This window comes from Macrobrachium nipponense, chromosome 30 (assembly GCF_015104395.2).
Source record: "Macrobrachium nipponense isolate FS-2020 chromosome 30, ASM1510439v2, whole genome shotgun sequence".
NCBI lineage: Eukaryota > Metazoa > Arthropoda > Malacostraca > Decapoda > Palaemonidae > Macrobrachium > Macrobrachium nipponense.
Genome location: NC_087218.1, coordinates 57,905,007 through 57,977,095, shown reverse-complemented (window position 1 = coordinate 57,977,095; position 72,089 = coordinate 57,905,007). Strand labels below are relative to the sequence as shown.

General features: G+C 38.6%; 2 protein-coding genes across 5 annotated transcripts in view; both read left to right on the top strand.

The window, feature by feature from the left end:
* LOC135202557 (uncharacterized) overlaps positions 1–19,578 on the top strand; it is a 536,989-nt gene extending 517,411 nt beyond the window's left edge. For all 4 annotated transcript variants that reach the window (XM_064232038.1, XM_064232036.1, XM_064232037.1 and 1 more), the window contains one exon: positions 12,685–19,578. In XM_064232038.1, coding sequence (XP_064088108.1) covers positions 12,685–15,911 — 3,227 coding nt within the window. In that variant the 3' untranslated portion in view covers positions 15,912–19,578. The remainder of the gene's footprint in view (positions 1–12,684) is intronic.
* Positions 19,579–30,876: 11,298 nt separating this feature from the next.
* On the top strand, positions 30,877–61,892 carry LOC135202170 (uncharacterized). Its single transcript, XM_064231425.1, has 5 exons — positions 30,877–30,938; positions 35,460–35,607; positions 36,124–36,289; positions 36,759–38,768; positions 61,561–61,892. The coding sequence occupies exons 1-5, from the start codon at positions 30,877–30,879 to the stop codon at positions 61,890–61,892; spliced, it is 2,718 nt and encodes a 905-aa protein (XP_064087495.1).
* Positions 61,893–72,089: the final 10,197 nt, after the last annotated feature.

Genomic DNA, 72,089 nt, shown 5'->3' with positions numbered 1-72,089 from the left:
CCGCGCTTATTAGGGCTTTGGAGACACGTTCTCTCCCTACAACTATTTTTGTTGATTGTTTTCCTCTTTGCCATAAGTATTCAGGGTCCATTCTGTATGATTTTTATAGTTTATGATACTCCAAACAATCATATACTGTTTTAGTTTATATGGATTTTTATATTTCCATGCTCAACATTTTTAGGTGAATTTTTGACCTCTGTTTCAAGGGCAACTTGGATTGACCGTGAGGCTCGTAAGAGAACTTACTTAATTGGAGTGCAGCTAAAATCTGTGCCATATCCTCCCCCCGCCCCTCCCCCTCCCCACCTTCTCCAAAAATCGTATTGTTGAGGTTGTTTCTTAGTGCAGAAATAATACGAGAGGTCTCGATACTAGAAAAAGAAAATTTCATATACATACATACACGCACACAGGTTACTACGGGTAGTTCCTTCAATGGTGCTTGTATGATGCCCGATGTCGACCTCTACCAAGACCAACCTGCCTTCACTTGATCCGAGGGCAGCTTAACTTGACCTTGAGTCATTTAGGAAAACGAGCAACGTGTTTCAAAATGAGTGTCATGTTTCAAGAGAAAAACAGTTGACGGTAGTGCAGAGTGCAAAAAAATATTACAAGAGGTCTTAATATTAGTAAAAGTAAATATGGAATTGATTTAGCGTTTTGTAGGTTGGTAATGGATTCATTTACAAAATAAGCTGGTTAGGAACATTTAATATGAGAGAGCTGCGTGCCGCCCCACCCTTGCTCTACCCAAGCCCAAACCGACAAGAAGGTTTGGAAAACCTTTAAGAGGAAGTGTCATTGTCCCTCTCCAGTGAGCTCCATGTTACGTGTAAAATGGTTAGACTTATATAACCTGGGAGAGGCCAAACGGACAATCAAAGAATTAAGTTTTCTCTTCAGTTTCTTAAATTTTTGAACATCCTGTTCAGAATGGGTCAAGGTCGTATAGACCTAGACTTGAGTTGATAATATTATCTTCACTTGTTAGCATTATGAAGGCAGTTTGAGAGGGCTCTAGAGACAGTATAATGCCTTATTAACCGACTACGGATCTAAGCAATCGTATGTAGTTTTTTCATTTTGACTGACGAATAGAGCATTATTATTTTGTCTCCTCATAACTGGATATTTGTGTTGACAAATTTTGATGTTATTCCTCGCCCGTCTGACCCTGATGCTCACTAACTGTGTTGCTGTATAAAAAAAAGCATTCGCAAAGTTTTTCATAATAAATTTGATGACCCCGTAATTGATGGAATAAGGCAAACTAGGGAGGTTCTTAGAAAAATCTGTCTTTCTGTCACTTTTATTACGGAATTCCTTAATGCAGTAATGTCGCAGTTCTCTAATCTAGGAGCTTGGTAACCCTGCTCACAGCTCACCACTATTTTCCGTAATTTTCTATTCCAAGACTTCAGTCTTACAACTTGTGATATTTGCAGGAGCGTGAACAACGGGTTTGTAAATTAATATATCCGGAAAAATATTGGATAGAAGTTTAATTGTATATTGCTATTTTTTATTTTTCTATCGCGGTTGGGTGGAGGGGACGTGGTATCTACAAGGAGGACATTCAACCTCCTTGGATATCCAAAAGATTATCTACAAACTGAAACAGTGAAACATGAGAGAACGGGCGAACTGGAGTAGTCTTAAATAATATTTGTTTTTCAAGAAACAAAACAAAACAAATCTTGTGGGCGCCCAATCTTGTTAGCGTCTTTGGCCTCTCCGTGGTTAATCCAGCCCCTCGGTTAATCCAGCACAGCTGTTCCTCATCCGAAGATCCACCCCAAGCGTGATGATGACCTTTGTTTGTATCGAATCTTTCTTTGTTTATGTCATTTGCTTAAGAAGCCTTGAAGTGGAAACGGGATCCAGCACTCCAGTGTTTTACTTTTCTTAGGGCTATATATATATATATATGGGATATCTATATATATATATATATATATATATATATATCTATATATAGATATATATATATATATATAATATTATATATATATAATAATATATATATATATATATTGTGTGTGTGTGTGTGTTAAATTGTAATAGCCACAATGCTCTCTTAACTTCTCAAATTCGTTTTTGGATATGTTTGTCACTACAAAGCCTTTCTTTAAAAAGAAATTTCTTTGAAGTTGGAGCCCGAGGCTTTGTAGTGACAAGCGTATCCAAAAAAAAAAAAAGAACAGAATTTGAGAAGTTAAGAGAGAATTGTGGCTATTACAATTTCCCACACACGCACATACATTAATTATATATATATATATATATATATATATATATATATATATATATATATATATATATATGAATGTCTATTAACTTTGTAAGCAAATGAAATATTGGCAAGAACGAACGCAATTCGGTTAGCCTAAAACGGGCCAGTAGTCGCGCCATGCGAGGCCACGAAACATAATAGTATTTTGTTGCAGGGAAACGTCTGAATTGAATAGCAATGCAATTGGAAAAGGTCGTTGCAGACCGGAAAGCGAGCTAAAGAATGTCGAATAATGGCCAATGTTATACCAACAATGAGGCTGAAGAGAAATTGGGATAAATTAGGTGGAATTTTTCTCTACGGCATTTCTATGTCGACGTGTTTCGGCCCCGACTCGTCAGGTAGATGATGTTCTGTGTAAATGACATATCTTTGTCGTCTAATTTCGTTTTTGGAGGTCGTATATCGGTCCTCACGTGGTCCATTAGACGGGTCCCTCTTGACTTCAGTGATAGATTATATTTTTAGTGAATACATTTCTGTTCCAATTGATAACTTGTTGTTATATGGACTTTCCTTCAGTGTCACTTTTAATCATCTTAAGTTTTTATGTCCTACCAAATAATCTGGGTGGTTACGCTTTATAGAGTCGATGAAGTTCATTACTCTTAAAAGATTTTTTTCCAAGTGCGGGAAATTCATGCGTTGACTATTTAAATCCACTTTTTGTTGAGAGGGACATTGGGAAATGAGCATCATAGGTTGGGAAACCATTTGCCAAGAGCATACTATTGCCCTGGAAGTTTCGCTAATGGAGTTTGTGAAATCTTAGAAATGACAATTGAACGACCAACCAACCAGTCTCCAGTGTGTCAGGTTTCCTGGGAGACTGGAAAGCCAGTCTGAGACTGAAAGGGAAAGGTTGTTCACTGGGAACTAATTGCATGTTGGGAGGAGGAAAATACCTATTAGGGGAAGGGGGATTGAAGTAACCTGCACCACAGCATTTTGTATTTGTTTCTATTTTCGCTGGAATTGCTAAGATGTGGAATGCGGAAATCGAAGTGAGGCTGATTATGAAATGCAAATGAGGAAACAGTTTGCTTCTTGACGTTTAATAACTACATTGATCCCAGATTCTCTCTCTCTCTCTCTCTCTCTCTCTCTCTCTCCTGCCTGATAGTAATAGTTTTATAATTAGCCAGATTCATTCCGAAGATACTGTTTTAGATTATTTCCTTTCATGCAGTCCTTGCACTTTGCAAGAAGGAAGGTGCTCAGTCTGGTAGAGGATGGATGATATACGCTGCAGTTCTTCTGTGGAGAAGGCGTGCCCCTGAGCTATAAAAGGCGTACGGAGACCAGGCATGCAACCTAAGTAGCGTCTGAACTTGAAAAGTGGCTTATGATAAGAGGAGAAAGGAGAGTAGAGTATGAACTGTCTTCATTAGAACCAAACTATGTAGTTACGACTTGTTGAACGAAGCCCGTTTAGTTCTCGGATCTTTGAAGTTCTAGTTTTTTGGTTTAAAGTTTTGTATGTGAATTGGACTGTAACATTCTCTAAATGTATATGAAAGTGCTGAAGGTAAAGACACTGTAGGAGAAAGATTTCATCCTTTAGTCTCCCTCTCCTTCTTCTTCTCAGGAAAATTCTTATGCAAAAAGACACGCTTTAGCTCTTTCTCCAACTTCAAGGCAATGAAGTGGTAAACGTTTGATCAGCAGGTGATCGCATGCCAATTTTATACGTCATTTTCATTGATTAAAAGGCACAGACTATTTGAACGCTTGGCCTTTTACAAAGACACGTGACTAAACACACTTCCCGAGGCTAAGGAGGCGGAAGGCTGGAACTATGCCAGGTACAGATTTCCTGCCTCTACATCCAAGTAAGAAATAAAAGCTCTCTCTCTCTCTCTCTCTCTCTCTCTCTCTCTCTCTCTCTCTCTCTCTCTCTCTCTCTCTCATCCTTGTCCTTCTTATCTGCTTTCACTTTCACTGTTTTTCGCATTCCACTCGTTCAAGCCACGACGAAGGTCAAGCGAGGGCACGGCAAGCAAATAAAAAGATGCGCATGATGGGCATTTTGCGGTCAAAAGTTGAAAGTAAGCGGTAGATCAGGACTGGTTAGTTTAATGTTTGTAAGGGGAAAACAGATAGGGTGAATTAGAGCAAAAATGATAAGTTATTAGCGATCACGGATCAATTCTGATCGCCACGCATTCAGCTGAGGAGATAATGAAATCTTATGTAGTTGTATCGGAACTGTGATGGGGCGTCAGTCACAGTAATACTGCATGAATCAACAGTAACATTTTTTAATTACGATGAAACTGATAAGGGCGCGTTCTCTATCATTTAATTTGAATGAATTAAAAGCAATTATTTACTTATTGCCGGGCTGAACAACATTCGTTTTTCGTAGACCTTGATTTCTAATTATTGACCTTATTTATTAAAACTGTCGCTCTGGAAGACTGTCGATGCATAGACACTGGGGACACTTCGATGACACTTCTGCCTCCCTCCCTCCCGACACCATTGTCACCATCTGAGCCACAGCCACCTACCTCGTGGCTCGCCCTTTTTTTCACCTTGCCCCGCCATCCCAAACATACCCCAACATTCCCACCTCCAATCCCAGCCTCCCCCACGGCACAGGTGAGGTTTAGTAACTGGGCCCTTTTACAGCCGGACCCAAAACTTTACTATACCCCTGGAGTGGTAAGATGACTGAAGAGCTCTGCTTACATATGAAATTTATGTTTGATTTATTGCCATTCCTTTGCTTTCCCGTCGTTTCCAGCCTCTCTCGTGAAAATGATTGATTGTGGTTCACGGTAAAGAGAAGGGATTTGGGAAATAACGAAGGGGGAATTTTGTGACCACCGTCCTACCTCTGGCGACACTTCACTCGTTGGGCTGGCTACCTGTGGAATGAAAGGATATCGACTGCCAACATTTCCATATTCCAGTCGTTTTTTTTTCACTCGCCGTTAAAGCTCATTTTGTTGTTACTGTTACTGTTGTATAAGTGCGCGTTTCCTTCTCTTCGTGGAATGATTGTGTCTGTAGTGTCCCTCAGTGTGTACAATTCAGTTCCAGTATGATAAACTTGTGCAGCAAAGAATTAAAGATACGTTGTGAAGAAGTGGAATTGAAAGCAGGTAAAGTAATGAGATGTGTCGCATGTGACTGATAGAAATAGCGAGTATAAAGCTAGACAGTGAGGCACATTAGGCCACGTGCCACGGGATATACCCTAGTTGAGTCTCGCCCCAGAGCTGCCGGAAGTCTATCACAAAAGACTTGACGATGACAATGAATGTGGTTCAGCACACGCCCTCATCCAACACAATAAAACACTGAATTGGCAACTCCTCCGCCAGCTACACTAAGAGCTCTTGTTAGATTCTCCTGCTCTCATTTAGTACGTCATAATCTTTTATGAACTGCAAAGAAGCTGCTCGTAGAAAGCTTGGTGAGTACGGCTTGACGTAGACGGAGACTGCTTTGTGACGCTGGAAAAAGAAAGGGGGGATGGTCGCCGTTAATTTGTGTGTGGGTGGCTTGTATGAAGAGGATAAGATCATGTAGTGATGTGGATTGTGTGTGTGTGAGAGAGAGAGAGAGAGACGTTGGGGGAGGGATACTGAAGCTTCATTTGGGGGAGGTAGTGGTTAAAGAGGACTGGAGGTTGGTCAGGGTAGGCAAGGTAGGTGAGGTAAGATTAGAGTAGTGGTGATTTAGGTAAAGGGATGCAGCGAGAGACTGCAGAGGTGACGTAGCTGGGGCAGAAGAAGGATGAGCCTGAAAGGGTTCGTGTGGAGGCGCCAGGGCGGGGTTCCCTACAGACCGAAAGGAAATTAGAGGAGGAGGAAGAAGAGAGGACTTCAGGGATCGGTCTCTGACTGGAACCTAGACTTGGGCCGGGGGATGCCGTCGTCATGACCCTAGTTGGGGGCGGGGAGAGGGAAGGGGAGGATGATTTGGCTGAGCCCTCAGCCACACGGCTTTTGCAGACCGGCAACACGGCACACAGCCAAGCAGTCAGTCAGTTACTATTGTGGTGAGCAGGTGAATCTTCTGCGTTCAGTGCTTCGAGCCTGCTCGTGTCCGCCTTGTCAATTGATGTTCGTGGACTTACTTCAGCCTTACATCGAATTTGACGGTTCGTGAACCACTGTTGAGTGGCTGGTTGCGCCCTGTGTATTTTTCCAGGTGTTGACGGTGTGCCATCGTAGTAGACCTTTTTATAAATTGTGTGGAACATCCTGTGTTGGGTGTGGTAAGGTCTCTTGTACTGAGTCTTCTTTTAAAGTCAAGCCTAGAAAATATGTGGGGGGTAGAACACTTCGCCTCTTATGGACAGATCACCATCTATTCTCCATCCCCCGAGGTATAAATGCGCTTGCACACAATCACACCCGGACAACAAGTGTTTTAGTTTGATGTGAGGTATGTTTGCTTTAGTGTTAGTTATATGTTAGAAATGTATATATATATATATAATATATATATATATATATATATATATGTGTGTGTGTGTGTGTGTGTGTGTGTGTTTGGATATATAGATGCATACATACGTTTTTCTGCATTCTACAGTGCCGTTACTTCTTGTAGCATCAACTGCGGTCATATATCTTTGCACGTTTACTTTATTCGCTCACAATTATCTAAATATGTAATCAAAAGTCAAACTCCCTCGACCCCACCTATATTTTATCTCGTTGGGATGAGGCTGTGCCAGATCAGTGCTCTACACAAAGGCTTCTCCAAAATATATTCAATATAGCAAGGAAATGATTGATTGCCAAACATTTTGTCGCTTGTCCTATGGTAACATTTAGACCACTGAAGAATATTAAGACTAGTAAAATCTCGTTTTTTTAATGCATCTATATATATATATATATATTATTATATATATATATTAATATATTATATAGAAGTTTATATATAATATTCTATTATATTCACATCACTTATTTCACATACATCAACTGTTATGGTTTTAGATTTGAGAGAAAGAGAGGTTTCTCAACTCCCACTGAAGGTCACTCCTGTAGCGCGCCACGGTTGCAAAAATTCGCATTCCTTAGGTTTGGAAACCACTAATTTTTAGCAATACCTGTGACTGATTCACGAAATCGGATGGAAGAGTTGAGAATTGTCAAAACAACGGGGTTGCAAATTATCGAAATACGAAGAGAAGGATTTATTAGAATGTTTCGTTTTGAATCGCCTGAAGAATGAGGGTATGTTTGTCTGAAGGCAGTTTGTGGAAATGCTTTAGATGCAGCTTGTCAGCGGTTTCATTTGGTTAGACTTTTCAGTGAGACTTCGTTAGATTATCAATCATACTCAATTGCTTGTTTTCTCCAGGAATGTTTAATGACACTACTTTCTATCGTGTAATTTTCAAACGTCAGTTTGCCGATGTCACGGACGATGCATAAGTTTTTTTTTTTTTTTTTTTTTTTTTCCCGAACTCTTTCATAACTACGTCATAAGGCAGTGTTTCTTGTACACAGACGGACGGACATCTGTCGCACCTTCAAGAGCCAGTCTCTCGAGTAACAGTAAACCGCCTACCATGCACCCCCCCAACTTTTTTTCTTTCTTTCTTTCTTTTATTGGCCAACTATCCGCTAATTTCTCTGCGGTTTAAAAACAACACATTGGAATTCGTCCTTGCATTACAGTTAACCGTAGTTTCTCACAAACTCGACAAACAGCGGGCTTGTTTTCTAATTATGACATTTTTAAAAGATAAGACAGTGGGGGTTGCCATTTTGTGTGTTTTATATGCCAATGGTTTTTGTCAAAAAGGGATGCGGCTGCTAGAGTTTCCGGGCACACAGGAAATTTAAATGCACGCTAATTTTATTTTAATAATTCCCTGTCAAAACCTAATGTTCATCATGGAGTGCTCTCGTTTAGTACCAAGCCACCGTGTATGTTATCACTTCACTAAAGTTAGCAGAAGCATAGAATTGAGCATCCCGGGTTGAAGTCAAGCCAGCGCTAAACTAAGCAGTATTTAATTTGTCAGTATAAACGTAAAAAACCCATATTGATTTGAATTTTGGTAAAAGCATTACTTTTTTGCCGAAACGTAAAAATAATAGGAATTCGAAGAGTAATTTCGACGGACGTATTTTATATCATGTCATTCTCATTTCTCCAGTTACCGCCAAGTTGAAAGCTCTGAACTACCTTGCAGTCAGGAGACGACGATGAGATGTATGAAATAGATCCGTACGAAAATTTGCCGTATTTTATTTTAGTTGTGTGTGACGAGAGAGAGAGAGAGAGAGCAAATATTCTTGTATTTCTTAGAAAAGTATTCACATAGCTTTAAAAACTGCCAATTGGAACCTGGTAGCATTCTTTTGACACCGATTCTGTTGCCGTGTTCTGAGTTCACTATTTTCAGTCCAAAGGACACTTCCCTCCGCCCCCACCCCATATATATATATATATATATATATATATATATATATATATATATATATAATATATATATATATATATATATATATATATATATATATATATATAACTGAATCACGAAAGTTAGGAACGTGATAAATCCATAAATAAAGATATATGCCACGAAGGAAAATATATAGATATATATATTATATATATATAATATATATATATATTATATTATATAATATATATATAATATATATCATTGTCAGCAGTTTGATGATTGTTGCTGTTTTACTGCTTTTAACTTTTAATTTTATTATCGCACTGCACAGAGAAAACGTGTACGTTCCATTGGCCGAGGGTCGGTCGGACACCTTGCCGAGAATCTACCCACACCAGTTGGTAATCTAGTACTTTTACGGAGCGAAACCAGATGTTTTTATTATAATAACAGTATTTCAATAAAGCACTTCAAATATTATTAAATGTAACGTTTTTTCAATGCATAGTAAATCATTGATATGCATACTTGTAGGACATCCAGTACCTCTGATTTTGTTTTATCTTGCGTGATAAATATTGCATAAGGTCATTCTCGTTAATTAATGTTAACAAAAGGATAGGGGATGTTTACTAAGTAGACTACTTGCTATGATCAAATGTTGAATGTTTTTGTTTACCTAAAGAATTCCAATAAGTGTACTCATGTTCGGTTGTGACTCATTTTAATTGTAACTATGAATGATTCTGCTCAGTATGTTATACAGTTGTAATGATTAATTCTTGTCCAACTATACTTCATAATCAAGGCCAGTCTCGCTGGGGAGTTGGTGGGGGCGGGTGGCAAGAGTCAAGGGTGAAATTAAAATAAAAGCATTTTTGAATTAGTAGTTCTTTTTCATGCTAAACAAAGATGCTCAAATAATATTGCTTAGTGCACATGGAATTTGGATATAATCATAATTAGGTAAATGTTTTGATGTTTAATTATTATTTATAATATACTGTATACTGACTATTTATCAGAAATAGATAAAAATTCTATACAGTGGCCACTTGAGTGAATGCAAGATGCACTTATTTTCGTAACCAAGTACAATATACTACCTATATGCTATATTTTTGCATATACCAAAGTATTTCTGTGGCATCCCTCCAAGGAGGACTAATGGTCATAATAGTATCAAATAGACTGGAAAACTGACTATTTAGTCTGGTAAGACTGCAGTTACTAAATTTAAAGCTAGGACTGTGAGGAGGTTATTTTTAAATCACAGAAAAAATTATTTCTTGGTCAAATTTATTCGTGTTCCACTAGTTATCCAGCTACTTTCACCACACTTGATACTGCTTACACTTACCATGGTACAAATGGAAAATTTTACTGAAGGTATTTTGCAAAATTCCTTTGGCCCTTAAGAGCTGCATTGCATTGTATGATATCTTCCTACCTTGCTGTCTAGCCTCTCTGAATCTACTTTGATCCAGTTTTTACCACTCATACAAGAACAAACCCCTTAAGAATGCAGGCAGTCTCCGGGTTACGATGGGGGTTCTGTTCTTGAGACGCGTTGTAAGCCGAAAATCGTCGTAAGCCGGAACATCATCAAAAATCTTAAGAAACCTTACTTTTAATGCTTTGGGTGCATTGAAAACTATGTAAACTGCATTCTTAGTGCATTTTTCATCAAAACAACATTCAAATTGATTATTTTGCATTTTTGGTGTCATATTTCATCTGCCAAAACCGTCGTAACCCTGGGACTGCCTGTACTGTGTTCTAGTTTAACTTCCCCATAACAACTACAAGTAGCCATGGCATAATTTTTATTAGAATGGTGAAGCAATAATGAAGGTCTTCCACAATGAAGTATGCAGGGGTTACAAGTTTTAAGTATTCAGGGGCTATCTGTTGGTTGTCAATTGAATGTAAACCGTTTTACTGAAATTGGATTTAAAGTTTTGTTGCCTCACACCACCTGAACTTTCTTACTTTTGTAGTAAAATGGTGCAAAGTGATTTTAGTGATTTTGATGCATTTTCAAAATGAAAATCACTTACATTTGGTGATTTTAAATCAAAATAAAAATCACCTGAAATTTTGGGATTTAGAAATAAAATCAAAATCACGACTTGATTTCAAAATCGTGATTTTGATTTTGAAAATCAAACTTTATCTGTTATAATATAATATGATATATATTATAATATCTATATATATAGATATATATATTATTATATATAATTAATATAATTTATATATAATATATATATATACAGTGGACCCCCGTATTTGCGTTCTCCAGATTCGCGGACCCACACATTCGTGGTTTTCTCTCAGGAACATTTCCCTGCATTATTTGCAGAAATTTTGCATATTCGCAGTATTTTTTCTATTAGAAATATCCTCAAATTCTGTTTTTTTTTTTTTTTTTTTTTTTTTTATCAATTTCATCATAAGATGCACTTTTTGTGATAAATAAAACTATTAAAAAGTCAAGTATAAAAATTTTTAGTGGGTTTTTCTTGGGTTTTAATTAACAAAATAGGAGGTTTTAAGGCATTTTCATAGGGGTTCCAACTATTCACGGGGGGAGTGGGGGCGTCTGGTAACTAACAAAATAGGAGGTTTTAAGCATTTTCATAGGGGTTCCAACTATTCACGGTGGGGACGTCTGGTACAAGATATATTATATATTATATTATATATATATATATATATCATATATTATATTCAGTATATATATATATATATATATATATATATACATATATATATATGCATTATTATCATTTCTTTTTTATACGCTATTATTATTGTTATAACTGCTAAGTAGTTTATGGATGGTAGTTATTTTCATCTGGTATATGAAATTTGTACAACCTAACTAAAGAATTTAATTTATATTAAACTGTATACCTCTAACATTTTTCAATGGATCTAATTTATTATGATTTACTTGTATGAATTCTACTGGGGTGTATCATGCACAAAATCTCTGCTCCCAATGGATTTTGCTGAATATTCAATTCTTTTACTTTTATTTTTCATTACAGGAATTGTCAAAATATATCTTTACAGTTTACAAATTACTAGGTAGTTACTTTACAGATTAGTAGATAGTTACTCTTCATTTCAGCATTAATTTTTTATTACAAGGGATAAGTATAAAGTAGAATTTGTAGATTTTCATTTTATATAGACTTAGTAATTTATACTGAATACTCTCATATTAGTCCTGCTAATGAATATTTTTTTATTAGTTCAGCTAATCATATACATAGTACATACTTAATGAATTACAGGTAGTTATTACTTTATTCTCTAAAAAAAATTTTCTCTAAAAAGGGATATCCATACTTAATTTAAGATAATACTACCATATTTAAACAATAGTACCGCAGTCATAATAATCACAGGACATAAAGGTCTCAAGTAGTATGTGCAGTTGGTTCTCAAGATTGGTTGTCAGATTATTCCGCTAACTGTATTTCTTAATTTTGCATTTATTTTTAGTAACTCTTTTCAAAATAATCTAGCAACTGGTGCATGATGGTTATGAAATTTTCATGTACTTGACAGGTAATGCAGACCTAGTATTGTACAAAATTACATTGGTTTTTATGAAGTATCACAGAAGTAATGTTGTATTTTATTTTAACATCTTAGCTGTGGAAAGAGACTTTAGTTTCTTGAGTAACAGATATAATAATTTTGTATATACAATAGTTATTAATTTTAATTATAGAATAAAACTTGGAACATTTTTATGATATGGTCTTCCCAAGTCCCTACAACATAATGATGCCATTGATTATTTTAAGTCTAAATTTCTGTTTACATACATATACGTAGTGAAACAATGGTAATTATTGTGGAGAAAAATTGTTTTATGTAATTAGCACTAGTGGTTATGCAATGCTGTAATTTGGGCTTTATTTAGACTTAATTTTGTTTTTTCAATCTTTTAGAAATCTAATCAATAATATTTTTGCAGATACGGAATCTGGAAGTGGAGACGGACTCCTAGACTTAGATACGCCACGACCTCATTTGCCAGACTTGGTCACTCACAGAACGCCATCTACACAGTTGACAGTTGAGAATGTCCGGCATCATGATCAGTTGATGCAAGGACAAGAATCTGAAGGTAATGATCCTAAAGTTGCCAAAACTGGCATTCTTAAAGGTGGAAAATTGTGGAAGAATGGGGATAGCAAGAAGACTAAGCCTAAAGTGGAAGTTGAAGAAGTTGAGGAACCACGTCGCTCAGTGAGATTCTCAGGTAGAGACGAATATAGCATGTTGGAGAATCTTCCTCTTGACAAGATACCACTAGATGCAGCTAACTCTGCCACACTTGCCAAATTCATGCCTAAATTACGGGAGTTGGGCATGTTGCTTGGAGAACCTCGTGATGACTGGCATGTTGAGTTAAGTCCCATTAATCCTGAACCTGAAGGTAGTGTTGGAATAGCAGGCTTTGACCACCACCATCCACTGGAAGAAGAGAAGCAACCACCTCCACAAATGGATGATGAACAGATTAGTGAATCAATGCAACGTTACGAAGAAATGAGACGCAGGATTGCTGCTGCTGAAGGACGAGATAATACAAGTGTTTGTAGCGATGAGTCCAAAAGTTCTTCTGATTCTCAGTCATCTGATTCTACAATGACAGAAACTAGAATTAGAAGATTAGAAAATTCAGATATGGCACATGTCGCAGGTGGTGTTATGAGAAGTAATAGTGAAGTCAGGAGAGCAATTGAGCACAATAAGCTAAGAAGGTCTCTTATTAGATTCTCCGATGCTAGGAAGAAAGACACAAACAAAAATGAAAGAAATGAGAAAGGTGAGACAACTTCTATTTTGGAAAAATTAAGGTGGCTAACAGCAACAGAAGATGCTACAAATGGGAATACTGATCAAAAAGACGGTGGGGATAATCAGGATGGAGATGGAACTGATGGACAAGAAGCAAAGAAAGAAATTGACCCCAAGGTACTGGAAACCATGGCTCAGTATCGCAAGTTAGCTGAAATGTTTAATAAGACTACATCATTGCGAACAACAGAAATCCTTGTACCTGGTGATGTTCGAGAATGGAAATTAAAGGCAGACCTGTTTCCAGAGCAGAAAAGTACTAGTATAGATTCTACAACTGAGGAATTACAAGAGTCTCACTCAGGATCCACAACGCCAACTGTATACCAAGCCATACCCGTTGTTTCAATTGCTGAACTGGTAAGTGATGAAGATTGTGATAAACTCATTTACAGTGGTGGTGTAAGATATACAAGAGAAGGCACATTACCACCAGCAGAAGAAGGTGATGATGAACAGAAAGGTGTTGAACAACCAGTAGCTGCAAATGCACAAACATCAGATGCAAGGAAACAATTCTTGTCTCAAATGGCAGGTCATACAGGAGTTCCATTAATTAATGGTGTTGCTGGTAATTCACGTGATCGCTCTTCAATGGCTTCAAATTCAGATTCATATACTTTTGATGATATTGATGAAGCTCTGCATGATGATCGATCATCTTCAGTCCCATCATCATCACAGTCATCACCCCGACTGTCTGGTCGCAGTGATATGGATGGAACAAGCACAACAGAAAGTGGATATAGTAGTAATGAAACAAATGGTGAATTGTGTCCAGTTAGTACAGCACAACTATTAGAGTTACCACCAGGAGTTGTAGATGTTGATGAATTAGCAGAGTTTGTACGTCAAGATGCAGGTCGTATGGAACGTCTTCGTCGACGATATGATGCCAGTGACCAAGAAGAATATGGTTTCAATAGAAGGCCATCAGTACGTGGAATCAAACCAAGGTTTGGCTCAACTACAGATCTACTAAACCAAATGGCAACACAGCTGGCCCCACCAGCAATGGCTCAGCCTGGAATGGCTGGTTCCCATATGACTTGGCCTTACAGGGATGCTGGTGATGAAGATGCAGCTCCACAACGTCGAAGAGCAGCAGCTAACAGAGCTGTTCTTCCTGCTTTACAGGAGGATATGCTTTATGTCCCTACATCTGATCTTTCTCCTCAGACTGCATCATCTCCTTCCACATCAACAGCCACAGCTACCTCGCTTACGCACACAAAGTCACCAAGAGTAGTTCATGTGTATGCAAGCACAGGAGATTTGAGAGCCCCACCACCACCTCGGCTTCAAGGTCCCCGAGAATCTCCACCACCTGATTTAATCCGGCCAGGTGCAGCTCCAAATCCTAATAGGCCTCACATTCATGTTTCAGTGTCCCAAGTACCTCTACATGGATCTGTACAAAGTTTGGTAATGGCTCCACAAATGCCAACACCAAATACTCATGAACACCACCATCCCACATGTAGGAGACCTGCATCTGTACATGGCCACCTACCTCCTGATAATTTAATTAATAGAGGAGTACTTCCACCTCCCACTGTTGTACGTCCTCATTCTACTCTCTCTCATTACCCACCACCCCGTGTTCCTGTTCACTATCATCCCTATGAAGAGCCTCCTATGCCACGATCTCAGTTTGAAGGAGGGCATCCTCCACTTGCCCAGCGAGGTTCTTACCCTGGCACTGTTCCTCCTCCTATTCAGACACCACATTATCAACCACAAGTAATTCCCAATGATCCAGCTCGATACCCCAATCCTCCACCATATGGTTCTCATCCTCATACTCATCAGCAATTGGTTTCTCCAAGAGAAGGAGTGCCGTATCCCAGAACATCTCATCCCCAAGTGCACTCTGTTCCTCAGGTACCCTCTATAGCTCCAGGACCTGTACAGGTACATCAGTGTGGACCTAGGCATCCACCTCAACCTAGAATGGTAGGCTCAGTAACAGAACCATCCTGTTCATCAGTTTGGTCTCATCAATTAATACCCCCAGGAAATGTGCATCAGGCTTTTCCTCCTCATCCTGTGTCTAGTCATTTGAGCTACACTACTCCCATAGTACCAGAAAGTGGCATCCCTGCTAGACCATCAGGCTTATCAGTTGGGCCCTCTATAGGACCCCCGATGGGAACAACTCTTATTAATGGTACTATTGGGAAATTAGAAGGCTTAAGGGATGAACGTGGTGTTCCAGAAGGAGCGTCCTCTTCACCCCGAGGGCCCTCAGACCCTCAGTACCCTCCACCTCATGCTTCTCCAACACGTGACTCCACCATATTACACCGACATCCTCCTCCCATGAACATGACCTGAGTGGGAGTGTTAGTGAGGTAGCAAAGTGCATTCATATGTGGTTGATACCCCACCAATTCAAGTTCTGAACAGGCAAAGGCCAGACAAGTTCTTGACAGGCAAAGCCTAAACCAAATCCCCGCCTGGTACTGGCAGGTCCAGTCTAGCTAAAGTGGCTTTAGTCCACTCCTACAACAGCCGGATATAAAATACCGACTTGTAACTGCATAACATGAAATGCTCATTGACTCAATCACAAAAAATTTTTATAGTGTGAAAGTGTCAAGCTGCCATGTACAGTACTCACTTTGGCACATACTGTGTCTTCCTTGGTGATCTGTGAAAAGATAATCGTTGCCAAACAATTCATGACCAAAAGAACAAAACAAAGCTCTCAGTAGTGTGCACATTGCAAAATACTAAAACTATTTTGTTATGAAAATGAGGGGGTAAAGACAATCCTTTTTAATTTTTTCTTACCTTAGTGAAGTAACCTACTAATTGTACTTATATACAGTTTCTTGTAGGGTGCATGTGACAATATGTAGATGTTCATTATCATTGATGTAAATGATTACAATTCCATATAAAAGTGAATTTTGATATACTTAAGATTAAAACTACTGTATTACTTTTTTTATAATTGGAAAGTTGATGCCATAACAGTTGCTGATATGCAGAGGTACAGTGATGTTGCAGATTAATTAGCAATAGAATATTTTGTATGCGTATATATTGTAATATATATTTATTTACATTTAACTGGCTGTTGTTTAAGAAGTACTTACATCCGAAAAGTAACGGCTGGCTGTTGTTTAAGAAATATTAAACTCGCTCAGAAAGACATTTTCTCCAGTATGGAGAAAGTTTTATTTGAAAATAGCTTTCAGGTAACAGTTTCCCTTATATTTCATTTGATCTGGCATTTTCTGTCAAGGAAAATGTTTTGATTTATGAGCTTCTTGCTCGAAGTTTGTGTTGTCCTTCAGTTAGCATGTCCTTGGTAGAGGGGTCTGTCTTTTGGATTAAGAATATGCTCGCTGGTTAATTTGACAGGACTCTTTTAGTTTATTTACAGTTAAGTAGCAATATCCATATCTGTACCCCTTATGACACCCTAATATCTGTCTTAAAATGTCGCAGTATTTTCATGCAGCGAAAATAGCTTGCGACAAAACCACAAAATAATCCCTTATCAGTATGTATTCAGTGGCAGGAAAAGATTGTATTTTCTTTGAATTTTCTTGCCAGAGTTCAAAAGTAGCTGTGGATTAACTTGAATGTTATAGTGAATAAAGGAAATAAATACTGTATTACATACTAATTATTCTAAGTTTGCAATTAGTGCTTTCATACTTTTTTTGCTCAAAAATTAATGTAAAAATAAAACAATTTTTTTTTTATTATTTAAACTTATTACTAAATAATCAAACATTACAACCAAAGACTAGGTTTAGGCAGCTAATGATGAAAAATAAAGGTCTTGTAGTTTTCATGCATTTCTGATATTGACCTCAAGAAAGGTAAACAAAGAAAACATCACTGTACCCACTACTCAGCATCACAGTAATGCCTTTTTTTTTTCCTTTTAACATATAAGAGCATGATAAAATTTTGTATTTATAAATAACATCATATCAGACTTCATTCAAAATATCTTGAACAGGTGATTCTTAAAGAGGTTTATATTGAAAATACAATACAACATGTACTACTTTTGCGTAAAATAATTTTAAGCTCGTTTTTTTTAACAGAGTTTTATCAATAATTTTAGTAAAAAATAACCATTCCATGTTGAACATATCTGAGTGAAATTTGTTCATGGATTTTATCATTTTTTTCAAACTATTAGATCAAAACTTGTGACAAATACTGTAATGCTTTTCAGAATAAGTTGTACTACAGGTATTCCCCTTTATGTTCTTAGCTACAGTATTAAATATTTTATTTCACAATGAAAGTACAGGATAAGCACACTATTACTCTCAAAACTTGCTGAAAATGCAATGTTGAATCTTACAAAGGCAAAAGTGCTGTAGAGCATTTTCTTATAATATACAAGATATTAGATCTTGAGACAGACTTTTTGAATAAATCAAAGGTTTTTTCTCTGTATTCTACAATTGTAAAATTTTAGAATGGGAGAAATAAAGTGACATTATTTCCTACATACAGCTGTTGTTAACCATGCTGTCATATAGGTTATACAAATAAATGTACAGGTTTTGTAATACTGCACACAACTGGTAATGTGTATTATATCAAACTGATAATTTTATCTTCTATCTGCTTTTGGAATTATGATTCTACTTTCAACTGGTTTTCTTTTTTCAGTACAAATTTTTCAGTATTACAAATGAAAAATTAATGTACATTCAATGAAATTGGGTGGTGATCTTTGTTTTGTTTAATTTTTTTTTATATAATTTCCTTTCTCACTGTGGTTCTTCTACGGCACTTAAATTAATTTTTGGTGCTAATGTTCTGCAATACAGTTTTGTAATAATATTTAATCAAATTACTAGTAGGATGGCAAAAGCACCTACGTTGGTGTCCCTTACCATAACACAAATGTTACTACAGCAGCCACTGAGCGCAATAATATGCCCTGTATATTTTCATGTTGCCATACAAATGTTGTAAAATAATCATATATACCAAGCACTGCATTTAAGTTGTTTTTTGCAGTGCTATAGAATTCTGTTGAAGGATTTTATACTGTTTTCATTGATATGAGAGTAATGCTAAACTGCAAATGTGTTCATATGGTGTGTATGTTGTGTCTGATGCCAGTTGGGAGACCGAGTGATTTTAGGATGTTAATATGGCTTCACTATGCCAAAGATGTATTATAGATAGAGAATATACTATATAAACAATATATAAAGACATTTTATTATGTACAGTTTTTACTGTACAAAATCAAGCTTTCAATTTGTATTATTCATATGCCAAGTGCTATAGAACTGTTGATGATGACTGAGGCCATTTCTAATTTTTATTTAAAATATCTATTTAAAACTATGTACAGTAGTTTAAATTAATGCTTTCAGGTTGATAAATAACAATGTGAAAGTTTCAGAAAAGTTCTTTAGTTTTTTTTAAGAATTAGAATTTAAAATATTTTAATCGCATTTGCGTATAAAAATACACAAATTTATGCACTTGACAATGAAGAATATGTTCTTACAATTTATTCTTTGTGACAAAGATTGTTGCTTTATACTTTAAAAATATTTTGTTTCATAGGGCTACTTTTATAAAATCACATCAATCGATTTCAGAGTATGTACATCAAGTTTTCCCGTGTAAAAAAATTTAATCTGAAGTTCAAGTTTTTGTTGTTTGAGCAAAACAAGTGCCAAGGTAAAGTAATATTTACAGAATATAAACCTGGGCTGCGGGCAGGAAGGATGTCAGTAAACAGGAGGGGAATCTTTTAATCAAAGAATATTTCTACTCTTGTATTTTACTCCTTAAAAACTGTTCTTCCTCCTCCCTGTGGAAATTATTAGCCCAGCTTTTATATAGATATCCTTCATACAATCTGTTGACCAATTCTAAACAACATGGAATGTACACAATTTGTAAATATGTCATGTAATTTTGTTGTAAGTAGAAAGTAACACATTTTTATCATGTGTTGTACAAATGTACATCTTTCACTTGGAAGTAAATCTTCTGCAAATTTTGTGTTTGATTCACCCATACCTTATGTTTTCTCTACTTAAGGAAACTGTTATTGGCGCTATACATATAAAAAAATTAGAAAATTGTCATGGGTAAAAATCCCACTTTAAGAGGATTGAAATATTATGAATAATCAAAAGGCATTCACAATTTATGTGGCAAATTTTTCATTGTGTTCAGTAAGAAAAATTCAGTTTTTTTTATTACATGAGATGATTTTTTTTTAAATGAACCCATTCATCTTATATTACCAATTCCATTAATGAGGAAATAGCAGTCATAATTACTTACATTGATCAAGATTTTGAGATCTCTAATATGCATCTCTGCATCACTAAACAACTTTCTGTGCCAGATCAAAAACCATAATGTGGGGGAGGGAGGATTATTGGGTTTGTATGATAACATGATAAAAATAGTTTGTCATAGCCATGTTGATCATATAATATTGCATAAGTAGCAGCTATTTACGTAGGCCAGTGGAGAGATAACCTCATTGGTGTAGCTATGTAAAGGAATGATGTAGATCAGAAGTCAACCCCTGTAGTTCCAGCCATGAAAGTAATGGGCATGTAAAAAACATTGGCAAGTTTGCATTACATAGTACCTTACATAGCATGAGTTATGGTAAAAAAAAAAATCCAGTTTGAAAATTATCTTTAACCAATTCTTTGAATGGGTCGCATCCCCATATAAGACATTGAGTTACTAACACAATTCAAGGAAGCCAGAACAAAAATGGAAAGAAGTTTTCATCTTCAAATGCCAAAGCCAGGTTAGTCATGGAAATCCTACATAGTGTCACGATTCCATGTCAACATATGAACCCCCTTATTTTGGAACCACCTTGACGTGGCGAGGGGCTCTTGAACCTCAGGAATTTCTTCCCAGGTTCGAACCCAAGAGTCCCATATGACATTACATATTTTTGGGTTAATATCTGGATTTTTCCACTTTTGTCAAAATTTCCAGTATCTAATAAATAAGAAAACATATCATAAATGACTTTGATTGAAGTTAAATTCGAAGCTAAATAGTGGGAAATGTGGTAGATCCAACATCTACCCGACAATGTTCGGACCTGGTTTTCCAGGCGGAGCTATTCTGTGGAACTGGACCACGGATTCCAGCAGGGCCTGGTTCTTCGGGTTTGCCCATGACTTGGTTAGGATGGGGATAATTGTATTTTCGTAATACTCTTAGTCCTACCAAGCGGGTATTGTTTACACTTGGGCCATACTAATCATGTTATACCATCCCCTTTTGGGGTAGGGTAGGGATGCGGACATTTGGGAGTCATTTCTCACTTGTGCCATTGGCGGAAGATTTAACTTCACGAAAATCCAATGACATCTTTTCAAAATGTATGATTATTTTTTAATGCATCTAATTTTTTATGATAAATACGACTAAAGTTTTTAGTACCCCTGGGCCTCTTGATGGACAAAATTCGGCACACTTGACTACCACTGGAAAAAATTTATCATGATATCTTTTCAAAATGTATATTATTTTTTAATGCATCTAATTTTTTATGATAAATACGACTAGAGTTTTTAGTGCCCCTGGGCCTCTTGATGGACAAAATTCGGCACAGTTGATGACCACTGGAAATCTATCCCTGAATCTCCCTTCATCAGTTCAATATAATAATGCAGCAAAGGAACATCCAGCTCCAAATAAATAAAATGATCCTAAACAGCCAGCAGGGCCCCATAGAAATTCTTCAAAAAAGTAAAAACCAATCTGAAGGTACAATCATCATAACATTGGAACCATACGTTACAGAGAAAGGAAACAAATGTGATACATAGATAACCCACATCAGGCAAGGTCCAAAAAGAAGTAGAAATTTTCGTCTTAATCCAACACTGGTGCATTTTGATCGCCTTTTTGGACCAGATAACTGGTCGAGATTCCTAGTTCTTAAAGCTGAAAATAAAATATCAACAGCAATTGAAAAAGAAACCCACAAAATCACTTTGTAACTTGTTTACTTCTACGTAATTACATTTAATTTCACTCCGGAGTGAAATTAAATGTAAATACTTTGAAGTAAACAAATTACAAAGTGATTTTGTGGGTTTCTTTTTCAATCTTCAGAAGGAAGCTGAAAGAAGTTTTTGTTTGTATCAACAGCAATACTAGAAAACAAATTACTGAACGTATCTCCAACACAAGAAATGGTATGCCGATATATCAAAGAAAATGAATTGTTACTTCAGGTAACCACGAAAAAACAATCCACCACCTTTTTTAAACATCAAAGAAATAAATGGCACAAAAATAACAATAATAAGTCATGAAACATTAAATTATATACAGGGCACAGTCATTTTACCCAACATTGAAGGACTACCCTCAAAACACTTGATATTTGACTCCCTTAAGTAAGATACAGTAATATACATGATTTAGAAGTCTACTCATCCAAGTAGGAAACATAAAAATAAACAAATTAATATTGCAAAAATAAAATTTACAGGCCAAGATCTCCTACTCAAAATCAAAATTCTTAGACAAAATAGAGAAGTGCGTCCATTTATATCAAAACACTTCAGTGTACTCAATGTTCAAAGTATGGGCACTCATACAAAAAATGCCATAATAAAGCAGTATGCGCAGTGTGTGCATCAGACACCCATACAACTACATAATTGGAAATATAAATCTCCAAAATGTACTAACTGTGGACAATCCCATCACGCAAAACCTAAAGAATGCTCCTTTTATCAATACAACACAGAGCTCCAGTTGTTGATGAATAGAACAGGAAAGTCAGTCAAAGAAGCTAGACTCGAGCTAAAAGTAAGAGGAGTCAGTAATCCATCTAAAAGCCACTCTTTCGCAAATGTACAAACTGATTCTCATATCAATAATACTGAACCCCAAAACAAGCATGTTGATATATCCACCAGTACCACTACTAACATAGAAGAATCAGATATCATGGAAAAGAACTTCCAATGGAAGAGGAGTCAAATAATAATAATAATAATCGAAATATAAAAAAGAGAAGAATACTGGAACGAACCCCACCTAAGGGAAAAAGGTAAATATTGAAAATTACAATCAATCCAAAGAAACTCCACTAACACCAGGAGAAAATTTTAAAAAAGATATTGCACTAACTTCATCACAAGTGGAAATACACAGTTACCCCCAATCCCAATCAAACCACCAACATCTGGAAAGTAAAGAATCAATAAATCGCCCTTTACAATTCCCATCAAATAATACTAATGAAAATCATACCATTAAACCAAACCAAAATATAACTGTCCCTCCCCAACCATCCACAAGACCCAAATATTCCATTAACAACAACAAAACAAATAACCCTTCAAACCGACAGTCCTTATCACTACAGAAAAGGACCAATAGAATTACAAAACCAGAAATTTTTAAAGCTAGACCAAATACTTCTGAACCAATAATTACCATTACCAAATATGCTTCGTCTTGTGGTTGTAATGAGTGCTTCGTAAGTATATATAACCAATTAACCACCAAGACAGAGGACAGAGTACTAAATTGTATTGACAATTTTATTAAATTAAGGGAATGCCCTTTAACACATCAACATGAGAACGAATTATGTTCTGAATCCCTAAAATACAAAAAGGAAATTATAAAATAAAAAATAGACTTATTATTATTCAATTATGAAAAACAAACAACTGCTGAATCTAATAACCAACATACAAATACAACAATTAAAAAATCAAAAATAAATTAAAATGCGTATAAACTTCGAGGCAAAGTAAAATCGGCATTCAATTTACAGAATTTAACACCAATTCCTCCTTTTATAATGTAATATAAAATTATTCACTATAATATAAATGGCCTCTTAACCCGACTGCGTCTGGGTGAATTACAAAGAATCATACGAGACCACAACCCAATATGTACATGCCTACAACACATAGTATCTAACCCCACAAACATTTGACAGTACAAAATTGCTTATTATTCACCAACTGATGGTGAAAAACTAGGCACAGCAATATATGTTCATAATAGTATCACCTATGAACTTTTAACTTACCATCTTTATCATATCAGATAACAGTTATCAAATTATATGTGCCGGACGAAAATATGATCACAATTTGTAACTTATACACAACTAACCAAATTCTAGCTCGAATTTCAGTGATCTACCAGCATTAATTAGTAATCTGCATGAATCCCTACTTATAGTAGAAGATTTGAACGCTCGTAGTCCCATTTGGGATAACAGTCACCCTGATGAAGCACCAGGAACAAACTTAGAGATAGTATATGTATTGGAGCATGACCTATGCTGCCTAAACGAAAGTGATGTGCCAACTTACTTCTCCAGTACCCACTTAACCTTTTCTTCAGTGGAGATTTCGCTATGCTCAGTCGACTTAGCTGAAAGACTAGAGTGGAATGTCCTGGATGACTCGTATACCAGTGACCACTTCCCCATAGTCCTTAATTATTTAAATAATAATTTAATATTGCCACCTGTAAAAGATAATATCCAAAAAGCGGATTGGGACAATTGCAATCTACATACCAGAAATATACCACCATTTCCGCATAACCAAAGTCACAATACAACATGTGAATTCTTCACGGATTTCATAATGAATGCTGCTGATAAAAGCATACCTAAAACAAGGCCACGCCCAAATAAATTCACTGTCCCATGGTGGACTCCAACCTTAGCAACTTTAAGCAAAATTAAACACGTATTAAGTCGAAGTCTTAGCAGAATCAAGACACGGCTCAAAGCCCTCAACAAATTGCCCCACCATACAAATATACTAAACAAGATAGTGGTCATCAACCTAACAATCAATTATATTAAACCTTTATATAACAAATATAATGCTAAATTTCGAAAACTTGTAATATCTGAGAAAATATTATCATGGAAAAATTATGTCTCCAGCTTGTCAACAAATACATCTATGGAAGATATTTGGCAAAAAATAAGAAAAATAAATGGAAAATATATAAGACACCCAAGAAGTGCAATAAACCAAAATGGGAAACTAATTATAATGACCCATATGAAATCTCGAATACAATAGGGAAACACTTTGAAAACATAAGTGCTTACTTCAATCTAAATGAACATTTTCGAAAAATAAGAACATAGGGAACAAATACTATACTAAATTTTGAAACTATTGAAGATCTAGAATATATTTACGCATTTAATATGAATGAATTAGACAATGCTCTAGATTCATGTCATCCATCGGCCCCAGGCCATGATCAAATATAATTGGAAATTATACAAAATCTAGCCCCCATTGCCAAATCATATTTACTAAAATTCTGGATGAAAAGCGTTTTTCCAGATAAATGGAAACATGCTATCATTATCCCAATAAACAAACCTGGGAAAGATTCAAGTTATTCATCCAATTATAGACATATATCTTTGACAAGCTGTTTATGTAAAATACCAGAAAAAATGGTTAATTCACGACTAACATATGTCATAACTAAAAATTCAACTCTAACACCAACGCAATCAAGATCAATAGCTGGTCGATCAACCCTTGAACCATAAACCTGTCAAAAAAGGATTTAGGGTAATCAGAAAAAATTAACAGTGGTAATATTTTTTGACATAGAAAAGCATATAATACAACATGGAGACAATATAATGCAAAAAACTCACTCTGAAGGTATAAGAGGTCATTTACCAGCTTTTATTAACAATTTTCCATCAGACAGAACTTTCCAGATTCGAATAGAAAATTCTTATTCAAATGTTTATGAATTGGAAGAAGGAATCCCCCATCGCAGTGTCTTAAGCTGCACTCTATTAGCTTTAGCAATCAATGATATTGCAATAAATTTACCAAAAGGAGTTAAAAACAGATTGTATGTTGATGACTTTGCCCTATTTTATACAAGTTGCACTAAGACATGCCCAAAGAATCCTCAATACAGCCATCTCAAATATTACCAGTTGGGTAAATTCAGTAGGATTCCAATTTTCAATGGATAAAACAAATGCAATAATTTTCTGTAAAGATAAAAGATGGTTAAAACAACAAACAATTAAGCTTTATCTTTACAATACCGAAATAAAATTCTGCACAAATGTTAAATACCTAGGAATGGTGTTTGATCAGCCCCTGAACTGGAAAGCACACCTCAGATGCATTAAAGCAAAAGGCATAAAAGCCCTAGCCATATTGAAAAAACTATCACATACCAAATGGGGAACTGGACGTAACACCATGCTTATGTTATATAAAACAACAGTACCATCTATAATAGATTATTATTGTCCAATATATTCATTTGCCTCAGAAGCTACACTAAAAATACTCGATGCACTGCATCATTAAGGAATATGTACGTTTGTGCACGGCAGGATCCTGGTGCACGGGAACATTTCGATCATCCCCTATTTTACCCCTAAAACATTACCGCAACTTGATAACTATGCGTAGGGGCCTTTCCCTTCAAGCATCTCTTGATGCTACCTGCTTTCTGAATTATAATCAAAGATTAAAAAACAAACAACCAAATATTCAATGAATTCACACAATATTAAACCAATTTTCCATCCGGCAATAGAATTCCCACCACCCTGGACTTTGGAAAGAGTAAAAATATGTACTGCTCCATCATATCTACTAAAAAGAAATATGGCAAACAGAAATGTACCGTCAACATGCGTTGGAGCACATCACAAGGAGATCAACTTATGATCCATACAGATGGATCAAAGAGCAACACTGGAGTGGGAGCCTCAGCATTCTCAAAAGATAAGTTAGTTAAGATAAGTCTTCCTCCAGTATAACCAGTATGCACAGCTGAACTCGCAGCCATACGAATCTGAGAAGAGAGCAATTTCCACTATAATTTTCAGTGACTCACGAAGTGCTATTGATGCTATAACTAAGTACAAGTCTACAAATCACCTTGTACAAGAAATCCAAATAAAAATACACCAACTTGTCCAATCGGGCCTATTAATAAAGATATGTTGGATTCCAGCACATGTGGGAACTGAAGGGAACGAAAAAGGAGATACAGCTGCCAAATTAGCTTGCACTATTCCATCAACAATGACACATGCCCAAGTATCAGACTGGATAACCTCAACTCTAATATATCAAGACTGGCAAATAGATTGGACATCAGTGCCAACTACAAACAAATTGAGAAATATAAAAAGCTAAGTTAATTCGTAGATGTCATCATCTGAAAAAGAAAGAGCGAAAGAAGTGCTATTAACAAGACTACGTATAGGACATACTAGATTTTCACACGGTCGTTTGATGTCAAATCCACATCCAGACCCAATGAAATGTAGTACATGCCAGACACCAATGACTGTCCAACACTTATTAGTCGATTGTCCAATTTGGAACCATCAAAGAACTTATATTGGCAAAACACGACACTGAAAGGCGTTCTTGCTGAAGGCAAAGATTTTGTATTAAATAGGATCATCATGTTCCTAAGGAAAACCAGTTTCCTAAATAAAGTTTATTTTCTTTATTAATTCCTGAAAACCAGCCCGAGAAGAGCCGTTGTTAGGCTCAGAGGTCTGGAAAAACAAATAATATAATAATAATAATAATAATAATAACATATGAAACACTGGTGCTCTCTCTCTCTCCAGCTGTTTCACATGTAGTTCTTCCTGAGTAGAGGAGCCTTGTACTCTTTGATGACTAGGTATGTCCAGGAAGTTTGCGAATCACTCTAGCTGGAGGCAAAGAAGAACAGTCAAGATTATTCTGGTGTTCAATGATATCTGCAACTTCATTAGGACCTGCCTGATCAGAATGCAAGGGCCAAAGTTTTAGACATTCAGACTGTTCCACGAGTGCAATGTCACTTCCATCTTCTAGGCCACCAGATCTAGGAGGGGAGAACAATAAACCAAAAGTTTGTGGTTTCGTTCATGGATGTTACAAACAACTTGGGAAGAGTCCTCCGGAACTGCCAAAGAACCCTGCAAATGTTTATTCATCAACCATGTGAAAGGAAAAACTTGCAACTTCCTGTACATACATTGGCAACCACACTCCATGCTTATGAAATAACCTGAAACCAGGGGCTCTGGAAAAAGAAAAGGTAACACTTGATTTTCAGTGATAATGAACATAAAAAACTGACAGCTGTGTAAACAGCTGTTAAAGCCATTCCTGAGAAAAGTATCTAGGTCCACTCAATGGCAGTCACAGTGAGAATTATGCAGGGGCAATATAGACGACTGGATGTGTATTTGATACTTTGTTAAAAGTATAAATTAATCATTGTATAACGAATTAGGAAATATTGCATATTGTTGTATGCTAAATCTGCTACTGGCAGACATGAGAGATCAGTCTGTATTGATATGATAATTTAAAAAATACAAAAAAATATTATTCACAGGGAGAAAACTTCAAGTAGAGAAAACAATGTTGTTGCTGGTAGGTAGGAGTATCCTAATGTCATCTTTTAAATCTGTTGGCAAGAAATAGTCCGAACAGACAAAGGTTTGCGTCGTAGGTTGAAAGGTTTTGATTTTGGTATCCTTCCTTCCTTCAAAGAACCATCAGCCAGTGGCTTGATTTCTCTTTATATGACGGAATCCTGGGGGATGATATGCCTTTTGGACACTTGCCAGAAGTATTGGCACAACCAAACGCTATACAAGTTGGCAATAAACCTAAAACATGAGGACAATACCGAGGACGAATACAATACAATAACGTGCTTCGCTGCACTTGCTATTGTGCGGCGACCGTACCGCTCCCGCTACACTACATCACTGGTACTAATCCGCCAGATGGCAGCATGGTCAAATCTTGGATAAATGGCGCTCTCCATTGAAGTACCTCGACGCTAATTTGAAATTTGCTAGCATATTGTGATTTGTATTGTTCATATTTTTGTTCATATTGTTTTAGTACATTGCACTTGCTGCTTGTATGTTGAATTTTCTTTAGTATTTAGTCTTTCTTTCTGGTGGGTCATGGCGCCACCTGTAAGAACAATGCGACATGTTCATTGTTCCCACTTCCCGCTTTCGGTCTGAATAAAATTCTACCGACGACAACACAAGTGTATCAATCAGCCCCTTCCTGGAACTCTGTTAATAAGTGAAACTAATCCTAGAAAGTCTAGAACTTAGTAAGGTTATGGGCCCAGAACACATCGGGATTGATTGAAAAGTGTGATATCGTCCAGACTGAAGAAAGTGTTAGCCTATAGCTAAGCTTCCCTTAAGCGTTTCATCAAGAAGTAAGTTCAAGATGTCCGAATGTGAAGAAAGGGAAGAGACCTCCAAGAAGATCCTCCTACAGTGTGATGGGGCAAACTACTACCCATGGTCGAAGAGGTTCGAAGCAAGACTGATTGACAAGAACTGTTGGAATGCCATTGAACCTGGGTTTAGGAATGACATCCATGATAATGAGAATGAAGAAGAGGCCTTGGCTGAGCTCAACCAAGAACAAGCCAGAGTTGATCGCCGAGCTTGGGGAGTCATTATCGAGGCGCTGCACAGCTCTACTCTCTATGATGTTGGTGAGTTTAAATTTGCAAAGAAAGTGTGGGACACACTTAAGGAAATGTACAGTGAATTTGGGATTATTCACACTATGCTATTTTTCAAGGAAATGGCTAGGTTGGATAAAGTGCCATCAATGCCAATGGCAGATTACATTTCCGAGATGCATGAGTTGATTTAGAAGGTGAGAATGGGTGACATCCAATAAATGGCACTTGCTTTGCTGCTTTCTTGCTACTTGGTCTACCACTCAGGGAGTATGATGCTTTTGTGAGATCCTTCGAGGGTGATCTGGATAGGCTCACATCAAGAAATGTAAAGAGCAAGCTTGTGATGGAAGAAAGGCGATTATCATTGCACAACAGGGTGACATCAAGCAAAGAAGCACCTGTGGCATTAAAAGCAATGGTTAAACAGCATCCTAAGCAGAAGCACAATCAGCAGCCTCAGAAACAGGACACCTCTGGTGATAGTAAAATAAAGTGTTACAAATGTAAGGAGCCTGGACACAAGGCAAGGGATGCCCTCTGGAAGAAGTTCAAGGAGGAATGCACTTAGAAAGGGGATGCCAAGGCTTCTGTAGCTGAATTTGAAGAAGTAGAAGTAGTGCTCCTATATGCCGAAGCAAATGCACATGCATACATGTCAAAATCATCAGCAGGAAATTGGTTTCTGGACTCAGGTGCGTCAGATCATATGTGCTGTGACATTAAGAAGTTCAAGGACATCAACCTTGGTGATGGACATAGACTTTCGGTGGAAGGGATTGGGGTAATCGTGATTCAAGCCAAATGTAAGATTGTACTTCAAGAAGTGATGCATGTCCTTAGTCTATACTGTAGTCTCGTGTCTGTACAACAGATCACTGCCAAGGGTGCATCTGTATTATTTGTGGGTGACCTAGCAAAGGCATCCAAGGGTGGCATTGAACTCTTTGTTGCTAAGAAAGAGGGGAAGATGTACATTATGAATCTGGACTGGCCTAGTAAAGATAATGATCGAGCTACTGTGGCATTGCCCGCTAAGGTATCGATGGAGACTTAGCATTAAAGAATGGGTCATCTCAACTATGACGCTTTGAAGAAAATTCCAGCTCTGGCTAATGTCAAGAAAAAAGAATGTGGAAAATGTGAAGCATGCATTGAGGGGAAGATGACAAGAACACCTTTTCCTGCAAGCACCTCAAGAGCATCTAAACCTTTGATGCTAGTGCACTCCGATGTTATGGGACCCTTTAATACCTCTTCATTTGGTGGGTCCATTTATGCTATTGTGTTCACTGACGATTACTCCAGGTATCTGACTGTAATGCCAATGAAGTCCAAGGATGAAGCATTCAGTACAAGGCCAAGATGGAGAATCTCACGGGCCACACCCTGAAGAAAATTAGATCTAACTTAGGAGGGAAATACTCTGGTAAAGAGCAGTTGGACAACTATCTGGCTGCAAACGGAATGGTGCATGAAAGGAGCGTGCCTTACTGTAAACAGCAGAACGGGAGAGCGGAACGACAAAATATCATACTTATGGAAATGGTGAGGACTATATCATCTGAAGCTGGAGCTGACAAGAGACTGGGAGCTGAAGCTATGTCAACTGCTGCCTACAACAGGAACAGAGTGCTGAGCAGTGCCATCAATTTTAAGATACCATTGGAACTGGCTACAGGAAAGGAACTCACAGGGAATGATTATGAACGCATGAGACCCTTCGGATGCAGAGCTCAGTCCATGCATGAGAGAAGTCAGAAGCAAGCTTGATAGCAAGACTGTAGAGTGTATCATGCTTGGTTATCAGGAGGATACAAAGGATGGGCTTTGGAACACAGATGACAAAAACCACAAGTATGCTATATCTTGCTAAAGAATTGCTTAAAGAGAAAGCAATCCTATTTTTTTTATGATCAATGTTTTGAAAAACCTCCTTTTTGTTTTGAGACATCATACCTATCAAGTGCACTAAAGCAGTGCCAATGTGGAAAATAAATGTGTGAGGCATTGATAAATTGGTTAAAGGAATGTTGGTGAAATTATTAAAGTCATATATGAAAAGGAATTTTTATGATTTTTCTCAATTTATACCCTTGCATACACTTCTGTAGTATTATGTTAGTTGCATATGTCAAAATTGTACAGCAAACTTCCTTTTCAGAAAAATTCTCTTGACCTTAATTTCAGTACTTGGTTTGTGTTCCTTCATTTTTGCTCTCAGATATATTCACTCCTAAAGGGTGGCAACCTTGCACAACTTGGAGCTTCAAGTAGCCTGCTGTTTTTTTCTAGTCCATACATGTTTTTCCTGTTGTTACAACCTGCTCATCACTTTCCATCATCTACACTGCATAAATGAACTTTTATGTACATCAAGCGTGGACATGAAGGGGGTTTTAAAAAATAAATGTCTATACTTACATCAGCCTGTATTGCTAAATCTTACTTGCTGCAGGCTTATAGTAAAAGGAAAAGTTAATAAGTGCGAGAATATTAAGCAAGAAATATATTATATGCAAAATAAACCCATTTTCAACATTTAAATGCTTCCTACACACAGTACACGAGCCCTAAAAAATAAAAAAAACAGAAATAATAAGTGCATATGCAGTGCTAGCATAGAGTAAAGACAACAGATGGCAGCATAAAAACAACAAAATTGCTATGCCACACTGACCTCTTTATGGCATAGCAAAATGCGTCGTCCGTCGTCTGCAAGGAAAGTGAGATGTCTCCGCCCACATAGTCCCGCAGCCTGGACCGTTGAGATACAACGAACGAGATACCGACTGTAACCCCTACCGGTATTTAGGAGTAGACTTGTAAACTGTGAAACTGACCGTCTGCCGAAAATATATGGGTTGCTTACTTAACAAGCACCACTAATTGCTCGTTAGATTTTGGGTCTAGATCCAATATATGAGATACCAGATGAAACTAATATATAAGATATATCTGCAGACTCTACTGATTATAGAATGACCAGTGACAGACATTTTGGAGGGTGAGTTCCCCCTGACAGACGCACTGAAAAGGTGGGGTTAATTTGATCTAGATCCAACTTAGGAGATACCGAGTAAAATTTACTCTACAAAAGCACTGCACATCCTAGAATACTGTGGTGGTAATGGTAGACGTTTTAGTGGGTGGTTACCCCCTGACAGACGCCCCACAACGAGTGGGGAGGTGGAGACAGGATCTCCATCCAACATTGGAGATACCAAGTAAAATTTGTACTACAATTGCACTGCACATCCTAGAATGCTGTGATGGTAATGCCAGACATTTTAGTGTGTGGTTACCCCCTGACAAACACCCCACAACGAGTGGGGAGGGGGAGACAGGATCTGCATCTAACATGGAGATACCAAGTAAAATCTGTACTACAATAGTTCTTCACATCCTAGAGTACTGCGGTGGTAATGACAGACATTTTAGTGGGTAGTTATCCCCTGACAGACAGCCCACAATGAGTGAAGTGAGGGGGAGACAGGATCTCCATCCAACATTGGAGATACCAAGTAAAATTTGTACTACAATAGCACTGCACATCCTAGAATGCTGTGATGGTAATACCAGACCTTGTAGTGGGTGGTTACCCCCTGACAGACACCCCACAATGAGTGGGGAGGGGGAGGGGGAGACAGGAACTGCATCCAACATTGGAGATACCAAGTAAAATTTGTACTACAATAGCACTTCATATCCCAGAATGCTGTGATGGTAATGACAGACATTTTAGTGGGTGGTTTCCCCCCTGACAGACACACCCTAACAGGTGGGCAGGGGAAGGGCAAGCCTTGATAATGAATGTCTAGAATAGTACAGTGGGCTACTATTGACCCGTATTATACATTATCATGATATATTTAATAAATATTTTTATCCTTTCTATATCCTTTGTATTTATCAAACACAGTGTTTCCCAACCTTTGGCACTTTGAGGAACCCCTGAGACAATTTTCCTCATCCCAAGGAACCCAATACACACCCCACACACACACACACACACATATATGTATATATATATATATATATATATATATATATATATATATATATATATATATATAATATATACAAGCATTTGTATTAATTACCTTTAGTAAAACAGAGGGAAAAAATCTCGCACGATATGTTACGATAAAATAAATTATAGGACTACGATTTCTCACGCCATGTTTAACGAAAAATATATACTTATAAATTTATAAATAACAAATAATTAAATAAAACATGAATTCTTACGGAACACCTGGCGATCGTTCACGGAACCCCGGTTGACGATGGCTGATCTTACACAAAAATTATTTATTTGTTTCATATAAATAACAGTCATCTGTAGGCCCATAATAATTCAGTCATATTATTATTTTGTCAAGCAAGCAACTGACTTCAATTATAGTAGGGGAGCCCGGGGCTAGTTGGCTACAGGGTTAAGTTGGCACACTCAAAATTACTTTAAAGTTTACCAATAGATGACTCTAATACTTATACTGTGTAATTGACACGTGGTTCCTCAATTACCAGCAAAATTCTATAGAGACAGAACGTAGGAGCTCGAATTTATGAGACAATTTTTGATTTTGATGGTAGTAAGTAAATATTTTAATCTTTCTGTTATTTGTTTTAACATCTATACATTCATAAAGATAATTTTTCAATTATAGCATAGTTTTCCTTATGGTTTAAATATTCTATACCATTAAAATTATTAATTCAAGGCTTCTTGGTGTGGACTGGTAAGCGTTTTTGTACCAAATGGTAGGGATGGGGCAAGTTGGCACACGTTATTTGATAACGATAGTAAGCCTATTTATTTATATAATTTACGTTTTGTTTCTGGATTTTTGGAAGGATAATGAGATTAGTGTCCTATCATTTCTTCCACATAGTTCTCACAAGTTGCAGCCCCTGGATTTTTGTGTTTATAGACATCTGAAGAAATGTGTTAACAGGACATGTGATTCGTGGATGACTGGTAATCCGGGATCAAGTATGCCCATCTGTGACATTCCTGGTAAAGTTTCCTCGGCTTTACCTCTAGCTGTCAATTATTCTGATGTTTTCAATTGGTTTAGGATTGATGGAATTTCAACTCTGAATTACAGACTATTTCAAGATTTTGATTTTAGGGGTGATTATGTAACAGATTGAGAGATGTCCGAAAAGACACACGGGCTTCAGATCAGTCATCAGCGTGATACAGAGTTTAAGAATTGCTCCTGTTGATCCAGAAGAAAGCTCAGCTGAAGAGAGCCTGTGTGTGTGTGTGTGTGTGTGTGTGGTTTTTTTTTTAACAAGGAGAGTCCTCGGCATTTCTCTGATCGTACCTGACACCTAGCCACCCGTAATAAACTCCTTAGACCTTGGTCAGTCGTCTTCATTCTTGGTCCTAGACCCTAGACTCTTGGTCCTTGGATCTTATTTCATCCTTAGATACTCATGATTCTTCGTCAGATTGTAATCACGTGCAGTACTTTTCCTGATCCTGATTATACTCGCAAGATCTTCAATAGACCTTTATATTATTATAGAAGTTCCTGGTGTTATACATGAAGTTTGTTAATTTTGTATGTTTCAGTTTGTAAATATATTTTAAGTTAATAGAATTTTTCATGTTATACCTTTATATTAAAAATTAAACAAGGAAACTTAAAAATGGAATATAAAATATAAAAGCCATAACTCGACAATTGGCGCAGTGAGTAGGATGATTTGTTCATGAATTTAATGTTTTCTGTTTTCTATTTTGTTGTTTTTTAACCAGGACTCGATAAGAGAAGTGTCGGACTTGGACCCCAGGTATTTTGTTAAAAAGGAGTTTGTTATGGAAATTTATGGCTGGTGGTATGTCGCTGTCCTGTTGTTGACTTAAAATTTTTTAAGTTTTGCAATGCGTTTTTGTATAGAGCGTTAATTAGAGGTTAAGTATCTTGATTATATGCTTACAAAAACTTTTGAATTCTTATTAGTATACGGGCATTAATTAGAGGTTGAGTATCTGATTAAATGCTTAATTTTTGTGTGCATTCTTAAACTTATATAAAGTTGTTTGTGCGAGTTGTTTACAGCAATACATTATGAATTAGTTTTGTGATTCAGTGTTTGCTAACAATGTAACTGCGTTATTGTTATAATGGGCTTGCTTTAAATGACTTGTTCTTAGCAGTCTGTTAAATAATTTATGCGTGGGTCAAAGTTTAACTTCGCATTCATAAGGTAGTGTTTACATTTTCCGATGTTTGATTACTCACGTAGTGTAATTTTCTAGTCGTCGTTCCCTTGTTTTCAAGGGAATGTTACTTGGATGTATTTTGTACGTTTAGTTATCGTGTAATGATTCTTAATTTTCATTAAACCGTTAATTGACAGTGCAATTAAACAAGGCCTTATTGGTACTCAAATTGATGAATTTGTACAGAAACAGTTAAAGCTTCAGATAGAATATGACGAGGTCCGAAAGAAAGCAGACGAAGAGAGAGAAGAAAGAGTCGCAAAGCGTGAGTTAGATAAGCAAAGCGTGAGTTAGATAAACTAGAGAGAGAGAGAGAAAGAAAGCAGACGAGGAGAGAGAGAGAGAGAGAGAGAGAGAGAGAGAGAGAGAGAGAGAGAGAGAGAGAGAAAACATGAATTAGAGGTACTTAAATTGAAATCTAGTCTTGATTACACTCCAGATCATAATCCCATTGTTGATCCCTTAAGGTCTTCTTTGCCTAAAATTCCACCATTTGACGAGACCGTAGACGAAATAGACTTGTACATAGATCGCTTTGAGAGATTAGCGAAATTTTACAAATGGAGAGAAGAAAATTATTCAATGTTATTGGGAACTCTATTGCGTGGTAGAGCTTTGAAAGTTTATTGTAGCTTGTCCAGCGATATTGTCAATAATTTTGTTGCACTTAAGAAAGCTCTGCTTAAAGCTTTTCACATAAATTCTAATGTATATCGGAGGAAGTTTAGAGATTCTATTGTTGATACTGACGAAAGTTTTGTACAGTTCAATTGCAAATTGGGACAATATTTTGTTAATTAGTTGGAACTAGCAAATGTAGAGAAAAATTATGAATCTGTTAGAGATTTTATGATTTTTGATCAAATGTTATCTAGTTGTTCTCATGATCGTTCATTTTTGCTAGAACAGTCATTTCAGAATTCGTGTCGACTTGCTGAGAGTGCAGATAGATATCTAGTTGCTCATGGTATGAAATTCACTCTAAACCTCACGCTAAACCTCTTGGTGATAAAATTTCAAATTCTCCTAAAGTTTCGAATTCGGTAACTAAATCTGATTCTAATGTTAAATGTCATCATTGTGGTGAAGTTGGTCATATTCGTCCTAATTGCTCTGTGTGCAAATTAAATAAGAAATCTGATAAAGTAGTGCCTAAAATAGGTGTGGTACTTGGCCGTGAAGAAAAATTGCATAATTGTGTAACTGATACCGATGGAAAGATTTTTGATCAGTCAGTTGAGATAGTTTTTGATACTGGGTGCAATACCGTGGTTGTTAGAGATACATTAGTACCTTTAAATTACCCTCGTGGCAGAAAAGTGAAAGTTTATGACTATCTTGGTAGACCTTTGTACCTAAATACAGTGCATACAATTGTTGAGTCTAAATTCTTTTCTGGTCAAGTTAAGCTATTGTTGCCCCCATACGTTGCGCAGATGTCATTATTGGTCTTATACCTGGACTTAAACATAATGTTGATGCAGGTTTAAGTTTAATTCACGGTGATGAGTTTGCTTCTGATCGTAACGTTAACGTTAATGTTGTAACGAGAGCAAAAGCTAAGAGTAAAGTAAAGGAACGTCCTATGTCTAGTAATCTTGAATCTTTGGATAAGGAATGTGGTCTTAATTCTGATGAATTTAGTAAGTATCAAAATGAATGTCCTTCACTTGCTAGTATTCGTAAGTTGCTTGATAACGAAGAAAGTGTAACCTTAAAATGTCGGACAGTAAAGTACGTAAATATTGGAGATTTAATATATCGTAAGTGCATTGAAAGTAGTAAACCTGAAGATGTGAGAAAATTACAGTTAGTTGTGCCAGTTCAGTACCGTAATATAATCATGAAGTTAGCACATGAATCTTTGTTGGCGGGACACTTTTCTTCTCGTAAGACTATAGATAAGATCATGCAGAAATTCTATTGGCCGAGGGCAAGCTTAGATATACATAGATTTTGTAAATCTTGTCATTCGTGTCAAAAGTTCAGCATAAAATCAAAGAAAGTACCTTTAGTGCCAATGCCCATTGTGAATGAACCTTTTTCACGTATTGCTATTGATCTAATTGGTCCTCTCACTCCTTCTACTAAGAAAGGTCATAAGTATATTCTTACGGTGATAGATATGGCTACTCGATATCCCGAAGCAGTTGCTTTACGTAATATTGATACAGTTTCTGTAGCTGAGGCATTAATGGAGATATTTTGTAGACTTGATATACCCAAAGAAATCCTTAGTGATCGTGGCACTCAATTCAAATCCGATCTTATGTCTGAAATTAATAAATTATTATGTATCAAAGCCATTTACACAAGTCCTTATCATGCATCTTGTAACGGAATGGTTGAACGGATGAATGGAACTTTGAAAAATATGCTCAAGAAAATTTGTATGGATAATCCGAATGAATGGGATAAATATATTAATGTTGTCTTATTTGCATATCGTGAAATTCCAAATGATAGTTTAAAGTTCAGTCCTTTTGAATTGCTGTACGGTCGAAATGTAAGAGGTCCATTATCTATTTTGCTTGAATTGGTATCTAATAATAGTATTGATGGAGAATTAACTACTAGTTATCAGTACATAATTAACCTTAGAGATAAATTGCAGAGCATGGCTGAAGTTGCAGTAAATAATGCCAAGGTTAGTGCCAAGAAATATAAAGAGTATTTTGATCAGAAAACCTCCTCTCGTAAATCCAAGGTTAATGATGAAGTTTTGGTTATGCTTCCAAATAGTTCAAATAAATTCCTTATGCAATGGAAAGGTCCATATGTAATCACTGATGTTCATTCTAATGGTGTTGATTACTATGTCAAAGTAGGAAATAGATTAAAGTTATATCATGCAAATATGCTTAAAACTTATCATAGAAGAACTGAGATTAGTGTAATTCAACAAGAAGTAAATGATCTTGTAAATTCATCAAATTTGTTTTCAGCTCTTCAAGCTGAAGTACAGCCTGTTATTGCAGTTACTGACGATAATTGTTGTGAATTGCCATCAAGAGATGAAAACTCTGGTAATTATAATTTTTGTGAATCTTTGTCATCTGATAAAATTAATGATCTTGAATGTTTATTGAAGTCATTTACAGGCGTCATGAGTGATACACCTAGTCGTACTAAGACTATTTCTCATAATGTAAAATTGCAAAGTGATGAACCAATCAGAGCTAAGAATTACCCAATTCCTTTAAGTTTGCTCGATGAATTCAATAAGGAGGTAGATAGAATGATTGATATTGATATTATTCAACCTTCAACTTCTGATTATTGTTCACCTGTTGTTATTGTACGAAAACCTAATGGAAGTATAAGTTTATGTGTTGATTTTAGAACTCTTAATGAATATTCAGAATTTGATACAGAACCGATGCCTAGTATAAATGACGATTTACGTAAAATGAATGGCGCTAAATATTTTACTGAATTAGACCTGTGTAAGGGGTACTCGCAGGTTCCATTAGATCCTAGAGCTATGAAATTTACAGCTTTTTCTACTAAGTATGGGTTAATGGAATTTAAAGTGATGCCATTTGGTCTTAAAACCGCGTGTGCAACATTCGTAAGATTGATGAGACAAGTATTGTCAGGGTTATCAAATGTATCTTGTTATTTTGATAACATTGTTATTTTCAGGAAATCCTGGAGTAATCATCCTAATCATATTAAGTTAGTTCTTTCAAGACTTCGTGACCATGGCCTAACAGCTGGTCCTGATAAATGTTTCTTCGCATTCAGTGAAATAAAGTATCTTGGGTATAAACTAGGAAATAACTGTTTATCGCCTATTAAATCCAGAGTAGATGATATTGTTTTAATGCCTGTTCCTCACAAAGAAGGACTTACGTTCATTTATGGGAACATTAGGGTATTACAATAGATTTATTCCAAACTTTTCTATTTTGTCTGCCCCGATTAATGATTTATTGAAGAAAAACTGTAGTAATCAATTAAATTGGTATGATAATCAACTTAAATGTTTCAATGATCTTAAAGCTTATCTTTTAAAATCTCCTATCTTGATGTTGCCTGATGTAAAAAAGAAGTTTTATTTGCGAACAGATGCGTCGTATCATGGTTTGGGTGCTGTTATATTGCAGGATCATGATGGTATGTTTAAACCAGTTTGCTATGCAGGTAGGAAATTAAATAAATCTGAATTAAATTACTCTACTATTGAGAAAGAACTTTTTGCAATTGTTTGGGGGAATAGAAAGATTTAAAGAATTTTTGTATGGTAAAGAATTTGTTCTTCAAACTGATCATGCACCTCTTAAGTATCTTAGTAGTATGAAAAATAAGAATGACCGCCTTATGCGTTGGGCATTAAGTTTGCAACCACATTTTTTCTTTATTGAGTACATAAGAGGGTCTGATAATGTTTGATCAGATATGATCAGTAGATGCATATAGTTTTTTTTTAAGCCTGTCGTTCAAACTTAGTAGGGGGCTTGTCGAGGAATGCTGTGCTGCCATCTCTTGTATATATTTTCACTCCATGGACTAAAGAAGTTATTTCTTTGTTTATTTGGTTGTACTTGTTTTTTTTGTTTTTTTTTTTTCGTAACATGGAGAGTCCCCGGCATTTCTCTGATCACTACCTGACACCTAGCCACCCGTAACAAACTCCTTAGACCTTGGTCAGTCGTCTTCATTCTTGGTCCTAGACCCTAGACTCTTGGTCCTTGGATCTTATTTCATCCTTGGATACTCATGATTCTTCGTCAGATTGTAATCACGTGCAGTACTTTTCCTGATCCTGATTATACGCGCAAGATCTTCAATAGACCTTTATATTATTATAGAAGTTCCTGGTTTTATACATGAAGTTTGTTAATTTTGTATGTTTCAGTTTGTAAATATATTTTAAGTTAATAGAATTTTTCATGTTATACCTTTATATTAAAAATTAAACAAGGAAACTTAAAAATGAACAATCAAATATATTTTTAAAAGAACCAGAGTTCATGGAATAAAAAATATAAAAACCATAACTCGACAGCAGGGCATGTAACATGTGGGAGCATGAAGACTATGACGAGGATTTATTTCACACCTGCCACAATTACAACTAGATGATCTGAAGTAATACTAATGCCTTATATTTTGTATTTTGGAAATTCAGAGGGTATTTTTGCTATTTGATTTAAATGCAAATTAGTAATTTTCTTTTAATTATCAATGTGCCAACTTACCCATAATGTGTTCCAACTTACCCCGTGGGGCAAGTTGGCACGAAAAGTTATTTTTTTCTAAAGCTTATTGTTATCTTATGTTGATAACAAACAACAATTATTTTGCTCTATAATAAAGACGAATGTTAATATTTTTCAATGGTGGTAAGAATTTTGCAAAAATGTTTGTTTTGTATTCGCAATAACCAAAATTGTAAAAAGTGTGCCAACTAGCCCCGGTCTCCCCTACTCGCTTTAGCTTTGTTTACGAGATGAAAATTAATGTAGCGGTGGTTGGAAGACTGGCACTATAAAGTAGCATATAAGTTCTTATCATTATTAGAGTTATTGCTGTAAAATGTCTATGTACATAACATTTGTTAAATAGAGTTACGCACCCATTAAATAGATAATAATACATATGTAATATATACGCTATAGTCAGGGTACAGATCATAATAATTGCGCTATAGCCTACTCGGTTTGTTTTATCGAAGCAGGACTACCTTCTTTTGGTTTCAACGGACTTTCATGCTAATGAAATCATGGATACATTTTTGTATTATCAGTGTTATGAATTAATATTGCCGTTACTATAGTCGATTTTTTTTCGGCTGGTGTAAAATTCGTCAGATATAATACACCTGGCTGAGGAAGGACACAGAGGATCTCTGTTTTTTAAACAATCTCTCTACACACCAAGTTATTTCGAACATTTCCATTCTCTCAAGAAGATTATGAATAAATACAAGAGCAAACTAGACCAAAAAAATAATCACCTAGCATTAATGTAAAGAAAACAAGAGAAATGAAAAATTAGTGCGATTGTCAATTTTTTCTATCGTTAATGTTTAATGAGTCAGTGTTAGGGTTTAGTGAGTAAGCGTTTAGTGAATGTTTATGAGTAAGTGTTTGATGAATGTTTAGGGTTTGGTGACTGTTTAATGTGTCAGTATTCAGTGAATGTTTACTGAGTCTTTGGGGTTTAGTGAATGGTTTGTGAATGTTATTGAATGTTTATTATGTAAGTATTCAGTGAATGTTTTGTCTTTAGGGTTTTAGTAAATGTTTTGTGAATGTTAAGTGAACGTTTAGTGAATGTCTTGTAAATGGATGTGTTTAGTAAATATTTAGTGTGTAAGTATTCAGTGAGTGTTTAGGGTTTTAATGAAAGTTTTGCGAATTTTAAGTGAGCGTTTAGTGAATGTCTTGTGAATGTTAGTGTTTAGCAAATGTTAAGTATGTAAGTGTTTATTAAGTTTTTAATAAGTGGATGTTCATTCACTGTTTAGTATGTAATAAGTATTTAGGGTTTGATAAGCATTTAGTATTTAATGAGTACTTAGGGTTTAATGAATGTTTAGTGTTTAATTAATGTTTAGGATTAGGTGAGTGTTTAGTGAATGTTTACCGAGTGTTTGGGGTGTAATGAGTATTTAGTAAATTTAGTGTTTTAAGTGTTTAGTGAGCATTTAGTGTATAGTGAGTGCCTAGTGAGTGTTGGGTATTCAGAGTGTTTTGTGTTATTGAGTGTGTGTGTGTGAGTATGTTAAGTGTGTGTGTGTGTGTGTGTATAGTGAATGTATGCAAGTGTGAGTGCTTACTGAGTAAGTGCATTGTGAGTGTTGGTGTTTAGTGATTGTACTACATTACTGTTTAGTTAGTGCTTCGCTACCATATGCAAAGAAAGTCCTGTATTTACACAGGAACCATTTATGCTTGACACTGCTTAGATCCAAGAGCAGATGCTTAGGCCTGACCACAATGGTTGGAGTGTTTAGGTGTGTTTTCGTAAGGTAATTTTTCTCTGTGAAATTGGGTCGAATAATAATAATAATAATAATAATAATAATAATAATAATAATAATAATAATAATAATAATAATAATAATAAGGATAAAAAAAAAGTAATAGTAATAAAATATAGTACTAAGAGCTGGACCGAGACCTTTCAATATGGCCTTCCGAAGTCACTCTCGGCAGGGAGATCGCTACTCCAGTTATTGACACCCTATGCCTTGCACACAGCTGACATGTTTGCTCATTCGGTTGTCCGATTTTTATGACTGTTGGAGACGTATTATAAATCATATTAACAATGGTAACTACATTGAACAGACGTGAGGATATAATATGATGTTAGTGCCTGTCTACTGGGTATAATGAACAATTAAAGTAAAAATATTACTAGGGAGAAAATTAGCCGAATAATGGTCGGCAAAGCCAGCATCGATAGAATGTATTGCAACACATTACATAGGCTGCCTGTGGTGCGTGCCGGCGGGAAGTTAAGAGACAAACACATTCAGCTGGCTTTAAACATCAAACTGCATATCATTTTTATTTGAGTTTAGATTTTCTTCCCTGAATATATATGGTACCTGATACTTGGTGATAGTGTACAGATCAATTTGAGTGAGGCAGCCGAAAATAAGTGGACTATTAGATAACTGACATGATATAATAATCTTTATAGTTAGCTTATCCTGAACAATTCATTCACATTTCCGTTTCCAGTAATTATTTGTGTTGGGATACATCATCTCTTAGTGAATGTGCGGGTGTTAAAACGGCTCTTTATGATGGGACTTTGGTCTTAATATATTGCAATCGAATTCCCATATCCGATAGAAATTTCATTTCATCCACACGAACCAACACTAAAGAACAATTCAGTTATGGTAAGACACGTTGGGCTACGAACCTTGACACGGCTGCAGTGTCCTAACTATAGGCAAGAAAAGAAAATGACCAAAGAAGCTATCAAAACGAGAATACTTATCTTACATTTCTTTTTTTAGAGGAATTGATAGTGGCACAATATGACTGGTTTAATTATTCAAAAAGGCCTCAGCACACATGCTTGTAGCTGTTGTCACTTGACCCCCTCCCATTCAGATAAAATACTTTGTGTGAAGTAATAACTCCAAACCAAAGGATAGTGCTAAAATTATATATAGTATATATATTATTATATATTGCTACTTTCAAAATGCATATTTCCCCTCTTTGAAATGTTATGTAGAATTGTGCAACATTTTTTCAGATGTGTGTGCAGATTTCGCATAACATGTTGTAAAAGAATATACATATATAATGTAGAATGTAAAAAGAGAGAGATTTTCTTTGTCCGTCGAAACTACGCGATTGGTTTGCCCTTATTATGTCAGCACTGTGAGATTAGAGGAACTGCGAGATCCGTTTGCTTTCCTAATCTGTCAACACGTTTGATAAGCGAGCTCAAATCTTCAATGTGTTTTGGGAATCTGTCATCATGCGTGATAAGGCCTTCTCCTTCGTGTCGATCGAGTAGAATACATGTCTTTTTTTTAACAGACTGGTCTTGTACGCGTATGTCTTTGATCAAACCCACGTGCACGTTACACATTTTGTGAGTAAGATTGCGTAAGATTTTGAAGCTTCTAGAAGCATTATTGTCTCAAAACGTTTTGTCATCTGCCCTGTCCAGTTTCCGTAAGGAAGAGAGATTCATTATATCCTAGAACCACGAGGCGTTAATATCTCTCTCTCTCTCTCTCTCTCGACATCCTTGAGATTATATTAACGTAACATAAATTGGTCACTCGTAACTTGTGAGAATTTCATATTTGATGTTTCTTAGAGTTTATTTAGTGTTTTTGTGGAATCTGAACAAACATTGTTTTGTAACGGCGCCTGGTTTTTGGTAAAGTGAAACAAGCCTGCAGCAAAGAAAGAAATTGGCGTACCAAACAGGTAAAGTGTGTTATATTTTTATTAGTTGCAACTAATAACTAATATCTAATGGTTATGATGGTTTGGTAAGAAACTAATAACGGATAGGAACAATGGTTAACAAATAACTAATAACAGATGGTTACGAAGGTTTGGTAAAAAACTGATGGTTACAATGTTTTGAAGAAGATTTACACTTTTACACATTGCAAATTTTTGTGTTTTGTGTTTGTTTCATATTGTACATTTGTTTCATTTTCTTATTGAAGTATGCCTTTTTATTTTATATTTTCATTTGCATTCACAATTTAATTGACTTAGTTATTTTCATTGCTTAATCATTGCACATTTAATCAAATTTAACACTTGTGAATTAATTTGCATTTACTTAGAATTCTTTTCAAGTTTTATTATTGTTTAGCACTTGTGAATTAATTTCAAATTTTCATTTATTGCCTAACACTTTTGAATTTTGATTGAATTAATCTTCTTGAATTTTGTGATATTAATTTTATTTGATTTACTATATATATATATATATATATATATATATATATATATATATATATATATATATATATATATATATATATATATATATATATATATATATCTATGAGGGTATGCTGTCAACTCAGAAGGAAGTATGCAGGTACCAGTCAAGATATTACGTGATACAGGGAGTAACCATAGTGTGGTAGTACGTGGTTCTCACCCTCAGTTGGAGAAGAGTCTCACAGGAGATTCAGTTATTTTGAAGGGTATAGGAGGAGAGGAAGTAACTCCTATATGCCGCTTACACCTGTCATGTGAATTGGTGACAGGGAATGTTGATTTTGCTGTAAAGGACTCACTGGCTGTGGAAGGTATACATGTTCTGTTGGGGAATGAGGTTGGTGGTGTGCCATTTATTCCTTGTCCTGTAGTGACAGACAAACCATTGAGGATTAGTCCTACAGTAGAGTTGGAGAAGAATAACCCCTACCTGTTTCCTAGTTGTGTAACTACCAGAAGTATGAAGAGGACTACGACTGCAAGTGAAGAAACTCAGGATTTACACACCCAAGAAGGATCAAGTGAAGGATCTTTGTGCTTAGAAGAATTATTCCAGGGAAGTGAAGTTTCCCATAGTGCTGACCAAGAAGAGATTTCCCAAGAAAATGAAGAAGAAGAACCTGATGTTCCTGAAGAGACTCCGAGTAGTCAAAGTGTTATTGAAGACAGTAGTGAAACTACAGTATCTGAGTTAGTAGATATTGAGAATTCAACCCTTGAAGTTGGCCAAGTGACAAGAGAGAAGCTGATGGACTTGCAGAAGAAGGATGCATCGTTAACTGATTTGTTCTTCAGAGTTGTTGATCGAGAAAAGATGCAACAAACTCCTACCTGTTATTATCTGAAGGGAGGTTTGCTGATGAGGAAGTATAGACCTACAGATATACCAGGAGGTGCTGTATGGGGCGAATATCATCAAATTTTGATTTCATATCCATTGAGAAAGCAAGTGGTTGCAGTAGCTCATGAGTCTGGACATATGGGAATCAGGAAGACTGAGGAGAAGATCATGAAATATTTTTTCTGGCCTGGACTTCACAAAGATGTTAGCAGGTTTTGTCGTGAGTGTCATACTTGCCAGATAGCTGGAAAACCGAATGAAACCATCAAGAAAGCCCCCCTACAACCTATAGAAGTTAGAGGAGAACCCTTTAGCAAAGTGATTATAGATATGGTTGGACCGCTACCGAAGACAAAGAAAGGAAATGAGTATTTGTTAATATTAATGTGTCCTGTGACAAGATATCCGGAGGCAATCCCTGTCAGAAACATATCTGGTGTTTTTCTCAAAGTTTGGTATACCAAAGATAGTGCAAAGTGACAGAGGAACAAACTTTACTTCAAAGTTATTCCAGGATGTGATGAATTTGTTAGGAGTGAAACAACAGTTATCCACTGCCTATCATCCAGAGACTCAAGGTGCCTTGGAAAGGTTCCACCAGACATTGAAAAGTATGTTGACAAGTATTGTTCTGAGTCAGGAAGAGAATGGAATGTTGGTTTATCATTAATCTTGTTTGAAGTTAGGAGTGCTTATCAAGAAAGTATGGGATGTTCACCTGATGAGAGGATTTTTGGAAGAGAAGTGAGAGGACCGTTGAAGATTCTTGCAGAAAATTGGGAAGAAAATCAAGAGGAAAGCCAAGGAGAGCATGTGAAGAACTTAAGGAAAAGGTTGAAAGAGATTAGAAAATTCTCTTTAGAAAACTTGAAAAAGAGTCAAGAGAAAATGAAAAGATTTGATGCTTAGACTAAGCTAAGAAGTTTTAGTGTTGGTCAACAAGAGTTAGTGTTCTTACCTGTCAAGAGATTTCCCCTCACTAATAAATTTCAAGGTCCTTACAAGATAATTCAGAAGTTAAGTGATAGAACATATGTGATTGAAACACCAGAAAGAAGATGACGACAAAAGAAGATACATGTGAACCTCTTGAAACCTTATTTCTCAGAAACTAAAACTGAAACTGTGTCAGTAACCCAAACAACTTTATCTGCAGAAGACGATGATGGCTACGAATTGGGAACTGCAAGCAAGATGAATAATTCTTAAATTTTGGAAAATTTGGAGGATAAACTGAAACATCTGAGTGTTGAACAAGGTGAAGACTTAAGTGAAGTAATTAGAAGCTTTCCAGAAATTTTTTCAGATGTGCCTTGACGTACTGATCTGACCAAGCATGAAATCAAGATTCAAGAAGATGGAAAACCTTTCAAGCAAAGAGCCTATCACTTATCACCATATCATCAAGATGTTTTGAAGAAAGAAGTTGAGTATTTGCTGCAACATGGATTAGCAGAACCCAGTTCAAGTCACTTCAGAAACCAGATGGTTCATTTAGGATGTGTACTGATTATCGGAAACTGAATTCTATCAGTGTGCCTGATAATTATCCTTTGCCTCTTATAGATCAGTTACTTGATAATATTGGGCAAGCCAAGTTTGTTTCCAAGATAGACTTGTTGAAAGGGTATTATCATATTCCCTTAGATGAGAATGCCAAGTTGCTGTCAGCTTTTATTACTCCATTTGGACCATATCAGTATACTGTTCTGCCGTTTGGTCTGATGAATGCACCGGCAACATTTCAACGAGGGATGGATCAACTGCTAGGATCAATAGGAGTAGGTGTATACCTGGATGACATCGTGATTTACTCTACAACGTGGGAAGAACATCTGAAGATTCTGAGGAAAGTTTTCAAGAAACTACAAGAAGCCGGATTAACAGTCAACTTAGAGAAGAGTGAGTTTGGCAAGGCATACAGTATCTTGGGTTTGAAGTTGGGAAAGGGCTTCTTGCTTTAGTAAATGCTAATGTAGAAGGTATCCACAACGCTACCCCACATACTACCAGGAAACAGCTACAGAGATTTTTAGGCATGGCTGGATTTTATCGTCGTTTCTGCCCAAATTTCTTAGCCATAGTAGCTCCCTTGACAGACTTAACTAGTCCCAAAGCTAAGTTTGTTTGGACTCCAGAGTGTCAAGAATCCTTTGAGAAGGTAAAAGCCATTTTAACTTCAAGACCAGTACTTCAAGCTCCAGACTTCGACAAGAAATTTGTGATACAAGTTGATGCGTCAGACTGTGGCATTGGAGCTGTTCTACTTCAAGAAGATGAAAATAATATCTACCATCCTGTGTGCTTCATGTCTACAAAACTGAAAAAAACATCAGAAAGTATACTCGACAATCAAGAAGGAAACTTTAGCCTTAATCACCGCACTGAAAAAATTTGAAGTGTATGTGAATAGACCTAGGAATGAAGGAATTTTAGTGTTGTCTGATCACAATCCACTATCATTTATCCAGAGAATGAAAAACCATAATCAAAGACTAACCAGGTGGTCTTTGTGCTTACAACAGTATAACTTAAGAGTGCAGCACATTAGTGGCAAAAACAATATAGTTGCTGATTATTTATCTCGTTGCGAATCGTTGGATTTAACACTGTATAAAAAATCTTCTGGGGGGGGGGGGTATATTATATATTGCTACTGTCAAAATGCATATTTCCCCTCTTGGAAACATTGTGTATAAGATTGTGCAATATTTTTTCAGATTCCTAGATAGCTTAAAGATAGGATGTTTTAAAATGTGTGTTCAGATTTCTCATAACATGTAAAAGAATATATATATAACATAGAATGTAAAAAGAGAGAGGTTTTCTTTGTCCGTTCGAAACTACAATTGTGTCAGCACTGTGAGATTAGAGGAACTGTGAGATCCGTGTGCTTTCCTAATCTGTCAACACGTTTGATAAGCGAGCTCAAATCTTCAATGTGATTTGGGAGTCTGTCATCATGCATGATAAGGCCTTCTTTTTTTTAACAGACTGGTCTTGTACGCGTATGTCTTTGATCAAACACACGTGCACGTTACACATTTTGTGAGTAAGATTGCGTAAGATTTTGAAGCTTCTAGAAGCATTATTGTCTCAAAACGTCTTGTCATCTGGCCTGTCCAGTTTCCGTAAGGAAGAGAGATTCATTATATCCTAGAACCACGAGGCGTTAACATCTCCCTCTCTCTCTCTCCCGCGACATCCTTGAGATTATATTAATGTAACGTAAATTGGTCACTCGTAACTTGTGAGAATTTCATATTTGATATTTCTTAGAGTTTATTTAGTGTTTTTGTGGAATCTGAACAAACATTGTTTCGTAACGGCGCCTGGTTTTTGGTAAAGTGAAACAAGCCTGCAGCAAAGAAAGAAATTGGCATACCAAATATTTTTATTAGTTGCAACTAATAACTAATATCTAATGGATATGATGGTTTGGTAAGAAACTAATAACGGATAGGAACAGTGGTTAACAAATAACTAATAACAGATGGTTACGAAGGTTTGGTAAAAACTGATAGTTACAATGTTTTGAAAAAGATTTACACTTTTACACATTGCAAATTTTTGTGTTTTGTGTTTGTTTCATTTTGTACATTTGTTTAATTTTCTTATTGATGTGTGCCTTTTTATTTTATATTTTCATTTGCATTCACAATTTAATTGACTTAGTTATTTTCATTGCTTAATCATTGCACATTTAATTAAATTTAACACTTGTGAATTAATTTGCATTTACTTAGAATTCTTTTCAAGTTTTATTATTGTTTAGCACTTGTGAATTAATTTCAAATTTTCAATTATTGCCTAACACTTTTGAATTTTGATTGAATTAATCTTCTTGAATTTTGTGATAAATTAATTTTGAATTGATTTTACTTAATTTGTTTTCAAGTAACAGTAATTTTCCCTGATATTGTGAATTTCACTTATAAATTTTGAATTTAATAATAAATTTTTGTATTTAAAATTTTTTTAAGTATTTCATTTCTAACCAGTATATTTGCATTTATGTTAGGTAGAAACATAGAGTAGTAATTGATCAGCTTTTCCTTCAATTTACTTGAAGTGACTTAGAACCAGGGAAGTACTTAGACTTCTGAAATCAGGGAAATACTTAGACTTTTAAAGTTGTTGATGGAGTGATGCCCTTTTGATTAATTTTAATTACTTACAAGATTACCTCACACCTATTTTGATGAACTTAGTCTGATTTTCTGCAATACTGGTAAGTTGTTAAGGGATCACTGTTGCCTTTAGAGTATTCCAGTCGTTTAATACCTGTGATGAGGGTTCAGGTGTCTGGCTTTTGTGAGGTAACAATAATGAATGGTAAGCGTAGTAACCAGATACTTTGCACTTCGTAACAATATATATATGTATATATATATATATATAAATATCTATATAATATTTATATATTATATTAAGATAATATATATAGATAGATATTATATATATATATATATATATATATATATATATATATATATATATAAGTGTGTGTGTGTGATGGAATTAATGAAGTGAAATATTCCAAATAACTTCAATAGGAATTTTAAAAAATAACCCCGGCAGTAATTCTTATCCTGAAACATCACAATATTCTTGAATTTTTTTCCTTTTACATTTTATCAGGCTCACGATTTCAGATACTTACTATAGTTCTAATATTAATATTACCTATGATAGATTTTGAATTATTTCAAGGTGTCCCATCTCTCCCTTCCAACCGTAGGTTATGTCTGTGAATGTGTAACCACCCACTAAAATGTCTGTCATTACAACACAGTACTAGGATGTGCAGTAATATTGTAGTAAAAAATATACTTGTCTTCCCCTCTCCCTCCCCCTCCCAACTCGTTGTGGGGTGTCTGTCAGGGGGTAACTACCCACTAAAATGTCTGTATTACCACTGCAGTACTCTAGGATGTGCAGAACTATTGTTGTACAGATTTTACTTGGTATCTCCAATGTTGGATGGAGATCCTGTCTCCCCCTCCCCACTCGTTGTGGGGCTTCTGTCAGGGGGTAACCACCCACTAAAACGTCTGTCATTACCACCACAGTTGGATGTGCAATATATTATATATTAGTTTCATCTGGTATCTCATATATTGGATCTAGACCCAAAATCTAACGAGCAATTAGTGGTGCTTGTTAAGTAAGCTACCCAAATATTTTCGGTAGGGGTTACTACAGTCGGTATCTCGTTCGTTGTATCTCAACGGTCCGGGCTGCATGCCGCTGTAACATGTCAGCTGACGAATTTAAACAAAACTTTGGGTTTAGGAAACAAAGCTCCTTTCCTGTCAAGTAAATAGGTTATATAATATCTGTCAGACGAGTGTAAAAACACCTAGAAATACCGATAATTTCTGTGAATTGAATAACTTTTGCATAACAAAACGTATCAAACGCAGTACTTTCTTTGAATCGTTTTTATGGATTTTCAAAGAAAGCGAATATTTTTACTTTATGATAAACTATAGTAAAAAGGTATTTTGTATAAAAAAATAAAACCAAATTAAATTATAAATCAAGAAACTTGAAAGGCCTTTTAAGAATTCTTTCATAAAGTGTTTGGTGTGGCTGTGTAACCGACAGCCGGTTTCCAACTTTCTAAAGTGAACTTCTTGTTGCTCCGACAGTTTTTTTTTATGAGCATACGCTTGTATTTTGTCGGATCCGATAACAGAAAATTTAATCAGATTACGACCTATAACTTGGTAACAATACCGCCCCCACAACAGTACCTTGCACACCAAAATTATAACCAGTAAACATCCGTATTACTGAAGGTTTATTTTTTTCTTTCTTTCTTTTTTGGTTGCAGTTCGTTCACAAGTAAACATATTCTAGTCTGAAGAGCAAGTAGGCCGTTTGAGCCTAAAAGCAGGCAAGTGCTAAGAAGGCAGGTCTATAGAAATAACTGTAAATAGTATGCCGGCTCAGGGACGTCACCTAGTCTCTAAAAGGGGACTTAACATTTCCAGAATCTGTGATATCGCTTCCTGTAAAACTTGATGGCTGCCGTTTGTTTTGGCTTTCATGTTGCATGTTCGGGTTCGGGCCGGGTCGGTTCCGTGGTCGTCTGCGAGAACTACTTACCTTGGCGGAGTGATTAAAGACCGGGCAAAATGATGTTACGCGGCCCAGGCAACTAAACTGTAATCAACCCAACCTTTGTTTTTCTCAGGCTCTCATGATGTTTGCAGAATGGTCAGGGCATACAGTGGTCGTTTGGGAGGGAATAACCTACCCTAACCCGCCCCAGGAACTCTCATAACCCAGGAACTCGTATAACCACTTAATCTCGGTGAAAGGAATTTTATACTGTTGTTAGATTCAAGGTATTAGATTGATTTGATACAGGTGTGTTTATTTCAGTTCTTGCATGGTTCATGAGGCATACTGTGAATAACACAAATATAATTTTGTTAATTGTACAAGAAAATACGCCAATACAAAGAACAGAATTGACCGGAAGTATAAGAGTCAGATAAAATGGTTTACCATACATGCGGTATTTTCTTTGATTCGTTTTCATAGATTTTCAAAGAAAATTAATATTTTTATTTTATGGTAAGCCATAATAAAAAATGTTTTTGTATATAAAAAAAATAAAACTATAGATTTTAAGAACTCGTTAGTAGCAACTCGATAAAAAAAAATAATCAGATTACGACTTATAAGGTAAAAAACAAAACCACCCCCATTCCCCCCACATCCCCGACGCAAACCAGCCCGAAAAGAGCCTTTATAAGCTCACAGATCTGGATAAACTAATTTTTTTATGATAATTATAACGCGGCCCCCCACAACCGCCATCACAAACAGTACGGCAAAGTTAAGACCAGTAAACACATCTATTACGTTAGACATAACACTGAAGTCTGAAAGAGGCCCCCTTTTTTTATAGTTCATTTTGGTTGCTAAACATATTTTAGTCACTTCAGCAAGTAGTACGCTCCGTTTGAGTAGGTAGGTCATGAAAATAACTATAAAAGGGGTTTTATTCAATTTTTACTGTTACTCATTTCCAGCATCTGTGATATAGCTCCTATAAAACTTGGAGGAAAAGTTTTGGGGGGACAATTGATAGGTCATATAGTCTCCCCTAAAATAAAACGAACTGGATATTGGTACGGCAGCCGTAGTATCCCTGATTGCGATAGATATTGGTACGGCTGTGAATTGCGCATGCGCGAACCCTTGTTTTAAGTTGTTTACGCCTCGGGCATATCAGTGACTGCAAGAAAATGACAACCTAGCAACGTGAACCGTGTAATAATACATCTGTTTTTCAGCGAAAAGTGATGTATTATTACACAAACTGTCTCGCTCCTGATGGATACTGAGGCTTTGTTTTTTACGGTTTGTCTTACGTTATTAGCCTATTAGGGCCTTTTTCGTTGTCATGCATTTCATAAATATAACGCTTATTCAGAATACACATTATATCTACACATAAATTTTGACTGTATTCTGCATTACGTAGGTTGAATAAATTTGATACTTACAATGAAAAAGTGACTATTTTTGAAGACGGGCCAACTTACTTAGAGAAAAGGTTCCGAACGCACTCGTTACGTAACTTATGACAGCATTTCTTCCCCTCTTTCTCGATGGATGATTGGCTATACGTAACAAAGGCTATACCTCTGGCAACAATGGCAAACAAATTTAAATACAAGCAAAGCAGCACACCTTTATGAACTCTGAACCTCTCCACTGATAATTGTCATAGTGAACAATCCAACAAAATATGTTAATAAATACAAAAACACTTCGATTATTAGTCTAACTCCCAAAATAAGTTTCCTAAGAAATTACAGTCTGCTTTATAGGTCACAATCAGATTGCCAAGATGTTGGGAATAGTTGGTAATTTTCAAAAACATAGTAGACAAGCTTGATTTGATAACTGCTATATCCAATGTCATGCAATTTTTATTTATTGGCTATCTACCTATTTACTGAAAAAAAAATAAAAAAGCCGGTACCATATTTTGGCTTTAAACCTTCACCAATAATTATCGTCAGAATGATAACTTCATGAGGCTCCACCCACTTTGGCCTCGTTATAATTCAGGATAACACTGAAGGCTATCATGGGCATTGTTGGATTAGAAAATTTAATTTCTGGCTATAAAAACTCATTTCTCAAGTAGTAGTTGTATGAAGTGCTAAATGATCCTTAAGGATCCCAGCAGTTGGCCTAAACGTTTAATTCCTGTGTAAATTATCTGCTATAACGGTTGCTGCAACTTACTGATACAGTAGTATTACTATGCTAGCACAGATACCCCACCCACATCTATGTATCGTTCCGCCATTCATAAAGTCTTAGGGTTTCAGAGCCGATGGAACAAGGTGAATGGGTTTCTGTCTAGTGGATGGGCGGCGCAACATTTCGTCAAAAGGTGTTTACTTTGCTTACGTAATTAATGTTTTTTTTTTCGACTCTTGGCTCGTAATCATTGGCCATGGCGCAGCTAGATAATTTTTACTCTATAAAAATTAAAACTATCGGGTTTAGGTTATTGATAATGCTGACAAAATTTGTGTGTGGTTGTAAAATATACATACGTATGTCAACTTTCAGCTACATCCGATGCTTTGACAAGGAGCAAAGTCCAAAAAACCGTGTTGCAAAGGCCCTGAATCTCATAGTAGTTTTTGATTATAGTCTTGTATTGCTATTTGATGAGGTTGGAAGTTCTTCACGTGTCCTACCCTGACCTACCCGACCAGACCTACGCTAGTGTGAGAGGTGGACAAAGAGGCAGGTAGAAGTGTACTGATTTTTATTACAGTCAAGGGAAAATATATACAGCATGCAGACGGAAATGTGGTCACCGACCCGCGAGAGAGTAAAAGTGGGTCGGCGAGACCCGATTTGTGTTTCTTGAGAGACATAAAATACAAAATATAAAAGTACACAATATGTGGTTATACAAGCTTTATACACTGACGGAAAGCCCGCTGAATGCTCTCTCAGGGGGAAGTAAGAACAACGCTGAATGAGAGAATTATGTACAGAGAAAATTATGAATAAGCGTTGTCCTTACAAATACTCCCCCCCTAAGACAATAATTAGGTATGATTGTTGGCTGACTTCTTTGTACTTCGGGTAGTCACTCGCGGAAGCGAGCTGGACGGCGGAGGCGCCCATCGGGTGCGTGATATTAGTTGTTGTGGTAGATCCTCGGGGTTTTCCGGGGACGGGATGCCTCCCCTGAGGTGATCCTCGGGGGGTTCGACCGTCTTTCGAGGGCGGCCGCGGCTTACGGCTAGGAGGTTTGGCGATCGAAGGAATCGCTTTCTTTTCCGAGGAAGATTGAGGCGCCCTGTGGAATCCGCGTCTGCGAGGTCCTCGTCCATGATGAAGGCTGGTTTCAGGCGGTCGATTGTGACCCAGTCCTCGCGACCGTTGATGGATAAGAGATATGCCTTGTCAGTGCGTCGTAGGACGCGGAAGGGACCGCGGTAGGGTCTCGTTAGAGGCGGGCGGCGGGCGTCGTCCCTGACGAAAGACGTGCTTGCACGATGATAGGGCCCCTTCGGAGGAAACGTTTGGTTCTGTCGGAGAAGGTTTTGACGCAGGGGCGTGAACTTCCCGGCGGATTCCCGAAGCCTGGCGATGGAGACGTCAGCGTCGTCGGCATTGGTCAAGGGAAGAACTCGCCAGGGACTGTTAATGGCTCCCCGTATACCTTCTCCGCGGGTGATGCCTCGCCGTTTGCGCGCGGGGCAGTCCTGAGACCGAGGAGGACCCACGGTAGTTGGCTCTTCCAATTTCGTCGGTGCAGCGCGCCATCAGGGAAGCCTTGATCGAACGGTGACTCTCTCCACCATGCCCGTTAGCTGCTGGGTTGTTAGGCTAGGCGGTGGTGGCATGTAGCGACGTTCCCATTAGGCGGGCCAGGGCAGTCCACAACTCCGACAGGAAAACTGGGTCCGCGGTCTGTCGTGATTTCGTCTGGCACTCCGAATCGACTGATCCAGCTGGCGAGGAGTGCTTCGGCACATGCTTTTGTGGTCGCCTCCGACATCGGCGTTGCCTCGGGCCATCTGGTGGAGCGATCGATTACCGTCAGGAGGTACCTGGCGCCTTCCGACGGGGGCAGGGGGCCAACGACGTCTATGTGGATGTGGCCGAATCTTCGTTTCGGCTGCGGAAATTTCCCCACGCCTGATTCCGTGTGCCGACTGATTTTGCTAGTTTGGCAAGGCACGCAGGTCCTGGCCCACTCGAGGGAGTCCTTCCGAATTCCATGCCAGACGAACTTCTCAGTCAGGAGGCGCACCGTCGTCCGGCCCAAGGGTGCGAGAGTCCGTGTATGACATCGAACACGGCTTTCCTTCGGGAGGCTGGGATCAGCGGGCGCGGGCGGCCCATGCTGATGTCGCAGAGGAGCGTCATGCCTGCGGGTCCGAAAGGCACGTCTTCCACTTGAGGGCGGTGATAGCAGTGCGGTATGCGGCAGGTCTCCGGGTCAGGCAGCCTGTTCCCGGGCGAGGTCTTCGTAGTCGACCCCGAGACGCACGGCGTTGATTTCTATCCTCGATAGGGCGTCTGCCACGGGGTTCTTCTCGCCAGGCACGTACTGGATGGTGCAACCGAAACTCTGCGATGGCTGCTAGGTGCCTCTGTTGTCTCGCTGACCAAGCGTCGCCCGCCTTGGTGAAGGCGTGTACCAAAGGGAGGTGGTCCGTCCTGATCGTAAAGGGGGAGCCCTCGAGGAGGTAGCGGAAATGTCGCACTGCTTGGTACACTGCCAGGAGTTCGCGCTCGAACGTGCTGTACCTCGTCTCGGCGGCTGATAGTTTTTTGCTGTAGAAGGCGAGTGGCTGGGGCTCGCCCTGGACCACCTGCTCGAGGACAGCCCCGCAGGCGACGTTGCTGGCGTCGGTGGTGAGGCGTAAAGGTGCAGCAGGGTCTTGGTGGCATAATGTCGCCGCTCGGCGAGGGCCCGCCCTCTTCATCTCGTTGAAAGCCTTCTCTTGTTCTGCCTTCCACGTTAGGGCCTTTGGTTTCCCCTTCAGGACCTGTGTTAGAGGAGACATGGTGCGGGCGGCGGCGGGGATGAATCGGCGGTAGTAATTGACCATTCCGATGAACTCCTGCAGGGACTTGACCGTGGTTGTGTTGGGAACTTCTGCACCACGCCTACCTTCGAGGCCATGGGGCGCACGCCCGTCGCGGAGATCTCGTGTCCGAGGAAGTCCACCTTCTCGGCGCGAAGGTGCATTTGTCGAAACCGGGACGACCAGCACCCGTTTTCCTGCAGGCGCTTCAGGACCGCTCGGACGTGATGTAGGTGCTCCTCCAAAGACCTGGAAAAAATCAAGATATCGTCGACGTAGCAGACGCCAGAAGGGCAGGTCCCCCAGGATGCTGTCCATCAGGCGCTGGAAGGTGGCCCCTGCATTCCTCAGCCGAAGGTTGAGTAATGGAAAACGAAGGAGCCAAAAGGCGTGATGATGGCAGTCTTGGGGACATCCTCGGGGTGCACTGGAACCTGGAAATAGGATTTTAAGAGGTCCATTGTTTTAATGACCTTCGCCCCATGAAGGGCCCCTGTCAAATCCTGCATGTTTGGCAAGGGGTATTGGTCGGGGATTGTAGCGAGGTGAGTCTTCTGTAGTCTCCGCAGGGCCTCCAGGTGCCGTCAGGTTTCTGTACCATGTGCAGGGGCGACGCCCAAGGGCTCGATGCTTTCTTGCAGATGCCCATTCGTTCCATCTCCGAGAACGCCTGCTTCGCCTCCTGGAGGCTGCCTGGAGGGAGTCGTCGGAACTTCGCGGTGTCGCGGGGGGCTGTGGTGGCTATGTGGTGGAATATCCCGTGCTTGGGCGGCGTGCCCTGCCGCCTGACGAAGTTCCGGCTTGAAGACTTCGGGGAACTCCTGCAGGAGGTTGCCGTATTTGTGGGGGGGCGATGGTACAAATTGTAGGGGCGCCCGGGCCTGCTGCTAGTGGAAGGGAAAGGCATGTCCCCGTGTCGAGGAGGCGTTTGCGGCCCACGTCCACCAGGAGGCCGTTCTGCGCCAGGAAGTCTGCCCCCAGTAGCGGGATCCTGACGTCCGCGATTGTGAATTCCCGACGTAGTTTCGCCCCAAGATGGATATCTCGAGGGGCTTCGTGCCGTAGGAACGGATGGGGGTCCCGTTTTGCGGCGACGAGGGAGGTTGTTTTGTCCGGGCTCGCGGCTACGGTCTTTTCCTGACGGCGGGAATATCGAGTGCATTGCCCCCGTATCCACCAACATCCTCCCGGCCGGAGATCGCGTCGCGGACGTAGAACCCTACGGTGTGTGGTTCCGACGCGGCCGTTGCCACGGGCGGCCTTGGTTTTGTTTGCCGTCGTCGTTTTTGACTGTTGGAAGTTGCAAGGCTTTCGCACCTCCTGGCGAATCTCCCGAACCTAACGGTGGAAGCGGCACCAGGAGTTTTCACCTCGCTGCGTGTGGGAGGACTTCCCTTGGGATACGGCGCCGATCTCTTGCGTTGGGTCGTCGTCGTCTTCTTCCTTCTCTGCGGCCAGGCACACGGAGGATCGGGGGGGGGGCGGCGAGCTTCGCGGCATTGTTTGACAACGTCAGCTTCTTTGCCTTCTCTAGTAGTTCGTCGTCCTCTAGGGTGTACGCGTCGGTCAGTGCTTTCGGACGTCCGGCTCGAGTTGCCGCAGGAATATTTCGCGGCTCAGGCTGATCTCTACCTTTTTTCCGTCGGGGCCTATTTCGGGCAGACGGACGAGGCCCATCATCAGTGTCCCAGGCCATCTTGGGTGTCGGCGCCGCGCATGGGGTTCGCGACTAGGTCGAGGGCGCGGGCGGCCCTTTCAGCGATAGGCACGGAATAGGCTGTCAAGAGCCTTTCTTTTATCTCGTCGAGCGTGACAAGTCCGATTCGTGCTCGACCGGTCAGCCAGTTAGATATTCGGTCCGAGCACCTCTGTCGGGAGAGCCACTACGACGAGGTCAGCCTGCAGCACTTTGTTTGTGAGCCCCGCGATCCGGAATTGCCCTTCGGCTCGGAAGAACCAGGAAGACGGGTCAGCCGTTGTGAAGGGGGGCAATTTGACAGCTTGAGCGGCTGCTGTGTCAGAGTCCGTCGCTGGGGCGGGGGAGGCCCGGGTTTCCCTCGCGAGGTTTCCCGCGAGGTACTGTTTGCGACCATTGTCCTCTCTCCACAACAAAAACGGTCGACCGAGTCGTGAATGGCGGGCCAAACGTTTGAGGAAACGCCTGAAAACACTTGGGCAGGTATGCCGTATTTAGTCCGTTAGAGGCGTTGGTTATTTCCACGGTAGGAGCTTTCAGAGATCTATACTGAGGCGCCGTATGAGTCCGTTAAAGATCTCTGAAGGTGAGCAGCGGAGGTTTAGTGAGTCCCTTAATGGCTGAGCCAAAACCGCTTGGGTCACCGTCCAAACCGGGAGGTCACCAGTTGTGAGAGGTGGACAAAGCAGGCAGGTAGAAGTGTACTGATTTTTATTACAGTCAAGGGAAATATAAATATACAGCATGCGGACGGAAATGTGGTCACCGACCCGCGAGAGAGTAAAAGTGGGTCGGCGAGACCCGATTTGTGTTTCTTGAGAGACATAAAATACAAAATATAAAAGTACACAATATGTGGTTTATACAAGCTATATACACTGACGGAAAGCCCGCTGCTGAATGCTCTCTCAGGGGGAAGTAAGAACAACGCGAATGATGAATTATGTACAGAGAAAATTATGAATAAGCGTTGTCCTTACACTAGGTTTTGGAGGGTAGGCTAGGCGGTCTCTGTATATCCCTCCACCCTTAGTGGCTCCTTTTACCACCATCCGACCAGGCAGATATTGTTTGCTTGGAGGGTGGGCCAGGACTAGAGTGTCTCTCTCTTGTCATGTTTGTAGGGCCTAGGCCTATCTTACCTGACCAGATCGGAAGATTCGATTTTGGAGGGTTGAGTTAGGTTCTAAGCGTCCTCTTCGTGACGTCCTTATAGGAGCCATCCTAGCCTACCTGACCAGAACAATACCGATTTTGGAGGGTTGGGCCGGAATCTTAGCTGGGTGCGGTTTTCTCTCCCTCCCCTTTTTTTGTTAGTACTTCCAGTAATTCCTCATCTATTATTTTATGAATTGTCTTTGTTGAGTGTAGGCTGGGCCCTTGTCCCCTTTTAGGGTGTCAGTTGGCCTACCGTCTTCTGCCCCCTTTAGTTAACGGCTTCTCGAGAAGTGGTTTTCACTGATCGGTTGCTGTGGCCAGGCGATCACGACTAGTCCACTCTCCTCCAGACACTTCCCCCCCACCCCCTGTCCCGGGCTCGTTCCGGCGCTGCTTTGTTAGCTCGCTGCCTAAGTAATCCTACCGATGAACGACAGCTAGAGCGTAGAGCTCGGTCCTGGGGATTAGTCGGAGGAGATTGGGGGATTAGTAGATTATGTAATCTCTGTTGGTATGTCTCCGGGCCTGTGTGTTTTCTAGCGAGAAGTGGTCAACCATCACACCCGCCAGGAGGCTATATGCCGGAATTTACGTACCGCTGTTCCGCTGCTCTGTTTTCTGTACTTCTCTAGTGTTATCGCTGCTTCCCCACTCCAATAGGGGCGGAACTGGGCTTAGAGCTGCGTTTCTAATTACTTGGAACTGCTACTCTTCTCTGGTGCGATCAGACTCAGGCTTAGGTTTTACCTATTTTCCCTGTTCTGCTTGTATCAGGCCAACCCCGACGGTTTTAGCTATTGTGATGACGAGATTATGGATTCCGGAGTAGGCGGAGACATTCAGAGATTAGTATTAAGAAAATTTATTATGTAGCTTCTGTTGGTATGTCTCCGGGGCTGTGTTTATTCTGGCGAAGTGTGGTCTACTATCACATGCGCCACAATGTATATACCGGAGTTCTACGTACCGTTGTTCCCGCCGCTCTGTTTTCCGTCTTCTATGTTATCGCTGCTGCCCTCTCCGGTGGGGGCAGAACTGGGCTTAGAGAATGCGCCTCCAGTTGGTTAGGTTTTGCCACTCTACTCCGGTGCGATCAGACTCAGGCTTAGGTTTTGCCTTGTTTCCCTTTTCTGCTCGTATCAGGCCCTCTCCGCCGATTATAGCTTTGGCGATACCCAAGTATGGATTCCGGAGCAGGCGGAGACATCCAGAGCTTTATTAATAACAAGTAAGTTGAAGATTATACTCTATATTACCTTTAGCTGGTTAAGCAAATAGTTTAAGTGTACTCATACCGCTGGAATTAACTCCGGTGGCATTATTTGACGATACTCATATATCTTTCCAACTTACAGATGGTTCAATGCCAGGAGGCAGGATGTCCAGCCGTCCTGTACAAGCCGTATGGGCATGAGGTCTGCCGGTCTCATGCTAGCTGCGCCATCCACTTGGAGGGACGCGCGGTCTGGCACCTGGAAGCCTGCACGGTGTGTTACGACCTTGTTAGGATCGTAACAGATGAGTCGGTAGGTAGCATACTCGCCTCATTGTTACTCTGAATTTTATGTTACACATATCGGTTGGAAAAGTCCCCAACACTGGGGAACCTGATTTGGTTATTTCTTACAGGTTGATCTGGCGCTCAAGACCTCCTTGATGTCGGCCCTTAAGGCCTGGGTAGGGGGGTTTGGAAGAAACGTGGGAGCCGGCCAACCCTACGTGCTGTTGGAGGAGATGTGCACCCTCCTCTACCCCAACGCCCAGTTTTCGGCAGCAGTACCGGCGGGAGTAGTGGCTCCCATCATAGAGCGAATCTGCCAGGAGGACCAAGAGGGCTTGTGTGATGTCTTGACAGAGGAGGTGGCGGCCATCAGCCTGCACTGAGAGCCTATGGCCATCAAGGAACAGGACGAAGGTAGGGAGGTAAGTGAGGCAGGTAGTCGTGGGGCTAATGTTCTCTCTTTTAGTCCAACTCCTTCTTCTTCTTCCTTTCAGGGCTTCCTGGGAAGTCCACTACCCCTTGGAATAGGTCGGGCTTGGTAATCCACAAGGTGAAAACCTTGAAGACCAAGTCTCTGCTGAAGGCGGTTAGACCAGCCAAGCCTTCCCCGGCAGACTCCGCCAGGTCGTCATTGGTCCCCAAACCTTCGACTTCCTCGGGCAAAGCTACTCCCCCACCCAAGGGGTCGAGAGCTAAGTTTTCCAAAGCCAGACCGGCAGAGTCTGGCTTCGATCATGAGGCTTTCGCCACTCTTCTCATGCAGAAGATGAGCGAAGTAGTGGATTTGAGGCCTAAATTGATGTCCACTAACTCGCCTCAGGTCTAGAGACATAGGGACAGTCCATCATGTGTCTGACCCAGAGATTACAAGCCCAGGAGGAATTGGTGACCGGATTCCTCCACTCCGGAAACACACCGCAGTCCTTTGCGGTGCAGGACACATCAAAGCTTCCACCATTTGAGAATAGCAACCCATGGCGGTTGGCTCTACTTGCCCCGTTTTCAGAGGGCAAGCTTACAATTGAAGGTTGCGGAACCCAACCCGTGGAAGACTATGAGTTCTTCCCGCCGGGCCTACAAGTCCCCTTTTCGGGCTATGCTAGACTAGCCAAGGAAGCGTTGGTTAGGGTAGACAAGGTCCCGAAAGAGACATTTATCTACCCTAGGGATCAGGCTCAGTCGGCATGGGCCCACACCTTCACGGAATGGGAGTGCGTCAACACCAAGTTGACGCCTCACAAAGGTTGCTATACCATGTTTGTAGCGCCAGATGACGTCCCGACTCCTTGAACGTCAAAGATTGCAGAATTGACATTGCAAGCCGGAATGGAGGACAAACCTATGCCTCAGCTAAAAGAGACGGAGGCTACCTCTTTGCTCTTTCCCGGAGATCTAGTGTTGGGCTGGCGCTCCGGCAACGTTCACAGTGGGCAAACTCAACCCAAAGTGTGCCTCCACACAATTCAGTGAACGTTTACCTAGAATTCCGGAATCCATGATTAAGGCGGAATTCGAAGCAAGATGCAGGCTGAGCAGGTCAATTAACTCAGTCACCACTGCAGAGTTGACGGCTACTGTCTTTGCAGATGAGCCCCTTTCCGGGTCCTGACGAAGTCGCTACTGCAGGCTTTTCAATCGGACCTGTATGATTTTATAGTGGCTAGACGAGCCTGCAAGAAGCATGTCTTTGCTAATGCCTCCATCAGGCATGAGCCGAACAAGCTCATACAGGCGTTGATCTGGGGTGCCAACCTCTTTCCTGAGGACATGGTTAACAGCGTCCTCAGCGAGGCGGCTAGAGCTAACCAGAATCTTCGTGTCCGCTGGGGACTTCCCTTCAAAAAGAAGTTCGAGACCCCCGGACCACAATCCAAAGGTAGGAAGAGGCCTAGGAAGTATCAGCCTTTCCAGACCTCTCAGTCTCAGTCAGTTCCTGTCTCCCAGATCAGCAAGCCTTCGACATCTAAGGCACAGCCACAACAGCAGTTTGTTCTGCTGCAGAGTCAACCGACTAAACAGCCTTCGAGTTTGGCTGCCCTTGTAACTTCCCCAGCTTTCAACGCCTCCTTTGAAACACAAGGGGCGTTTCGAGGCTTTAATAGACACGCAAGCGGTAGCAGAGCCAGAGGTGCTTTCCGGCAGGGAGCTGGCTCTAGAGACAGAGGCTTCAGAGAGGCAGAGGAAGTAAGACCTCAACCAGTCAATGAGTCTCTGCAGGTGGGCGGGAGACTGTACCTTTCCCAGGACCATTGGACCTTCAGTACGTGGGCCCACAGTATTGTATCGAAAGGTCTGGGGTGGAAATGGAAGAAAGGGCCTCCTCCGCTAGTCAGTTTTCATCAGATTCCAACGACAGACCTTCTAGACTATGCCAAAGACCTTCTTCAAAAGAAGGCAATAAAGAAAGTCAGTCACCTGAAATTTCAAGGACGTTTGTTCAGTGTACCGAAGAAGGACTCGGACAAACGAAGAGTGATTCTGGACTTGTCCCATCTCAACTCATACACTCAATGTGACAAGTTCCGCATGCTAACCGTCTCGCAGGTGCGGACCTTACTTTCCCATGGGGTCGTCACCACCTCTATCGATCTTACAGATGCTTACTATCATGTACCGATAGCAAGAAACTTCTCTCCATACCTAGGCTTCAAACTAGGAAAACAAGCTTACTTGTTCAGTCATGCCATTCGGGCTCAACATAGCGCCCAGAATATTCACCAAACTAGGAGAGACAGTAGTTCAAGAACTAAGAGCTCAGGGAGTAATGTTAGTAGCTTACCTAGACGACTGGCTCATTTGGGCAACCAACGATGAAGAATGTTGCAAGGCAACAGCCAGGGTAATAAAATTCCTAGAATACCTGGGTTTTCAGATAAACAAGGGAAAGTCCCGTCTCATTCCGGCGTCTCGCTTTCAATGGTTGGGAATTCAATAGGACCTAACCACACAGAAACTATCTCTTCCACCAAAGAAGTGCAGAGAGATAGCGAAAGCTACGAGACAATTCCTCAAGAACAAATGGGCTTCTCGTCGTACCCAAGAGAGAATCTTAGGTTCACTTCAGTTTGCTTCAATAACAGATGTTCTGTTGAAAGCCAGACTGAAGGATATTAATCGGGTTTGGCGGAAAAGAGCCAACAACAAGTTCAGAGACAAAATCTCCTTGATTCTGCCAATATTAAAGAAAAGACTCCGCCCATGGACGGAAGTCCGGAGTCTTTCCAAATCGGTGCCACTACAATTTCGCCCTCCGTCTCTGATAGTCCACACGGACGCCTCTCTGAGTGGATGGGGGTGCTACTCCCAGTACAAGAAGGTTCAAGGAACGTAGTCTAAAACATTCCGCCAGTTCCACATCAACGTACTAGAGGCAATGGCCATTTTTCTGATCTTGAAACGACTAGCTCCGGCCAGGAACATTCATATCAGACTACTCTCGGACAGTGCAGTGATAGTTCATTGCATAAACAGAGGGGGCTCCAAGTCGAGCCAAATAAATCATGTGATGATTGCAATATTTTTGTTGGCAATGAAACATCATTGGCACCTGTCAGCTACTCACCTGGCAGGAGTACGGAATGTCATTGTATTAGAGCTTGTGCCTTGTATGATAAGGCGCCCTATGAGGTAATGTTAGACTAGCGATAATCTATACGCTAAGTCGGTTGGTATTGCACTTCCATCTTCAATGGAGTGTCTGGGGTTTTGTAGATCACTTACGAAGTCGGTATTATCTTTACGACGATGTGTTAAACTCATGGTTCGGTGAGGTTCTTGTAGAAAACACTAAGTATAAAAAATTATATATTCTTCTGAAGTTTTACATGGTGAAGATCAGGTATGATTGTACAAGTCTTCTAATAACGATAGCTTGATCGCTTCTGCCAATGATGATGGCTAATCCTATTCCTCTACATGATAAAGCTTAGGTAAAGAGGTACAGGTCTTCTAATGACGATAGCTAACTCTGTTCTGCCTGTCTACCATCTCTGTTACAAGTTATGAAGGAACAGACAGTAGTTCGAACATATGAACATACATACAATGACATAGTTTCATACGAACACACAATCAAATGAGACACGCTACAGATCACGTAGGCGGTAGTTGTCTCAAGCAGGGGGCTTGGACTGTTTCAAAACAAATGAATGACCACAGATGACGGCATGTCAACTTAGCCTACATACTTATTGTATACGTCATCTTTAGCGTCTCTAGTCTGATCACATTCCTGCAAGCAATCTTTTATATATATGGACTAACATTCCATATTTTTTATTATGTAAACACTTACCATTAGCCTCGGTCAGCTACCAAAACCAACTACTGAATATACTCAAAACTTGACTTGCATTTGACTTATAGGAGTGTGATACAGACACTATGTGAATATATATATATATATAAGTAAATAAAAATTCATGGTGTACATGAATTGATTCAAGTAATAAAATACCAATGATATTGGTAAATAATAGTGATCACATGATATATATAATGATACAGTTTTTCACTCCATCTCATTAAGATACATATGCTACAGAAAATACTAATGTACTCTGATAATTGCATCCAGAACAACTCCCCTAGAGTCGGAGTGGTCCTTGGACACAAATCATTCCATAAATCCCGGGCCTTCAGGTAAACCTGTCCAATCACAAACTTCTGTGTTTTGTGGCTCCCAATCTGGATCCTCTGGCTCACGCCACAGACGTGATGTCCATAGACTGGAAAAATTGGCAGAAGATTTACCTATTTCTGCCAATAATCCTCTTGCTGAAAGTTCTACACAAACTCAGATCTTTCAGAGGACAGGTAGCATTGGTAGCACCCAACTGGCCGAAGAGCAATTGGTTTCCTCTTCTACTAGAGTTGAAACTCTGTCCCAGACAGATTCCCAACCCAAAACTGACTCAAATAGTATAAACTCGGACTGTGTCAGTTTCCTCAAGAATTCTGAATGCCCTAACTTTATGGACTTCATGAAGTTTTGTGGCACAGAAGGATGCTAGTATTGACCCACTAAACATCCTGTTCGTGGAGTCAGACAAAAGAGAGTCAACACTCAGGCAGTATGATTCTGCAGTAAGGAAGTTAGCCATCTTTCTAAAAGAATCAGATGTCCAGAAGATGACTACAAATCTGGCAATTTCATTTTTTAGAACTGTTCGAAAAAGGCCTAGATGCTAGTACCATTACTACGACTAAATCTGCCTTGAGGAAGATATTTCAGTTTGGCTTTAATATTGATTGAACAGATTTGTACTTCTCGTCTATCCCTCGAGCATGTGCTCGTCTGAGACCGGTGGACCGTCCTCACACGGTCTCCTGGTTTTTAAATGACGCACTCAGGTTCAGATACTGATAACGAATCATGCTCATATATAACCCTTCTCAGGAAAACATTATTTTTAATGAGCCTGGCCTCAGGCGCCAGAATATCTGAACTGTCGCCTCTCTCTAGAGAACCAAATCATATTGATTTCCTCCCGTCAGGAGAAGTTCTGCTCTCTCCAGATCGGAAATTCTTAGCAAAGAATGAAGACCCACAAAACAGGTGGTCTCCATGGAAGATTGTCCCTCTCCCACAGGACCCATCATTATGTCCTATTGTTACATTAAAATCTTATCTGGGCAGAACTTCTAAAAGGTCTTCAGGTCCTCTTTTTATTAGAGAAAAAGGTGGAACCATTTCCTTGAAGGCAATCAGACAACAAATTCTTTATTTTATTAAACAAGCCGATCCGGATTCAGTCCCTCATGTCCATGATATCCGGGCAGTGGCTACCTCAGTCAATTATTTTCTTAATATGAACTTCGAGGATCTTAAAAAATATACAGGTTGGAAATCCCCGACAGTATTTAAACGCCACTATCTGAAAAATCTAGAGGCCGTTAAATATTCGGCAGTGCCTGCAGGAAGCATTGTCTTACCTGATACGGCCTAGTTATGTAACTCTGTATCTGTATTCTATTATTTTTCTTTTGGTACTCTCTCACCTACATGCCTTGCTTGTAATCCCTGCCTTACTGCCTTATGTTCCGGACTGGATTGCTCATCAACCCACTCCTGTACATGTACATAGTTCATTATTATATTTGTTTTTATGTTCATTACCTGTTGTTTTTTCCCAGGAAAGTATGGATTTGGTCATATTAGGTGCTTTTTTACCATTTGTAATTTGGTATTCTTACCTTGGCTATTAAAACAATAATTTTACGAAAATTTTTATTTTCCTTTCATAAAATTTTTTTTTTGGTTTTCCAAGTTTCTATGGCCAATTCTCTGCTACTATTTCACTGGCCGACACAGGTCGAACCCAGAAAAGGGATTTTGACAAAGGAAAAATCCATTTCTGGGGGAAGACCTGTGTCGCCCGGTGAACCCATCCCTCTCTTTTCCTTTTTTCCCCAACCTTTAGCTGGCCCAAGCTTGGGTGCGTATTTCAGGAATGAGAGTTTCTGGCAGAGGTAGTAGTAGTAGTAGCAAGCGGAAGGTAGACGTTGTAACGGCACCTCTCTAGAGAGGGATTTTGAGAGGAGACTTCTAATTGCAAAGTATCTGTGGTAGTGGCTTCCACTCGCCCATGCTATGCCGACACCCTATGAGGGTGAGCGAGCTGGGGGTAGTAACTCCAGCACTCCATATGGCTTTTTTCTCTGGTATATTTAGCATTTATTCATACCTAGAAATGAGTGCTATGGGAACATTTCACTGGGCAACACAGGTCTTCCCCCAGAAATAGATTTTTCCTTTGTCAAAATCCCTTTTATAGGCATATTCTAAGCTTTTAGTTTCTTAGCTTTAGATGTCAGAATCTTAGACTAGGCTACAGTAGCAACTGCTAACAGCCTAGGCTTATTGCCAGAATCAAAACTCAACATTAAAAGGATATGCTAAAATTGAAATATGTATATGCTGTCAAAATGGGGTTAAAGGCAAAATATACAGTATTTTGCCTTTTTGGCATCATATTTCTTATGTCATATCAGCGTCGTAACCCTGGAACATGTGTTGTAAACCAAGAAATTTCTGATTAATATAATACGTAATAATAGAATATAATACGTAATTTTATTATTATTATTAAAGTAGTTTAACCAGACCACTAAGCTGACTTTCAGCTCTCATAGGGCTGGCCCGAAGGATTAGATTAAAATAAAATAAAAAACCATGTCTAGGACAGAGGCAAAGCTCTGGAACCGAAGTGTTTTTCGGTGTGATGACAAATGATTGAAAATTAAACTAAAAACTGCACAAGGCACACACTCACACGGGAACACATGCACACTATAAATACATTTACTCATGTATCCATACTTTCATAAAAAATAAAATCAGAATAAGTTAGGTAACATTTTCGTATTTTTAAATTTTACTTAGGTTTATATTTTATCAACTAAATTATATTTCTTTAGGAACATAAAAATAGGCATGACTGAAAATGCAGAGGATTCTGACAAGATTTCTTTCATAGATCTGTTTCCAAGTGTCGACAGTCGTTGCTGGTTGTACTTTGGGCATTCGCATAACACATGTTTGACAGTTATAACCTCCCTGCACTCTGTGCACTCAGGAGCTGAGCTAGGTGGGCAGCTCATTAAGTGTCCATGTGTCAGACGGGTATGGCCTATACGGAGACGTGTCAGAATTACTTGTTCATGTCTCTCTCTCTGATATGATGAACTCCACTTTCCAACATCAGGTTTTATTTGCTTTAGTTTATTATTTTCTGACTCTTCATTCCAAATATGCTGCCATTTTCTTATAATACCCATCTTTATGTATGTTACATAATCACTCTTAGGGAGATTCACACTTGATCTTGTCATTGATTTGCTTCTTTGGCTGCTTTGTCAGCCTCTTCATTTCCTTTGATCCCTACATGGGCAGGGATCCAACATATTTCTACATTTTTCCCACTAATATCTAATTTATGTAATGATAATTTAATTTGTTGTACAAAAATATTTTTTGGTTTATAACTCTGGATGGCTTCTACGGCACTTCTTGAGTCACTAAAAACCACAAAATTATTTAGTGATGTTCCTTTAATTATTCTTATGGCCAAGGCAATTGCGCAAAGCTCTGCTGTGAATATTGAAGCTGTATTGGGTAGAGAGAACTGATATGATCTGTCCTGGGACACTGCAGCATATCCCACTCCATGTTCCGATTTAGATCCATCTGTGTATATTGCATAATGTGGACCTTTTCGGTTTATATGCTCTATTGTATGTTGTCTATGGTGTGATGGCGTGTATAAGTACTTTTTTGATAAGTATTTCAATTGTGTGCAAGTTTTTATTTTATTCATTGTCCAAGGCGGAGGTAATTTTACTACTGGAGGAATTTGTATATTCAGATTTAGTGACTCAAACAATCTTCTAGCTCTCATTGGAAAAGGGGTGGATGATTGTTTATAAATATATCTCTAAGTTCAAATAATTTTTTGTTGGAGAATCGCTTGTCCTAATTCTCAGAGCACTCTTCATTGTACAAGCTCTCTATGGAGAGAGAGAGGTAGTTCACCACATTCAACCTGTAGAGAAGAGGTCGGTGATGATTTAAAGGCTCCTGACCATATTCTAAGGCCCTCATTATGGACTGGGTCCAACGTTTTCAGTGCTGTGTCCGACGCCGAGCCATATACTTCGCTACCGTAATCAATTATAGACAGGACTGTTGCTTTATACAGTAATGTAAGGGTTTGTCTATTGGCTCCCCAAGTAGTGTTTGATAATTTTCTAATTAGATTTAATGCTTTTTTACATTTTGATTTCAAGTATGTTATGTGAGGTTTCCAGTTTAAATGAGTATCAAACACTAAACCCAAGAATTTTGCAGTTTGTCTAATTGGTATACTATGATGTCTGATTTTCAAATCTATCACTTCACCATTCATCCACCTTTTATCTTTATAAAACACTACTGCTTGAGTCTTATTTATGGATAATTTAAATCCTACAGATGAGGTCCATTCATTTATTTTTATCATACTTTTATTAATGATGCGTTCTGCATGTTTAATACGAGAGGCTGTATAATATATGGCAAAATCATCCATGTATAGGTTGCTTTTAATTCCAGTAGGTAGATTTTTATTAATATCATTAATTGCAAGGGTAAACAGTGTGCCACTAAGGACACTTCCCTGTGGAACACCATTTTCAAGTGGAAATGTTCTCGACAACACATCATCAATTCTCACTTTGTTAAAAAGTTTTCGATGAACCTAGGTAAATGTCCACGGATGTTGTTATTTTGTAAAGTTTTTAATATAGGGTACCTCCAAGTAGTATCATAAGCCTTTTCGATGTCAAAAAAGACTGCTACAGTTATTTGTTTTCGCTCAAATCCTCTTCGTATATGGTCTTCGAGGTTAGAGAGAGAATCTAATGTAGATCTGTTGCACTGTGACCCGAATTGAGTGGGAGTCAAGATTTTATTTTCTCGAATGTGCCATGTTAATCGAGCATTTACCATTTTTTCTAGTAACTTGCACAAGCAACTTGTTAGAGAAATTGGTCTGTAGTTATTTGCATTACTTGGATCTTTCCCAGGTTTGGGGATAGGTATTATTATTGCTTGACGCCATTCATCAGGAAATAAATTTCTAAGCCATAAATGATTATAAAATTGCAACAAATATGTCTTCGCTAGAGGTGCTAAGTGGCAGATCATCTCAAAACAAATATTGTTACCGCCAGGAGCAGATTTATTGCTGTTAGTGAGAGCAAATTCCAACTCTTCCATATTAAATTTTCTATTATAATATATGTCTTCTATTGTTTCGAAATTTATTGTTATTAGTTCTATATTGTTTTTCTTTGTGCTAAGTTTTCTCCTATTATATTACTTATTTCTTTTGGATTGAGTATTCTTTTTCCGTCTTTTAATATGGCATGTCTGGGTGGTTTCACATGGGTACCATTTATTTTTCGGAATTTTTCCCATATTTTTTGTATGGGAGTATTATTAGAGAGATCTGATACATATTTCCTCCATGAAATATTCTTCCTTGAATTACTTCCTTTTTAAATTTTGCAGATATTTTGTTGTATAGAGGCTTTAACGCTTCAATTTCTAGCAACAATATAGTCATTTTTTGTAAAGTACTTTCTAATATTGGTAATGTTTTATTTATTTTACTGAACTTTCTATTCAAATTATCCAATCGTCTCCCTATTGAGTGTTTTATACTTATTAATTCTGTCAGCTTTTCGGACCACCACGGAACTTTGTGTTTTGTTGGATGGGGTTTTGATTTTGATATTGCTTTATCAGTAGCATCTTTGATGAAATTAACAAGAAACTTATTAGTTTCATTATGATCTTTCAGATATTCAAATGGCGGTATACTTCTAGTATGTATTTCATATTGTTCCCAATCTGCTTTAAAAATGTTATAGTGAGGAACATGTTAAGCTGGGTTATTTTGTAAAAAGGAAATTAATATTGGGATATGATCACTGGTGTACAAGTCATCAATTGTGTTCCAATCTTAATTTGGCACAACTCATACTTGTGAACAGAGAGTTAAGTCTACAGAGGAAAATGTTCCATGTGTTTTGTTTGAATAATATGTGCTAACTTCATCATCATTTATACAACACATGTCATTTGAATCTATAAGTTCTTCTACTTTACTTCCTGTTCTATTTGAATTTGAACAGTTACAATCCCATATTGGGTTGTGAGCATTAAAATCCCCTATTATTATTATAGGTTCTTTGTCATTTTTAACAAATTCTCCAAGTTTATCAATATCGTAATGTTTATTTGGTTGGTTGTATAAATTATATATTATAAAATTATCGTTTTTAATTCGAATTTTAATACCTGATATTTGGAGGTCAGTAATGTTTACAGGTACTTTGTCTTAACATACTTTGTTATGTACATATATGGCTGTACCTAAATTTCCTTCTTCTTCCCGTGATGTTGATATTAAGGTATATTTACCCATTGTTGGTATTGTATTATTAACATGTTGTAAACATAATATCATGGGTTCACATT

What these genes read in the sequence shown, in the direction of transcription:
- LOC135202170 (XM_064231425.1), top strand. Translation starts at nt 30,877, where the DNA reads ATGCTTGGTTATCAGGAGGATACAAAGGATGGGCTTTGGAACACAGAT. An exon ending in ACAGATGACAAAAACCACAA is followed by an intron (nt 30,939 to 35,459) that starts GTATGCTATATC and finishes GTTAATTGACAG; the next exon opens with TGCAATTAAACAAGGCCTTA. An exon ending in GTGAGTTAGATAAGCAAAGC is followed by an intron (nt 35,608 to 36,123) that starts GTGAGTTAGATA and finishes TTTGTTAATTAG; the next exon opens with TTGGAACTAGCAAATGTAGA.